Source organism: Heterodontus francisci, chromosome 8 (assembly GCF_036365525.1).
Source record: "Heterodontus francisci isolate sHetFra1 chromosome 8, sHetFra1.hap1, whole genome shotgun sequence".
NCBI classification, from domain to species: domain Eukaryota; kingdom Metazoa; phylum Chordata; class Chondrichthyes; order Heterodontiformes; family Heterodontidae; genus Heterodontus; species Heterodontus francisci.
Window position 1 is genome coordinate 9,619,669 of NC_090378.1, and position 72,089 is coordinate 9,691,757.

General features: G+C 44.4%; 1 pseudogene; it reads left to right on the plus strand.

The window, feature by feature from the left end:
• Positions 1-20,432: 20,432 nt before the first annotated feature.
• Positions 20,433-42,881, plus strand: LOC137373167 (di-N-acetylchitobiase-like; annotated as a pseudogene).
• The last annotated feature ends 29,208 nt before the right edge of the window (positions 42,882-72,089 follow it).

The following is a 72,089-nucleotide window of genomic DNA, read 5'->3' on the forward strand; positions in this document are numbered from 1 at the left end:
ATAGAGTGGGGGATATGCCGGGCCATGAGTTTACAGATTGTGGTTGAGTACAATTCTGCTGCTGCTGATGGCCCACAGCGCCTCATGGATGTCCAGTTTTGCATTGCTAGATCTGTTCGAAATCTATCTCATTTAGCACGGTGATAGTGCCACACAACACGATGGACGGTATCCTCAATGTGAAGGCGGGACTTCGTCTCCACAAGGACTGTGCGGTGGTCACTCCGACCAATACTGTCATGGACAGAAGCATCTGCGGCAGGCAGATTGTTGATTACGAGGGCAAGTATGTTCTTCCCTCATGTTGGTTTCCCCACCACCTGCCGCAGACCCAGTTTAGCAGCTATGTCCTTTAAGACTCGGCCAGCTCGGTCAGTAGTGGTGCTACCGAGCCACTCTTGGTGATGGACATTGTCGTCCCCCACCCAGAGTACATTTTGTGCCCTTGCAACCCTCAGTGCTTCCTCCAAGTGGTGTTCAACATGGAGGAGTACTGGGTCATCAGCTGAGGGAGGATGGTAGGTGGTAATCAGGAGGAGGTTACCTTGCCCATGTTTGACCTGATGCCATGAGACTTCATGGGGTCCAGAGTCAATGTTGAGGACTCCCAGGGCAACTCCCTCCCTGCTGTATACTACTGTGCCACCACCTCTGGGGGTCTGTCCTGCCAGTGGTACGGGACATACCCGGGGATGTTGATGGCAGTGTCTGGGACATTGTCTGTCAGGTATGATTCCATGAGTATGACTATGTCAGGCTGTTGCTTCACTAGTCTGTGGGACAGCTCTCCCAACATTGGCACAAGCCCCCAGATGTTAATAAGGAGGACTTTGCAGGGTCGACAGGGCTGGTTTTGTCATTGTCATTTCCGGTGCCGAGGTTGATGCCGGGTGGTCCGTCCGGTTTCATTCAAACGCATTTTCCCCTCCCTCCCCTGTCAGCATTCTGTAGGTCTAATTCCCTCCAGGACACCCTCGTCCACTCCTCCATTACCCCTACCACCTTGTCCCCTTCCCACAGCACCTTCCTCTGCAGTCGTCGGAGGTGTAATACCTGCCCATTTACCTCCTCTCTCCTCACTATCCAAGGCCCCAAACACTCCTTTCAGGTGAAGCAGCAATTTACTTTTACTTCTTTCAGTTGAGTATACTGTATTCGCTGCTCACAATGTGGCCTCCTCTACACTGGGGAGACCAGACGCAGATTGGACAATCGCGTTGCAGAACGCCTCCACTCAGTCCAAAAGCACGACTCTGAGCTTCCATTTGCTTGCCATTTCAACACTTCCCCCTGCTCTCATGCTCACATCTCTGTCCTGAGATTGCTGCAGTGTTCCAGTGAACATCAACGCAAGCTCGGGGAACAGCATTTTGTTTACCGATTCGGCATGCGATAGTCTAGCGGACTGAACATTGATTTCAATAATTTCAGAGCATGACGGGACCCCCTATTTATTTTTGTTTTTAGTTATTTCTTCATTTTCTTTTTTTATCTGTTTAGTTTGTTTCTACTGTGCCTACCCAGTGTTTTCTTCATGTTTATGCTTTGAGCCAGGGCTGTTCATTTTACTGTCAATTAATACCCTCTCTGTACTCATGCTTTGTCTTTCAACACACCATTAACATACCGTTTGCCTTTGCTCCATGATATTCTGGTCAGTTATTCTCTGTGACCTTGTCCTATCAACACCTCTTTTGTTATCTCTTGCCCCATCCCCGCTTTACTTGATTCTAGCCTCTGCCAGTTCTGATGAAGGGTCACTGATCTGAAACGTTAACTCTGCTTCTCTCTCCACAGATGCTGCCAGACCTGCTGAGTATTTCCATCATTTCTTGTTTTATTCACTCTTTCTCTCCGCATTTCGGACACTTCTTAAAACCTACCTCTTTGACCAAGCTGTTGGTCACCTGCCCTAATATCTTCTGTGTGAAGGCATTAGAGACGATGCAGAAACATGTACAAGAATGGTTCCAGTGATGAGGACTTCAGTTTCAAGAATTGATTTGAGAAGCTGGGGCTGTTTCCTTAGAGAAGAGAAGGTCGAAAGGAAATTTTAATAGAGGTGTTCAAATTCATGAGCGGTCTTGACTGGGTCCACAGGGAGAAGTTGCTCCCATTGACAGAAGGGTCGAGAACCAGGAGACACACATTTAAAGTGAATTGCAAAAGAACCAAAGGTGATATGAAAAAAAAACCTTTACAGAGCGTGTGGTTAGGATCTGGAATGCACTGTCTGAGAGTGTGGTGGAGGCAGATTTAATCATGGCTTTCAACTGGGAAGTGGATAATGATCTGAAGAAAGAAATTGCAGGGCTATGGGAAAAAACAGAATGAAGATTCTGAAATGAATTATGGAGGGGGTGTGGTGGGAATAGCTGAGTTTCTGTTGCAGAGAGCCATCATGGTGCTGTGACCATTCTATGATTCGACAGTGTCAAAGTTTGTTTGATAACACTCCTGTGAAGCACCTTGGGATGTTTTACTGTGTTAAAGGCACTATATAAATACAAGTGTAATTGATCAGTGTGTTTCCAGTCCAACAAGAATGGAAGCAGTGCAGGATCGAGCTCTCGGGTATAAATTGGGGCAGTGCAGCAAGTTTTAGTTGAGGATCATTTGGGCAACAGTGATCATAACAACTGGTTAAGAATAGTTCTAGAAAACAGACAAGGGACAACTAGACATAAAAATTCTTAACTAGAGGAGGACTAATTTCAATGATTCATAAAGACAACTAGCCCAGGTGGATTGGAATTGAAAATTATTAAGTAAAGCTGGAACTGAACAATGTGATGCTTTCAAATAGGAGATAGTTTAAGGACAGAGTAGACATTCCCATGAGGGGAAAGGAAGTGCATCCAAAGCCTCCAGGATGACTAAAGACATAGATAGAATGAAATAGAAATAAAGGAGGTTATAGTAATATTGTTGATAATACTGTAGAGAATCAATGCTGAATACAGAAAATACAGAGAGATCTAAAACAAAATGAGGGACATGAGATTAACGGTTCACATGAAAGGGACCCTAAAAGTTTTTTATAAATATGTAGTAAGAGAGTAGTCAATGGAAGAATGAGGCTGATTGGGGGCCAAAAAGTGAACTTCTTGTGGAGGCAGAGGTCATGGCTGAGGTACTAAATGTTATTTCTTATCTCTGACCATTAGAGAAGAGGATGTTGCTCATCTCGCAGTAATGTAGGAGGTAGTAGCAATATTGCATATAATAACTTTTCACAGAATGACAGAATTGTTACAGCACAGAAGGAGACCATTTGGCCCATCGTGTCTGTGCTAGCTCACCAAAGGAGCAATTTACCTCGTGCCACTCCCCTGCCTTCTCCCCATATCCCTGCACATTCTTCCTTTTCAGATAATAATCCAATTCTCTCTTGAATGCCTTGATTGAACCCGCCTCAACCACAGTCCTGGGCAGTGCATTCCAAATCCGAATCAATCGCTGCGTGAAAAAGTTTTTCCTGATGTCTCCATTGCTTCTTTTTTCAATTACCTTAAATCTCTGCCTCCTTGTTCTCGATCCTTCCATCACTGAGAACAGTTTTTCCCTACCTGTGCAGAGTGTTTCTTAAATGGTAAGAGATTAGAAAGTGTAGATGTACAAAGGGATCTGGGTGTCCTTGTCAGTAAGTCACTGAAAGCTAACATGCAAGTGCAGCAAGCAATTAGGAAGGCGAATGGTATGTTTGCCTTTATCCAAAAGGATTTGAGTACAGGTGTAGTGAAATCTTGCTTCAATTGTATTGAACCTTGGTTAGACTGCACTTGGAGTACTGTGTGCAGTTTTGCTCCCCTTACCTTAGGAAGAATATTATTGCCATAGAGGGAGTGCAACGAAGGTTCACCAGACTTGTTCCCGGGATGGTGGGACCCTCCTATGAAGAGAGATGGGGGAAACTGGGCCTGTTTTCTCTAGAGATTTGAAGAATGAGAGGTGATTTCATTGAAACTTACAAAATAAGGAAAGGGATAGACAGGGTAGATGCAGGTAAGACGGTTCCCCTGGTTGGGGAGTCTAGAACCTGGGGACACAATTTCAAAATAAGGGGGTGCCACTGAGGACAGAGATGAGGAGAAATTTCCTCACTCAGAGGGTTGTGAATGTTTGGAATTCTCTACCCCAGAAGGATGTGAAAGCTCAGTCATTGAATAGATTTAAAGCAGAGATTGACAGATTTCTAAATAAGGTGATATGAGGATAGTGTGAGAAAAAGGCATTGAAGTGGATGATAAGCCCTGATCATATGGAATGGCGGGGCAGGCTCGAAGGGCTGAATGGCCTACTCCTGCTCTTATATTCCGATGTTCCTATGTTCCTACTGATGCTGTTCACATCCCTCATGATTTTGAATTCCTCCATCAAATTCTCTCAACTTTCTCTCTCCAAGGAAAACAGTCCCGACTTCTCCAATCTATCCACGTAACTGAAGTTCCTCATCCCTGGAAACATTCTTGTGATTTTTTTCTGTACTCTCTCTGATGCTTTCACATCTTCCCTAATGTGTGGTGCCCAGAACTGGACACAGAGGCCGAACCAGGGTTTTTTACAAGTTTAACAAAACTGTATTTTTCATTCATGGGATGTGGGCGTCGCTGGCTGGGCCTGCATTTATTGCCCATCCCTCATTGCCCTTGAGAAAGTGGTGGTGAACTTCCTTGCTTTTGTACACTTTACCCCTATCAATAAATCTTGGAGACTGTAGGCTTTATTAACCACTCTCTCAAGCTGCCCTGCCACCTTTAATGATATATGCACATCAAGGAGCCCGAACAAAACTGGACTCATTGGGAACCAGGGGGAAAACTTTCCACTGGTTGGAATCATACCGAGCACAAAGGAAGATGGTTGTCGTTGTTGGAGGTCAATGATCTGAGCTCCAGGACATCACTGCAGGAGTTCCTCAGTGTCATGTCCAAGGCCCAAACATCTTCAGCTGCTTCATCAATGACCTTCCTTCAATCATAAGGTCAGAAGTGGGGATGTTCGCTGATGATTGCACAATGTTCAGCACCATTCGTGACTCCTCAGATACTGAAGCAGTCCATGCAGAAATGCAGCAAGACCTGGACAATATCTAGGTTTGGGCTGATAAGTGGCAGGTAACATTTGAACTACACAAGTCCCAGGCAATGACCATCTCCAACAAGAGAGAATCTAACCATTTCCCCTTGACATTCAACGGCATTATCATCACTGAATCCCCCACTATCAACATCCTGGAGGTCACCATTGACCAGAAACTCAACTGGACCAGCCACACAAATACTGTGCTAAAAGAGCAGGTCAGATGCTCGGAATCCTGTGGTGAGTAATTCACCTCCAGACTCCCCAAAGCCTGTTCACCAAATATTCTGCAGTGATTGGTAGAAAAATTAGAGGGGAGGTGAGGAAAAGCTTTTTCACCCAGAGGGTGGTGGGGGTCTGGAACTCACTGCCTGAAATGGTAGTTGAGGCAGAAACCCTCAACTCGTTGAAAAGGAATCTGGATATGCACCTCAAGTGCCGTATTGTGCCGGGCTACGGACCAAATGCTGAAAGGTGGGATTAGAATGGATGGATCGCTTTTCGATCGTCACAGACACGATGGGCCAAATGGCCTCTTTATGTGCCTTAAACTTTCTATGGATGTACAAGACCAAAATCAGGAGTGTGATGGAATGCTCTCCACTTGCCTGGATGGGTGCAGGCCACACAACACTCAAGAAGCCCAACACCATCTAGGAAAAAGCAGCCCACTTGATTGGCACACCATCGGCAAACATTCACTCCCTCTGCCACCGATGCACAGTGGCAGTAGTGTGTGCCATCTGCAAGCTGCACTGCAGCAATGCACGAAGGCTCCTTGGACAGCACCTTCCAAACCCATGACCTCTACCACCTAGAAGGACAAGGGCAGCAGATGCATGGGAACACCACCATCTGCAAGTTCCCCTCCAAGCCATACACCATCCTGTCTTGGAACTACATTGCCATTCCATCACTGTTGCTGGGTCAAAATCCCAGAACTTCCTTCCTAAGAGCACCTTTGGTGTACCTGTGCCCCAAGGACTGCAGCAGTTTAAGAAGGCAGCTCACCACCACCTTCTCAAGGGCAACTAGGGATGGGCAATAAATGCTGGCCTAGCCAGCGACGCCCAGATCTCTTGAACAAATAAAAGAAAAACATATAACCTCAGGTCCCTTTGCTCCTGCACCCACTTTAGCATTTAACCCTTTATTTTATATTGTCTCTCTGCATTCTTCCTACCAAAATGAGTCACTTCACACTTCCCTGCATTAAATTCCATCTGCCACTTGTCTGTACATTGCACCAAACTGTCTATGTCCTTTTGAAGTTCTACACTCTTCTCCACATTCTTCACAATGCTTCCAAGTTTGGTATCATCTACAAATTTTGAAATTGTGCCCTGTAAACCAAGGTCTAGGTCAGGGGTCACCAACCTTTTCTTCAGTGAGAGCGACTTCTGATCAATGAAAAATATCATGAGCCACTTCAACATATATTGAAAAAATATGGATAACCCAATGAAGCACGAACATATAGTAGGGAGGGAAACGATTGAAGAAAAATCTGAGAGACAGGATTATTCTCCACTTGGAGAGGCAGGGATTAATCAAGGATAGTCAGCATGGCTTTGTCAGGGGGAGATCATGTCTAACAAATTTGATTGAATTTTTTGAGGAGGTGACTAGGTGTGCAGATGAGGGTAAAGCAGTTGATATCGTCTACATGGACTTCAGTAAGGCTTTTGATAAGGTCCCGCATGGGAGATTGATCAAGAAGGTAAGAGCCCATGGGATGCAGGGGAATTTGACAAATTGGATTCAAAATTGGCTTAGTGGCAGGAGGCAGAGGGTGATGGTCGAGGGTTATTTTTGCGATTGCAAGCCTGTGACCAGTGGTGTACCGCAGGGACCGGTGCTGGGATCCTTCTTGTTTGGAGTGTACATTAATGATTTAGACGGGAATATAGGAGGCATGATCAGTAAGTTTGCAGATGACATGAAAATTGGTGGCGTTGTAAATAGTGAGGAGGTTAGCCTTAGATTATAGGACGATATAGATGGGCTGGTAAGATGGGCAGAGCATTGGCAAATGGAATTTAATCCTGAGATGTATGAGGGGATGCATTTTGGGTGGACTAACAAGGCAAGGGAATATACAATGGACTGTCGGACCTTAGGAAATACAGAAGGTCAGAGGGACCTTGGTGCACTTGTCCATAGATCACTGAAGGCAGCAGCACAGGTAGGACCCTAGGAAGTAAATGTTGTTTCAGGTGCCTAGGTCGATGCCAGGTGGTTCATTCAGTCTCATTCTTTTTTTATTGACTTCATAGCGGTTAGATACAACTGAGTGGCTTGCTAGGCTTGCATCCTACAATCAAAGTTAATTTGCATTACCCTCTCAAATTCTATCAAAGTCTGCCCAGTCTGCTTCCAGAGGTTCTGAAATTTCTGCCAACAAGCTTCAGGAACCAACTCATAAACAGTGAGAATAGCCTTTTCTTTGCCATCTCATAATCTGCAGAAGCCTCCTCAGAAAGTATAGCGTAAACTTCATGAGCTCTGCCTATCAAACTGCTTTGTATGAGCAGTGTCCAGTTTTCTTTCAGCCATTCATCTGATTAGCTATCCTTTCAAAAAAAATCAAAAATGCCTCTACGTCCCTTTCTTCAAATTTTGGGAGGGCTTGCTCAAATTTAAATAGCTCCCCACTGGGTCCTGGGTAGGAGTCTTGTTTTTCCTCACCATAATTTTCCTTGGGTCAAAGGCAGACTTCCTTTTTAGTTCCAGCCTTTCTAATTGGAATACCCCTTCTAGCTCCCTTTTTCTCACCTGCCTCTTTTCTTTTTCCCTTTGCGATTCTGGTTCCGCCTTTTGAAATGTTCTTTTTCATCTTCATCTCTCTGAAGTTTAAGTTTTCTTTTTTTCTTTTTTCCTGTTCAAGCTGCTTCATCTGCAACTGAATCCAAGCTAATTCAACGGAATTACCGTCTGGGTTGCCTTTTCCTTCTTCCAATTTCAAATGCTGTGCTATTACCTCAATTATGTCTGCTTTCTTTGGTCCTGGTTTAGGCTCTAACTCCAATTTTGCCCTAAATGCTATTAGTCCAGCCTTGGTTAAGTTTTGCAAATCATTCAGGGATAAATCCTCCCTCTCCAGAAACATCCGACTGACAAAGCCATTTTGAATTTCAATACGTATAGCAAAATTCACCATAAAAACCTTAAACAGCTTGAACATCAGCAAGTCTCAGCACTCGTCTGAGTCTGGGATTTTAAATCCTGCAAGAGCACCCTGAAGGACAGATGGAATATAATGTGGAAAAATGTGAGGTTATCCATTTTTGCTGGAGGAATGTGCAGAGTATTTCTTAAATGGTGAGATATTCAAAAATAGATATGTACAAAGGGACCTGGGTGTCCTCATCAATAAGTCACTGAAAGGTAACATGCAGGTGCAGCAAGCAATTAGTAAGGCTAATGATATCGCAGGAGTATTTGAGTATAAGAGTAGCGAAGTCTTGCTTCAATTGGATAGAACCTTGGTTAGACTGCACCTGGAGTACTGTGTGCAGTTTTGGGAGCCTTACCTGAGGAAGGATATTATTGCCACAGAGGGAGTGCAATGAAGGTTCACCAGACTTACTCCCGGGATGGTGGGACTGTCCAATGAAGAGAGATTGAGGAAACTCGGCCTGTTTTCTCTAGGGTTTTGAAGAATGATGGGTGATCTCATTGAAACCAACAAAATACTTAAAGGGGTAGACAGGGTAGATACAGGTAAGGTGTTTCCCCAGGTTGGGGAGTCTAGAACCAGGGGATAAAATTTCAAAATAAGGGGGAAGCCCCTTCGGACTGAGATGAGGAGGGACTTCTTAATGGGGGAGGTGGTGGTGTAGTGGTAATGTCACAGAATAAGTAATTCAGAATCACGAGTTAATGCTCAGGGGCCCTTGGGTTTGAATTCCACCATGGCAGTTGGTGGAATTTGACTTCAATTAATAAATCTGGAGTTAGAATACCTGTCTAGTGGTGATCCTAAAACCATTGTGGATTATTGTTAAAAAAAAAACCCATCAGGTTCACTAATGTCCTTTAGGGAAGGAAATCTGCTGTCCTTATCTGGTCTGGTCTGGTCTGCATGTAACTCCAGACCCACAGCAATGCGGTTGACTCTTAAAAAATGCCCTCTAAAATGGCCCAGCAAGCCACTCAGTTCAAGGGCAATTAGGGATGGGCAATGAATGCTGGCCGAGACAGAGGCACCAGCATCCCACAAATGAATAAATAAAATAAACTCAGAGTGTTGTGAATCTTTGGAATTCTCTACCCAGAGGACTGTGGAAGATCAGCTATTGAGTATGTTTAAAACAGAGATTGACAGATTTCTAACGACCAATGACATAAAGGGATATTGGGACAGTGTGGGTAATAAAAATTGAAGTGGGTGATCAGCTATGATCATATTGAATGGTAGAGTAAGCTCGATGGGCTGAATGGCCTACTTCTGTTTGCATTGCAAATGCTTCAGCCTTGTCTTTTGCACTGATGTGCTGGGTTCCCCCATCATTGAGGATGGTGATATTTGCTGAGCCCCCTCCTCCAGTTAGTTGTTTCATTGTGCACCAGCATTCATGACTGGATGTGGCAGGACTGCAGATCATTGGCCCGATCCATTGCTTGTAGGATAGAATCATGTAATAATAGAACGTTAAGGCACAGAAAGAGGCCACTTGGCCCATCATGTTTGTGCCAGCCGAAAAACGATCCACCTATTCTAATCCCACCTTCCGGCATTTGGTCCATCGCTCTGCAGATTACTCCCTTGAGGTGCATATCCAGACTCCTTTTGATTGAGTTGAGGGTTTATGCCTCAACTACCCTTTCAGGCATTGAGTTCCAGACCCCCAGCACCCTCTGGGTGAAAAAGTTTTTCCTTATCTCCCCTATAATATTTCTACCAATCATTTTAAATCTATGCCCCCTTGTCACTGACCTCTCTGCTAAGGTGAATAGACCCATCATCTCCACTCTATCCAGGCCCCTCAAAATTTTGCTCTTTTCAATCAGATCTCCCCTCAGCCTTCTCTGTTCCAAGGAGAACAACCCCAGCCTCTCCAATCTGTCCTCATTGCTGCATTTTTCCAGTCCAGGCAACATCCTCGTAAATCTCCTCTGTACCCTCTCTAGTGTAATTACATCCTTTCTGTAATGAGGTGACCAGAACTGAACACATTACTCAAGTTGTGGCCTAACCAATGGATTAGACAGTTCCAGCATAACCTCCCTGCTCTTATATTCTGTACTCGGCTAATAAAGGAAAGGATTCCATATGCCTGCTTAACCACCTTGTCGACCTGTCCTGCTACCTTCAGGGATCTGTGGACATTCACTCCAAGATCCCTCACTTCCTCTACACTTCTCAGTATTTTCCCGTTAATGGTATATTTCTTTGCCTTGTGTGACCTCCCTAAATACATCACCTCACACTCCTCCAAGCTGAATTCCATTTGCCACTTTTCTGCCCATTTAGCCAGACCATTAATATCTTCCTGCAGCCGACTTCTATCCTCCTCGCTATCTACCACACAGCCAGTCTTTGTGTCATCTGTAAACTTCTCGATCATGCCCCTTACATTTATGTCCAAATCGTTAATATATACCACAAAAAGTAGGTGACCCAGTTCTGAGCCCTGCGGAAAGCCACTGGAAGCGCAGCCCTCCAGTCGTTAAAACACCCGTCAACAATTGCCCTTTGCTTCCTGCCACTGAGCCAATTTTGTATCCACCTAGCTGCATTTCCTTGGATCCCATGGGATTTTATTTTTTTAACCAGGCTGCCAGGTGGGACCTTGTCAAAAGCCTTGCTAATATTCATGCAGACCATATCAACTGCATTACCCTCATCTATCTTCCTTGTTACTTCTTCAAAATATTCGATCAAGTTGGTCAAAATAGATCTTCCTTTAACAAATTCATGCTGACTATCCTTCATTAACTTGTGCCTTTCTAAGTGACAGTTAACCCTGTATCTCCGAATAGATTCCAATAAATGGCCCACTACTGAGGTTAGACTGACTGGCCTGTAATTATTTGGCCTATCCTTCACTCCCTTTTGAAACAGATGTACAGCATTAGCAGTTCTCCATACTCTGGCACCACACCTTTATTCAGTGAGGACAGGAAAATGATGGTCAGACCTTCTGCTATTTCCTCTCTTGCTTCTACTGACAACATAGGGTACATTTCATCTGGCCCTGGTGATTCAGCAAATTTCAAGAATGCTAATCCCACTAATACTTCCTCTCTCCCGATGTTTAGCACATCCAATACTTCACACTGCCCTTTATCTACAATATCTGCATTGTCCCCTCTTTGTGAAGACAGACACCAGTATTCGTTAAGAACCATACCAGCATCTTTTACAGGCCCTACTCTCTGCTTAGTTATCCTCTTAGTCTTAATGTATTGACATAACATCTTTAGGTTCAGCTTGATTTTGCTTGCCAATATTCTTTCATGCCCTCTCTTTGCTTTCCTAATTTCCTTTATGATTTCACCCCTCCACTTTCTATACTCCTCTCGGCTTTCTGTAGTATTGAGTTCTCGGTGTCAGACATGAGCTTTCCTTTCCTGCCTTATCTTATCCTGTAGGCTCCTTGACATCGATGGGGCTCTAGATTTGGCCGTCCCAGCCTTTTTCTTTGTGGGAACATGTTTACTCTGAACCCCTTGAATCTCTCCTTTGAATGCCTCTCACTGTTCTCACTCAGACTTGCCTTCAAGTAGCTGTTTCCAGTCCACTTTCGCTAAACCACTCCTCAGTTTAGTAAAATTGACCTTGCCCCAACTGAGAACTCTAACTCCTGTTCTATCTCTGCCCTTTTCCATAATTATGTTAGAACTGACTGAATTATGATCACTACCACCAAAATGCTCTCCCACTGCCACCCCTTCCACCTGCCCATCTTCATTTCCTAAAACTAAGTCTAAAACTGCACCCTCTCTCATTGAACATACTACATACTGGGCAAAAAGGTTCTCCTGAACACACCTCAAGAATTCTGCTCCCTCAATTCTTTTCACACTAAAACTATCCCAGTTAATATTGGGGTAGTTAAAATCCCCTACTATTACTGCCTTTTTGCACATTCTTGCACCTCTCAGAGATTTGCCTGCATATCTGCTATTCTATCTCCCTCTGACTATTAGGGGGTCTATAGTAAACTCCCAGCAGTGTGATTGCCCCTTTTGTGTTCCTTATCTCAATCTATAAGGCCTAATTTGATGCACCTTCCAGCATATCATCCCTCCTCACAGCTGTAATAGTTTCCTTGACCAAAATTGCCACTCCCCCTCCTTTCTAATCCCCCTCCCTATTGTGTCTGAAAACCCTCGAACTAGGAATGTTGAGCTGCCATTCCTGTCCCTCCTTAAGCCATGTTTCTGTAATAGCTATGATATCACACTGCCACATGTCTATCTGTGCCCTCAGCTCATCTGCTTTATTTGCTATACTCCTTGCATTGAAATAGTTACCCTTGCGAACTGCCAAACTCTTTTTTTTTTAATTTCTAACCTTTGGGTGGTTTAAAATCACTTTCTTTTAGTTTTGGTGGCAGCAGCTTTGACAGTAGCGGAGGTGCGGAGCGAACTTGCAGCTGAGAGGTTAATTTCAGTGCAAGTTAAAAGTTAATTCCCTTTTGTTTTCGGAGGACCAGGGGACTGCTGGGTAAGTAGAAACTATATATTTGGGTGGTGGCTGTACCTGAGCCACTACATGTGTAGTGTCTCCCACCCACCCTCCTCCTCGAACCAAAAAAAAAGGACTCTGGTGTGTTGATAAGGTAAGCTTTTTATTTTAAAAGTTCTGTCCGTTGGATTGCAAACCTAACAAGTTTTGACTTTTTTTTTGGTTTTTCAGTAGATTTGTTGGGAATTTAGAATAGTGGGAATGGAGGTTAAGGCAGTTTTATGTTCCTCCTGCAGAATGTGGGAGGTAAGGGCCGCCAAGAGTGTCCCTGCTGACTGCATCTGCGGGAAGTGCACCCAACTCCAGCTCCTCGAGAACCGCGTTGGGGAACTGAAGCTGGAGCTGGATGAACTTCGGATCATTCGGGAGGCGGAGGCGGTTATTGAGAGGAGTTATGGGGAGGTAGTCACACCTCAGGTAAAAGAAGTAGGTAGGTGGGTTACCGTCAGGGGGAGGAGAGGGATCCAGCAGGCAGTGCAGGGATCCCCTGTGGCCGTTTCCCTCAACAACAGGTATACCGTTTTGGATACTGTTGCGGGGGACGACTTACCAGGGATGAGCAATGGGGTACAGGTCTCTGGCACAGAGTCTGTCCCTGTTGCTCAGAAGGGAAGGGGGAAGAGGAGCAGAGCATTAGTCATTGGGGACCCCATAGTTAGGGGAACAGATAGGAGGTTCTGTGGGAACGAGAGAGACTCTCGGTTGGTGTGTTGCCTCCCAGGTGCCAGGGTTCGTGATGTCTCGGATCGTGTTTTTGGGATCCTTAAGGGGGAGGGGGAGCAGCCCCAAGTAGTGGTCCACATAGGCACCAACGGCATAGGTAGGAAGAGAGATGGGGATTTGAGGCAGAAATTCAGGGAGCTAGGGTGAAAGCTTAGAGCGAGAACAAACAGAGTTGTTATCTCTGGGTTGTTGCCCGTGCCACGTGATAGCGAAGCGAGGAATATGGAGAGAGAGGAGTTGAACACGTGGCTGCAGGGATGGTGTAGGAGGGAGGGTTTTGGTTTCCTGGATAATTGGGGCTCTTTCTGGGGTAGATGGGACCTCTACAAACAGGATGGTCTTCACCTGAACCAGAGGGGTACCAATATCCTGGGGGGGAGATTTGCTAGTGCTCTTCGGGGGGGTTTAAACTAATTCAGCAGGGGAATGGGAACCTAAATTGTAGTTCCAGTGTCCAGGATGTTGAGAGTAGTGAGGTCAGGGATAAGGTTACAAGGACGCAAGAGGGCACTGGCAAGCAAGAACTTGGTTTAAAGTGTGTCTACTTCAACGCCAGGAGCATCCGGAATAAGGTGGGTGAGCTTGCAGCATGGGTTGGTACCTGGGATCTCGATGTAGTGGCCATTTCGGAGACATGGGTAGAGCAGGAGCAGGAATGGATGTTGCAGGTTCCGGGATTTAGATGTTTCAGTAAGAACGGAGAAGATGGTAAAAGAGGGGGGGGTGTGGCATTGTTAATCAAGGAGAGTATTACAGCGACAGAAAGGACGTTTGAGGACTCGTCTACTGAGGTAGTATGGGCCGAGGTTAGAAACAGGAGAGGAGAGGTCACCCTGTTGGGAGTCTTCTATAGACCTCCGAATAGTTCCAGAGATGTAGAGGAAAAGATAGCGAAGATGATTCTCGACAGGGGCGAGAGTAACAGGGTAGTTGTTATGGGGGACTTTAACTTTCCAAATAATTGACTGGAAATACTATAGTTCGAGTACTTTAGATGGGTCAGTTTTTGTCCAGTGTGTGCAGGAGGGTTTTCTGACACAGTATGTAGACAGGCCAACCAGGGGCGATGCCACATTGGATTTGGTACTGGGTAATTAACCCGGCCAGGTGTTAGATTTAGATGTATGTGAGCACTTTGGTGATAGTGATCACAATTCGGTTAGGTTTACCTTAGCGATGGGCAGGGACAGGTATATACCGCAGGGCAAGAATTATGGCTGGGGGAAAGGAAATTATGATGCGATTAGGCAAGATTTAGGATGCGTAGGATGGGGAAGGAAACTGCAGGGGATGGGAACAATCGAAATGTGGAGCTTATTCAAGGAGCAGCTGCTGCATGTCCTTGATAAGTATGTACCTGTCAGGCAGGGAGGAAGTTGTCGAGCGAGGGAGCCGTGGTTTACTAAAGAAATTGAAGCGCTTGTCAAGAGGAAGAAGAAGGCTTATGTTAGGATGAGACGTGAAGGCTCAGTTAGGGCGCTTGAGAGTTACAAGCTAGCCAGGAAGGATCTAAAGAGAGAGCTAAGAAGAGCAAGGAGAGGACACGAGAAGTCATTGGCAGATAGGATCAGGGAAAACCCTAAGGCTTTCTATAGGTATATCAGGAATAAAAGAATGACTAGAGCTAGATTAGGGCCAATCAAGGATAGTAGTGGGAAGTTGTGTGTGGAATCAGAGGAGATAGGGGAAGCATTAAATGAATATTTCTCGTCAGTATTTACAGTAGAGAAAGAAAATGTTGTCGAGGAGAATACTGAGATTCAGACTACTAGGCTAGATGGGATTTAGGTTCACAAGGAGGAGGTGTTAGCAATTTTGGAAAGTGTGAAAATAGATAAGTCCCCTGGGCCAGATGGTATTTATCCTAGGATTCTCTGGGAAGCTAGGGAGGAGATTGCAGAGCCTTTGTCCTTGATCTTTATGTCGTCATTGTCGACAGGAGTAGTGCCGGAAGACTGAAGGATAGCAAATGTTGCCCCATTGTTCAAGAAGGGGAGTAGAGACAGCCCTGGTAATTATAGACCTGTGAGCCTTACTTCGGTTGTGGGTAAAATGTTGGAAAAGGTTATAAGAGACAGGATTTATAATCATCTTGAAAAGAATAAGTTCATTAGCGATAGTCAGCACGGTTTTGTGACGGGTAGGTCGTGCCTCACAAACCTTATTGAGTTTTTCGAGAAGGTGACCAAATAGGTGGATGAGGGTAAAGCAGTGGATGTGGTGTATATGGATTTCAGTAAGGCGTTTGATAAGGCTCCCCACGGTAGGCTATTGCAGAAAATACGGAAGTATGGGGTTGAAGGTGATTTAGAGCTTTGGATCAGAAATTGGCTGGCTGAAAGAAGACAGAGGGTGGTGGTTGATGGCAAATGTTCATCCTGGAGTTTAGTTACTAGTGGTGCACCGCAAGGATCTGTTTTGGGGCCACTGCTGTTCGTCATTTTTATAAATGACCTGGAAGAGGGTGTAGAAGGGTGGGTTAGTAAATTTGCGGATGACACTAAGGTCGATGGAGTTGTGGATAGTGCCGAAGGATGTTGTAGGGTACAGAGGGACATAGATAGGCCGCAGAGCTGGGCTGAGATGGCAAATGGAGTTTAATGCGGAAAAGTGTGAGGTGATTCACTTTGGAAGGAGTAACAGGAATGCAGAGTACTGGGCTAATGGGAAGATTCTTGGTCGTGTAGATGAACAGAGAGATCTTGGTGTCCAGGTACATAAATCCCTGAAAGTTGCTACCCAGGTTAATAGGGCTGTTAAGAAGGCATATGGTGTGTTAGCTTTTATTAGTAGGGGGATCGAGTTTCGGAGCCACGAGGTCATGCTGCAGCTGTACAAAACTCTGGTGAGACCGCACCTGGAATATTGCGTGCAGTTCTGGTCACCGCATTATAGGAAGGATGTGGAAGCTTTGGAAAGGGTGCAGAGGAGATTTACTAGGATGTTGCCTGGTATGGAGGGAAGGTCTTACGAGGAAAGGCTGAGGGACTTGAGGTTGTTTTCGTTGGAGAGAAGGAGGAGGAGAGGTGACTTAATAGAGACATATAAGATAATCAGAGGGTTAGATAGGGTGGATAGTGAGAGTCTTTTTCCTCGGATGGTGATGGCAAACACGAGGGGACATAGCTTTAAGTTGAGTGGTGATAGATATAGGACAGATGTTAGAGGTAGTTTCTTTACTCAGAGAGTAGTAGGGGCGTGGAACGCCCTGCCTGCAACAGTTGTAGACTCGCCAACTTTAAGGGCATTTAAGTGGTCATTGGACAGACATATGGATGAAAATGGAATAGTGTAGGTCAGATGGTTTCACAGGTCGGCGCAACATCGAGGGCCGAAGGGCCTGTACTGCGCTGTAATGTTCTAATTTTAATTTGTTTCCTCACTCTTCCAAACTCAACTCATCCATTAATTTTCTGTCTTCCATTTCATTTCTCATTTCGTACCAACTCAGTCTAACCTCAGGTCCCCATCCCCCTGCCAAACTAGTATAAACCTTCCCCAACAGAACTAACAAAACGTCCCGCAAGGAACTCAGTCCCGGCTCTGTTCAGGTGCAATCCGTCCGGCCTGAACAGGTCCCATCTCCCCCAGAGCCGGTTCCAATGTCCCAGGAATTGAAAGCCCGCCCTCCTGCTTAGTTCTGCTAGCACAGCTTAGCATGCATTTAGTCCTGTGTTGTACCTTCCCCAGGTCAGCATCTTATTTTGAGGTATGCCTGGTTCTGCTCCTGGCATGCTCTCCTGAACTCTTCATTGAACCAGCATTGATCCCCTGGCTTGATGGTAAAGGTAGAGTGAGGGACATGCAGGCCATGAGGTTACAGGTTGTAGTTGAATACAATTCTGCTGCTGCTGATGACCCACAGTGTCTCATGGATGCCCAGTTTTGAGCTGGTAGATCTGTTCTGAATCTATCCCATTTAGGAGGATTGTTGTGTCAATCAACACGATGGAGGATATTGTCAGTGTAAAGAGGGACTTTGTTGCCACAAGGACTGTGCAGTGGAACTCCTGCCACTAATGTCATGGACAGCGGAATCTGTGACAGGTAGATAGGATGGTGATGAGATCAAGTAGGTTTTTTCCTCTTGGTTCCCTCACCACCTGCCACAGCCTAGTCTGGCAGATGTGTCCTTCAGGCCTTGGCCAGGCCAATCAGTAGTGGTGCTACCGAGTCACTCTTGGTGATGGGCATTGAAGATTGAAGTGTTCCACATTTTCTGCCCTTGCTACCTTCAGTGTTTCTTCCAAGTGCTGTTCAACATGGAGGTGTACTGATTCAATAACTGAGGGAGGGTGGTAGGTGGTAATCAGCAGGAGGTTTCCTTGACTATGCTTGCACCCGATGCCATGAGATTTCATGAGTTTTGGAGTCAACGTTGAGGACTCCCAGGGCAACTCCCTCCTGACTGTATACTACTGTACCATCACCACTGGTGGATCTGTCCTGCCGGTGGGACAGGACATACCTGGGGATGGTGATGGTGAAGAAAACCAGAAAGTGCTGGAAATACTCAGCAGGTCTGCCAGCATCTGTGGAGAGAGAAACAGAGTTAATGCTTCAGGACGATGAACTCTGATGAGAGGTCATCAATGTGAAATGTTAACTCTGTTTCTCTCTCCACAGATGCTGCCAGACCTGCTGAGTATTTCCGGTACTTTCTGTTTTTATTTCAGATTTCCAGCATTGACTGTATTTTGTTTTTAATATGGTAATGGAGGAGACTGGAACACTGGCTGAAAGGTGTGATTCAGTCAGTATGACGAGAATCTTGCTTGACTGGTCTGTGGAACAGCTCTCTCAACTTTGGCAGAAGTCCTCATATGCTGGTAAGGAGGACTTTGTAGAGTAACTGACTGGGGCGGTCCTTTGTCGTTGCCAGTGCCGAGGTTGATGCTGGGCAGTCCATCCAGTTTAATTCTTTGTCAGCTTTTTTGTAGTAGTTTGCTCGGCATTTCAGAGGGCAGTTAAGAGTCAACCACATTGCTGTGGTTGTGGAGTCACATGTAGGCCAGACCAGGAAAGGACAGCAGATTTCCTTTCCTAAAGGACATTAATGAACTCGATGGGTTTTTAACAACAATTCATTAGTTTCATGGTCGCTATAACTGAGACCAGCTTTATTTAATTGAATTTAATTCCACCAGACCAGATTTGAACTTGTATCTCCGGAGCATGAGTCCGGGCCTCTGGATTACTAGCCCAGTAATATTACCACCATGCTACTGAATGTTGGCAAAGTCAGAGAGGAAGAGGGGAGAGAGGGTTAGGATGAATGTTGTGCAAGACACTGAGGAAGGATGGAAAAAGTTTTGAAGATAAAAATTACACAAAACATGAAGGAAGAGGGCAGAAGATTCAAGGATGAAAGTTGGAAGAGGGCTGTGAGTTTCAGGATTGAATTTTGCCCAAGACAGGGAGGGATGGGGGTGGAGGGGGAAAGAGGTTTAAGGATGAATGGTGACAAAGATAGCAAGTAAATGGGGAGAGATTGCAAGAGGTCAGTGTTGCTCCAGAGATGGACGATGTGGGGGTCACAAGGAATCAGCATTTCAGGGATGAATGCGAGCGGAGATCAGAGGAACGGGAGCAGAGAGGGTCATGGTGTTGCTCCAGAGATGCTGGAAGCAGTGGTAGCAGTGGTGGGGTGGAATATCAGAGGTTCAGAGATGAATATGAGCAAGGACCAGGAGGATGGAGGCAAACCTTTGGACAATGGAAATGGACCAAGAGGGGGAACGTGGTGGAGAGGTACAGGGATGAATATTGCCCAAGTTCAGGAGGAAAGGGGGAATACCGGATAGAGGTTTGAGGATTCATGTTGCCCAGGTTCAGGAGCAAGGTGGGGAGACAGATTCAGGGGTGAATGCTGAACAAGAGAGCGATATAAAGGGAGAAATGTTCACGGAATAATGAGTTGGAAAAGGGGAAAGGTTCAGGGATGATTGTTGCACAAGACAGGAAGAGAGGGGGAGAAGAGAACTTCCCAACAAAGTTGCATTTGACAGGATGAAGCTTGCGTCAACATTCCACTATTATCACACAAAGTGAGATAGAGATAGAGATCCAGGAGGTTTCATCATCAGTCACATGCAGCTCAATATAAATAAACCATCAAGAGTGAACTATGCAGTAAATGGAAAAGTCCTGGGGAAAATTGATGTCCAGAGAGATTTGGGTGTTCAGGTCCACTGTTCCCTGAAGGTGGCAACGCAGGTAAATAGAGTGGTCAAGAAGGCATACGGCATGCTTTCCTTCATCGGACGGGGTATTGAGTACAAGAGTTGGCAGGTCATGTTACAGTTGTATAGGACTTTGGTTCAGCCACATTTGGAATACTGCGTGCAGTTCTGGTCGCCACATTACCAAAAGGATGTAGATGCTTTGGAGAGGGTGCAGAGGAGGTTCACCAGGAAGTTGCCTGGTATGGAGGGCGCTAGCTATGAAGAGAGGTTGAGTAGATTAGGATTATTTTCATTAGAAAGACGAAGGTTGAGGGGGGACCTGATTGAGGTGTACAAAATCATGAGAGGTATAGACAGGGTGGATAGCATGAGGCTTTTTCCCAGAGTGGGGGATTGAATTACGAGAGGACACGAGTTCAAAGTGAAAGGGGAAAAGTTTAGGGGGGATATGCGTGGAAAGTTCTTTACGCAGAGGGTGGTGGGTGCCTGGAACGCGTTGCCAGCGGAGGTGGCAGATGTGGGCACGATGGCATCTTTTAAGATGTATCTAGACAGATACATGAATGGGCAGGAAGAAAAGAGATACAGACCCTTAGAAAATAGGTGACATTTTTAGATAGAGGATCTGGATCGGCGCAGGCTTGGGAGGGCCGAAGGGCCTGTTCCTGTGCTGTAATTTTCTTTGTTCTTTCTTCTTTGTTCTTTATCTCACTGTGTCTGACGGATTTTCATCTCCGGCGGAGAGGATGCGCTGGAGTTTGGCATTGGTGCAGGCTCTGGCGGTGCTGGCACTGTGGATCGGCGGAGACTCCGGGGTCTTTTCCCTGGATCCGTGTCCATGTTCAACACCGGGTATGTGTCAAACCATACCCGCGGACCATCAGTACCAAGTTGAGGTGAGTTTCTCAGATCATTAAATTCCCTCGGGAAAAGTTAGTTTACTTGAAGTTGTCTTTTGAAGTGTGTTGAGCAGTAACTCTTGGAATGGAGCATTGGGATGTGAGCTCCTGCCTTTCCTCATGTGGTTCAGCTCCTCTCACCCGCACTGATGTGGAAGGTCAGAGATTGACCTCTTTAAGATGTTCCTTTTACACCAGGGGCCGAGACTCCACCCCCCGGGGCTGGGCTGGACTGGACTGGACTGGGGGGCTCGGGCTGGGCTGGACTGGACTGGGGGGCTCGGGCTGGGCTGGACTGGACTGAGGGGCTCGGGCTGGGCTGGGCTGGACTGGACTGGGGGGCTGGGCTGGACTGGTCTGGACTTGGGGGGCTGGGGCCGGGTTGAGGTGGGGAAGAGAGTTCTCCAGTCAGGCTCCAGCCTTGTCTCCGGGGGAGATACAGACTGGAGAGGGGTCGTTAACACAGTCCAAGTATCAGGAACAGGCTGAGGCTGTGAGTCGGAGTCAGTGACAGGTGAAGCTGGTGAAGCGGCGCAAGGGGCAGCTCAGATTATTGTTGAAATGCAAAGTGAATCCTGTTATATATAATACATATGTTCAAGTGTTAATCTTGGTATAGTTACAGCCTGTGTAAACTAGGACCAGCCGTAGTATTGGGCAGTGCAAAGATATTTTAACAAGTGCAGCATCAATAAAATGTGTTTTTAATGTTTCTCCAATGTGCAGAGTCTTAAATGATGTGTGATCCAACTCTTACAGCCTCATACCATGGTTCAGGTTTGCAGTTTTCACACAATATTGATCCCCAAAACACCAGTTAAAAATCCTGGAATCACATGGAATAAAATTGTGATTTGACCTCGGTCATTGTAAAACTGGGACCCTGGTCATGATTAAACTGAATACAATTTAGCAGATCTTTGAACAAATGTTTGTGTTAAATGTCTCTGTAACTGCTGTGTAGTTGATGAGGTTAGTATTTATTTCAGAGTAATGTTACTAAGTGGGCAGTGTGGCAGGAACAGGAGCTCCATCAATATAACCTGCAGACTAGATGTGTTCATTATCCCTTCCTTATCCTGTACCCTGGGGACAATTATATTGATCAGGAAAATCTATATTTTTAATGTCAGTTTTATATCCTTCATTACTGCAGCTGACAGCTTTATTTTTGTATCAGGTCATGGTGTTTTATCATGGAGGAACGGATTGGATACATTATGACTGGTCCAAGGTCACGACTGTTGTCGCCTTGCATACTCCACAACCTGATCTTGTGTGTCATGCTCACGCAAATAAAGTTCGAATTGTCACAAAAGGTAACTAATTTTATCACAGAATAAAACATGAATGTCCTTCTGTCTTCTAATGCAAGCTGTATTTTTGAGAACCACATAATGGAACATGCAGTGTACAGGTTTGAGGCTCGAGCATAATCACCGGAATGGACTGGTTGGGCCGAATGGCCTGTTTGTGTGCTGTATATTTTATGTCATTCTATGATATCGCTGTTATTGATGTTACAGTGCTGAAATTCCTCTGCAGCTCCTATACAACCATTATTAATGATTCTACATTCCAATTATTATATATTAAAAATCTTACATCAACACATGCCTCCTGTCGTCATAGAATGATAGAACGGTTGCAACACAGAAGGAGGCCATTCTGCCCATCCTATCCGTGCCAGCTCTCTGCAAGAGTAACGCACCTCTTCCCCTTCCCTCGCCATTTCCCTGTACCTCTGCAATTTTGTTTCTCTTCAGATGATTATCCAAGTCTCTTTTGAACTCCTCCATTGAATCTGCCCCCACCACACGCTCAGGCAGTGCATTCCAGATCCTAACAACTCACTGTGTGAAAAAGTTTTTCTGCATGTCACTGTTGCTTCTTTTGCCAATCCCCTTAAATCGGTGTCCTCTGGTTCTCAATCCTTCTGCCAATGGGAACAGTTTCTTTGTATCTACTCTGTCCAGAACCCTCATGGTTTTGATCAGCTCTATCAAATCTCTTCTTAATCTTCTGGAAGCAGAACAGTTCCAGCTTCTCCAACATATCCATGTAACTGGTGTTCCTCATCCCTGGAACCATTTTCGTTAATATTTTCTGCACCCTCTCTGAAGCTTTCACAACCTTCCTAAAGTGTAGTGCCCAGAGCTGGACACAATATTCCAGTTGAGGCTGAGCCAGTGTTTTATACAGGTTTATCCTAACTTCCACCACCACCACCACCACCCTCCTCCACCTGGCTGAACTTGTTCTCACATTTCCTTCAAGTGAAAGGTATTGCTATGGGTATCCGCGTGGGTCCTAGTTTTGCCCGGCTTTTTGTGAGATATGTCGAACATTCCTTGTTCCAGTCCTACTCAGGCCCCCTCCCCCATCGCTTTTTCCGGTACATTGATGAATGTATCGGTGCTCCCGCCCCGAACTGGAAAACTTTATCAACTTTGGTTCAAATTTCCACCCTTCTCTCACCTTCACTCTCCGACACTTCCATTCCTCGACTTCTTTGTCTCTATCTCTGGGATAGGCTGTCTACTAACATTCATTATAAGCCCACTGACTCTCACAGCTACCTCGACTACACTTCTTCACACCCTGCCTCCTGTAAGGAGTCCATTCCATTTTCCCAGTTTCTCCGTCTCCGACGCATCTGCTCTGATGATGCAACCTTCCATGACAGCGCTTCTGAAATGCCTTCCTTTTTACTCAACCGAGGATTCCCCCACCCACTGCAGTTGACAGGGCTCTCAACCAAGTCCGTCCCATTTCCCGCTCCTCTACCCTCACCCCTTCCCCTCCTTCCCAGAATCGCGACAGGGTTCCCATTTCCAGCCCACCTGCCTCCACATCCAAAGGATCATCCTCCGCCATTTCTGCCATGTCCAGCGTGATGCAACTGCCAAACGCATGTTCCCCTCTCCTTCCCAGTCAGCATTCCGAAGGGATCATTCCCCCTGCGACACCCTAGTCCACTCCTCCATTACCCCCACCACCTCATCCCCTTCCCACGGCACCTTCCCCTGCAATCGCAGGAGGTGTAATACCTGCCCATTTACCTCCTCTCTCCTGACTATCCAAGGCCCCAAACACTCCTTTCAGGTGAAGCAGCGATTTCCTTGTACTTCTTTCAATTTAGTATACTGTATTCGCTGCTCACAATGTGGTCTCCTCTACATTGGGGAGACCAAATGCAGAATGGGTGGCCACTTTGCAGAACACCTCTGCTCAGTCTGAAAGCATGACCCCGAGCTTCCAGTTGCTGGCCATTACAACACACCCCCCTGCTTTCATGCCCACATCTGTGTCCTGGGATTGCTGTCGTGTTCCATTGAACATCAATGCAAGCTCGAGGAACAGCATCTCATTTACTGATTAGGCACGCTACAGCGTGCCGGACAGAACATTGAGTTCAATAATTTCAGAGCATGACGGGTCCCCTTTTTATTTTTATTTCTTTTTCATTTATTTATTTTATTTTAGTTTGGATTGATTGTTTCTACTGTGCCTACCCACTGTTTTTTTTTCCCTGTTTGTGCCCGGGGCCAGCGCTGTTCAGTTTTCTGTCAATTAACACCCTCTCTGTAATAACGCTTTGTCTTTCACCACACCAATAACATACCATTAGCCTTTGCTCCATGATCTTCTGGTCGGTTATTCTCTGTGATCTTGCCCTATCAACACCTTCTCTTTTATTATCTCTTGCTCCACCCCCGCTTTACTTGCTTAAAACCTATTACATTTTGAATATTTGCCCGTTCTGATGAAGGATCAGTGACCTGAAACGTTAACTCTGCTTCTCTCTCTAGAGATGCTGCCAGACCTGCTGAGTATTTGCAGCATTTCTTGTTTTGATTTCAGATTTCCAGTATCTGCAGTATTTTGCTTTTACATCATTTATTCTTTATCATAACTTCTTTGTTCTTGTACTCCATGCCACTTTATAAAGCCCAGGATCCCATATGCTTTCTTAATGCTTTCTCAACCTGCCCTGCCACCTTCAATGATTTGTGCACATATACCCCCAGGTGCCTCTGCTCCGAAATCACATTTAGATTTGTACTCTTAATTTTTATTGTCTTTTCTCATTCTTCCCACTAAAATGAATTGCTTCACACTTCTCTGTATGAAATTTCATCTGGGACTTGTCTGCCCATTTCACCAACCTGTCCTCTTGAAGTTTATCATTATCTTCCTTACAGTTCACAATACTTCCAAGTTTTGTGTCATCTGCCAATTTTGAAATTGTGTCCCATATCCCCAAGACTAGGTCATTACGATATATCAAGAAAAGCAGGGATCCTAACACCGTCACCTAGGGAACCCCACTATCTCCTTTCGTCCAATCCAAACACAACCGTTCACAACTACTCTCTGTTTCCTGTCATTCAGCTAATTTCATATCCATGCATGCGCTGTTCCGTTTATTCCATGGGCTCTAACCTTTCTGACCAGCCTGTTATGTGGAATTTAAATGTGTTACAGACGGGTGGGAAATGGGGTGGCTGGCTTCCACTTTTTGCCTCCCAACTTACCATGGATAGTGTTTCCATTAAACTAGTGTTTCAGCCCCTGAGTGTTTTCAGAGTCAAATAAACAGACCAAGTACAAGTTTTCTCATAGGTTTAATAAGAAAGATAACTATTTTACACAATAACTAAATTGTTTGCAGTCTTCACCCTTGCACATATTCGCACACATACAAACAAAGAACAAAGAACAGTACAGCACAGGAACAGGCCATTCAGCCCTCCAAGCCTGCGCCGATCCTGATGCCTGCCGAAACTAAAACCTTCTGCACTTCCGGGGACTGTATCCCTCTATTCCCATCCTATTCATGTATTTGTCAAGATGCCTCTTAAACATCGCTATCGTACCTGCTTCCACCTCCTCCCCTGGCAGCAAGTTCCAGGCACTCACCACCCTCTGTGTAAAGAATTTGCTTCGCACATCCCCTCTAAACTTTGCCACTCATACCTTAAACCTATGCCCCCTAGTAACTGGCTCTTGCACCCTGGGAAAAATCTTCTGACTATCCACTCTGTCCATGCCGCTCATAACTTTGTAAACCTCTATCATGTCGCCCCTCCACCTCCGTCGTTCCAGTGAAAACAATCCGAGTTTATCCAACCTCTCCTCATAGATACTGCCCTCCAGAGGCAACATCCTGGTAAATCTCTTCTGTACCCTCTCCATAGCCTCCACGTCCTTCGGTATTGTGGCGACCAGAATTGCACGCAATATTCCAAGTGTGGCCAAACTAAAGTTCTGTACAGCTGCAGCATGACTTGCCAATTTTTATACTCTATGCCCCGACCAATGAAGGCAAGCATGCCGTATGCCTTCTTGACTACCTTATCCACCTGCGTTGCCACTTTCAGTGACCTGTGGACCTGTACACCCAGATCTCTCTGCCTGTCAATACTCCTAAGGGTTCTGCCATTTACTGTATACTTCCCACCTGCATTAGATCTTCCAAAATGCATTACCTCACATTTGTCCGGATTAAACTCCATCTGCCATTTCTCTGCCCAAGTCTCCAACCGATCTATATCCTGCTGTATCCTCTGACAATCCTCATCACTATCCGCAACTCCACCAACCTTTATGTCGTCCGCAAACTTACTAATCAGACCAGCTACATTTACCTCCAAATCATTTATATATACTTTAAACAGCAAAAGTCCCAGCACTGATCCCTGCGGAACACCACTCGTCACAACCCTCCATTCAGAAAAGCACCCTTCCACTGCTATCCTCTGTCTTCCATGACTGAGCCAGTTCTGTATCCATCTTGCCAGCTCACCTCTGATCCCGTGTGACTCCACCTTTTGTATTAGTCTGCCATGAGGGACCTTGTCAAAGGCTTTACTGAAGTCCATATAGATAACATCCACTGCCTTTCCTTTATCAATCATCTTTGTCACTTCCTCAAAAAACTCAATCAAATTAGTGAGACACGACCTCCCCTTCACAAAACTATGCTGCTTCTCGCTAATAAGTTCGTTTGTTTCCAAATGGGAGTAAATCTAACATTTGTCAGTTCCGATGAAGGGTCACTGACCCGAAACGTTAAGTCTGCTTCTCTTTTCACAGATGCTGCCAGACCTGCTGAGTGGTTCCAGCATTTCTTGTTTTTATCCCCTTTCCCCTGGTCCAGGATGTAGAAATCATGCCATCTGATGAATTCTGGATGCGATCCATTCTGCTACAATGGGGCCCCTTCACTTTGGCTTTGGAATCCAGTCTCCCTGTCAGACAGGGTCTTTGATAACACAATTCTTGGAGATGGGAGTTGCTTTGCATTGAATTGCCTGTTTTTCATTTTGTTGTCTGCCCTGGGAGAGACTCGTGGTGATGATGGATTTTGGTTTCCAACAGCCCAAATGTATTTTCCAGCACAGAAGTTTTGTCACCTGGCTCCTACTCTATCTTGTTTTGAGCAATGTGTCCATGTTTTGGAGTTAAACTCACCAGTTCATTTTTTATAGTTCACTTCATTTTTCATCCTTGTTCCTTCTATGAGCATAATAAATGCATTACAGAAATCCATGTGCACCACATCAGCTACATTATCCTCATCAAGCCTCTCTGTTACCTCATCAAAAGACTCAAGCAAGTTAGTTAAACACAATTTGGCCTTAAGAAATTCGTGCTGGCTTTCCTTAATTAATCCACATTTGTCCATGTGACTATTAATTTTGTCCTGAATTGTCATTGCTGAAAGCTTTCCCACCACCGAGGTTAAACTGACTGGCCTGTAGTTGCTGGGTTTATCCTTGCACCATTTTTTGAACAAAGGTGTAACATTTACAATTCTCCAGTCCTCTGGGACCACACCTGCATCTAAGGAGGATTGGCAGATTATGACCAGGGCCTCCACAATTTCCACCCTTACTTCCCTCTGTATCCTTGAATGTATTTCATCCATTCCTGGTGACTAACAAACTTCAAGTACAGCCAATCTATCTAATACCTTCTCATTATCAATATTTAGCACATTCCTTGTCCCAACTACCCTCTCTTTTACCATGACTTGGGCAACATCTTCTTCATTCGACAAGACAAATGCAAAGTATTCATTTAGTACATCATGCCCCCTGCCTCCATGTATAAATCACCTTATAGGTACCGAATCGGCCCCGCTCCTCCTTTTACCATCCTTTTACTCTTGTGAGGGAATCCGTGGTGATAAATGGGGTTTTTTTTGACCCCAACTGAGAGGGAAACTAGAATTGAAGCAGAAACTCAAACTGAAACAGAAATGGAAACCAAAACTGAAACAGAACTGCAAAAGCAATTTCAGCTTTCCAGGGAAACTGACACTGGTTAGAAACCAATAAAAGTAATAGTTACAAGCCCCAGTTTGAAACTTGCAGTGAAGTTGGAGAGATAGGCAAGTTGATAATGAAAAAATATTTGGTTCTACTGAGAAAGATGACAAAAGTGAAGACACAGACACTTCAGGTTGGTGAAAGAGAAAACCAGGAGTACATGTTCAGTTCAAGTGGACAGACATGCTATTTCTGTCATAAGAAAGGACATGTGAAGATTTAGTGTTGGAAGTGGCAAAACAAGCCTGTTGCATGTGTACAGTCGAAGGGTGTTTCCCCAGGAAATACTGTCTTAGGGGGTAATATTCACGACAAGCAAGTAGTTACTCCCGGTTCTCTGATAGAGTGAATCCAGGTGGCAGAAGGCGAGAGAAGTTTTCTGTTTAAGAGTGAATGATTCCCACAGTCGTCTGGTGAGGGAGACAAGCTAGTTATTATTCTTTCAGATACAGTGGCGGCACAGTCACTGATAACATGAATTTCTTTCCCGGTAGTTCGCTGAAAGTGAAGGTGTTAATCCACGGGATTGGTGGAACCTATTTATCCATTTCCTGATTTAAAATGTGACTTGGCCACTGGTCCGGTTACTGTCCGTGTCATTCCTAGTTTGCCTATTGAGGGTGTCTATTTTCTGCCAGGAAATTACTTAGCTGGGGATAAGGCAGTGGCATCTTCAGTAGTTTCGGAAAAGCCAGTTGAAGTTACTGAAACTGAGGTTTTGCGGCAAGAATTTTCTGGAATATTCCCAGATTGTGTTGTGACCAGATCCCAGGCTCATAAGGTTAAACACAATGAGATGGATTCAGTTGTTCGGGGGTTTGGTTAGCTGAAAGTTTTTTCAAGGATTTGGATGGAGATGTTGGTGGTAAAGGCTCCAAGACTAACAATGGGGAATTGTTTGGCAGATCCTCTTTAATTGAGGCACAACAGGCAGACCCTCGATTTAAGAAGTTTGTCTCAGACAGCATGAATTGAGGTAGAGGCTGAAAAGGTGCTTGAGTGTTATAATGTTAAGAATGACAGTTTGACGAGAAAGTGGAGACCTCCTCAGAGGTACACTGATGAGGATTGGGCTGTAATTCACTCAAATTGTTGTCCCTCCTTGCTACTGCTGAGAAAATTTGAGAGTTGCCCATGAGATTCCAGTCGCAGGTCATTTGGATATTCAGAAGACACAGGCTCGGGTAATGATACATTTTTACTGACTGAAGCTGCACAGGGATGTGGTTGAATTCTGTAAGACATGTCACACATGTCAAATGATTGCGAAGCCACAGACTTTGGTTAAGCCAGCTCCATTAATACCAATACAGGCATCCGACAAACTGTTTGGGTTCTTGTGGATTGTATTCGACCCCTACATCTAAACTAAGTCGGGTCCTAACCATCATAAATTTGTTGACTCGATTCCAGAGGCAAAACAGATCACAGCGAAAGTTATGACTGAGGGTTGATTCAGTTTTTCACTCGGTATGGGTTGCCCAAAGAAAGTCTGTCTGACCAGGGGGCAAATATCCTGTCGGGTATATTTCAGATGGTCATGTGTACTTTGGGAGTGAAGCAGCTCATGATGGCCACTTATCACCCGTTTATCTGTGTCCTGTTGCAGGCGATTCATATCATCCTCACTGTTTGCCACTCCTCCAAAATTGGTTTCATCGGCAAATTTTTGAAATTTTGCTTTGTATTCCAGGATCCAAGTTCTTTGTGTATAGCAAAAAAAGCAGTGGCTGTCTCCACCACTCAATGTTATCTACCATGAAGCCAATTTTTTATCCAATTAGTCACTGATCCTCCTATTCCATGTGCCTGAGTTTCATTAACCAGCCTTTTATGTGGTATTTTATCAAATGTTTTCCAGATCTGTTCTCATCCCATTGATGTTGACCCTCCCCCTATTAATTATTTTCGCTCTGGATTGCTCCTTGTACTTTTCCACAGCCAACCTAACCCTTATGATACTATGATCACTGTCCTCTAAATGTTCCACTACTGACACTTGATCCACTTGACCCACCTCATTCCCCAGAACCAGATACAGCAATGCCTCCTTCCTTGTTGGACTGGAAACATACTAATGTAGAAAATTCTCCTGAACACACTCCAGAAACTCTTGTCCCTCTCTGTCCTCTACATTACTAATATCCCAGTCTATATTAGGATAATTAAAGTCCCCCATTATAATGACTCTATAATTCTTGCCCCAGTCTTCAATTTCCCTGCAAATTTGTTCTTCTATATCTTTACCACTATTTGGTAGTCTATAGAATACACCCATCAGTGTAATGGGGTACCTCTATTGTTTATTAGCTCGAACCAAATAGATTCTGTCCTTGACCTCTCGGACATCCTCTCTCTCCAGCAGTGTAATCAATACAGCTGTCCCTTCCCCAACCTTTCCTTCCCTATCTTTCCTGAACACCTTGTATCCAGGAATATTTAGTCCCCAGTCCTGCCCTTTTTTGAGCCAGGTCTTCATTATCACCACAACATCATATTTCCACTCGCCTGCAGCTCACCAACCTTATTTATCACACTCCACGCATTCCTAATTTATAAACCTAATTTAGACATTTTTACATTCCCTCTTACTCTGACCCCACCTAATGCCTTACTATTTCCTATTCTAGTGCTATCTGTCTCTCCAAATTCTCTGTGCACCTTGTTTTTCTCTCTCTAATATTACAACCTGGTTCTGCATCCCTGCCAAGTCAGATTAAACCTTCCCAAATAGCACAAGCAAATCACCCTCTGCAAGGACATTGGTCCTGGCTCTCTTCAGATGCAACCCGTCCAGCCTGTATAGGTTCCAACTGCCAGAACCAGTCCCAATGTCCAAGGAATCTAAAGCATTTCCTCCTGCACCATCTCTCCAGTCATGGATTCATCTGCTCTTTCTTCCTATTTCTGTACTCACTTGCACATGGTACTGGGAGTAATCTGGAGATTGCTACCTTTGAGCTCCTGCTTGCTAGTTTCTTTCCTAGCTCCCTGAACTCTACCTGCAGGACCCCATCTCTCTTTCTACCTGTGTTGTTGGTACTGATAATGGACCACGACCGTTAGTTGCTCACCCTCCCCCGTCAGAGTGCTTTTTATTTTAATTTGAGATACCGCACTGAAACACGCCCTTCGGCCCACCGAATCTGTGCCGAACAAGAACCACCCATTTATACTAACCCTCCAGTAATCCCACATTCCCTACCACCGACCTGCACGAGGGGCAATTTACAATGGCCAATTTACCTATCACCTGCAAGTCTTTGGCAGTGGGAGGAAACCAGAGCACCCGACGAAAACCCACGCTGTCACAGGGAGAACTTCCAAACTCCGCACCAGCAGTACGCAGAATTGAACCCGGGTCCCTGGAGCTGTGAGGCTGCGGTACTAACAACTGCGCCACTGTGCCACCCTCTGCAGCTGTTCAGTGACATCCATGATCCTGGTGTCAGGAAGACAACATAACATCCTGGATTCACATCTGTGGCCACAGAAACACCTGTCTGTTCCCCTATTGAATTCCATCTCACTATTGCTTTTCCAATCTTCCTGATTAATATTTAGACAATCAAGGATCCTAACAGTTAAGACTCACAATTTTCCCCAACTTTATCATGTTCCACTTGATAAATTCATGAACATTGTAGAATTTCTCCCCTGTTGAATTTCACAGCTCCCATGCACCCTGCATGAGAAGGGAGTGCTTATTAAAAACCATATAACTATGAGTAACAGCCAAAATAAGGGGCTGAATTTCCGGCGGCAGGTGAAATAAATGGCGGTCCACACAGACAGAGAGGCACCGTGATTCCAAGTGCAGCAGCTCATTTAAATAGCTGATACAGGCTGCCCCCACCCCGATCCCATCGAGGGGGTGGGTTGTCCGTCCCCGGCAATGGTATTAACTGCCCCTGCACAGGCGCAGACACCATTTTTAAAAGGCTGTCAGCCACCCGGGACATTGAAATATTTAAAGTCACATTGAATTAATTTTCTTTTTCCCCTCTCCCAACCCACAATATCAATTGGATTAATTATTTCCCCTTTTCACCCCAAAACATTTACCTTCACAATCTGACCTTTTCCCCCAAAACTGCACAAAATTTAAACTATATCCCTTCCCAGCATCCCCGACACCTGTGACGTTCATTTGACCCTGTCCCCCCCCCCCCCCCGCCCCCCACCTGCACTGAGAAATGTGCCTTCTCCCCCTTCCCCACCAGTGCAGCGCCTCATTTCCCCGGACAGGGATCTGAAGGCATGGCAGTGCCAATCGCCGGGGTGAAGATCACAGCGGGATTTCAGGAGTCAGTGGGAGACTCATTTATTCAGGTGAGTTCATTTATATAAATATTTAAATGGTGATCACGACGCCACACGGTGGGGGGGCCGCCACGAGGCCTCGCTGCCGCCGGCAATATCGGGCTCGGCCCTGCCAGTGTCGAGGTCCGTGGCTGGCCTCATCCAGGGCAATCTTCATACCCCCTTCCCCCCTACCATGGATCCCAACATCGCGGGCTCTATAAAATCCAGCCCAAGGTGTGAGATAAAGTTAAATTCTCATTATTATTTGTTCCTTCGGTCATATTTAACGTACCTTGGAGTCCAGACTGCCCAGATGACCCATGCCATGATTATGTGGAAATGGCAAATTCCTGTGACATCTTATTCGTAAAGTCCTATAATTTGCAGTATCAAATATGGGATGAGTGCTTTGCAAAAGCAGGTGCTCCCGATCACCAGGTTTATTCAGGTATGTACATTAAAACCTTCTGGTTCAGGGTCTGCCTCCCGGATATCAATGTTTATCTAAAACTGTCATATTTTTATCCATTTAGGTCTCTCTGCTTATATCAAACTGGGTATTGATTCCAGAAAGCTGGTGATGGGAGTTCCATGGTTTGGTTACGACTATCCTTGCCAGCGCTTTTATGAGGTAAGATGAAATGTTTTGCTTGCAATGCCTGAAACGTTAACTCTGCTTCTCTTTCCACAGATGCTGCCAGACCTGCTGAGTGGTTCCAGCATTTCTTGTTTTTATTTCAGATTTCCACCATCCGCAGTATTTTGCTTTTATACACCTGAAACACATCCCTCGTCCACATTAACTGTCCAATCAGGGTATCTAAATGTATTTGATAACAGTCCAGTATTTTGCCTTGTTTAGCTTGCTTGTAGCCCAGTTCAATAACGTTGATGTTTTTTACATTCAGCTTTTTTATTACCTGTTTTACAGTTTTGTTAATTTCCATTTGTATCCATTGGTTTGCTGTCTGTGCTTACCTTATCCATACTATTTAATATTTCATTTCACTGAGGCATTTCCTTAACTGCATTCTTCTAGACTGTGAATCTTAAGCTTCTGAATTTTTTTCTCAAAGCTCATTCCTTCACACATGGAATCAAAGAAGCACAGGAGATACAGTAGACCATTCAATTACTCAAGCCTGTTCCACCACTCAGTTTGATTGTTACTGATTTTTATTCCATATACCTGCCTTGACTTTGTCACGATTAATACCTCCACCTAACAAAATTCTATTGAGCTTAGTTTTGAAATTCTCAATTATTCTTAAGTCCTAATTGCCCCTCAGAGCCTATACACTGGGAGATCAGTCATGCTGTCACTACATTTTTGAAGTTAGCAGAGTAAATATATTCACAAGTAATAATTTCTCATCCTTTTTGTACTTTGCAGCCTGGTAGATGTGAACTGAAAAAGATTCCTCTCGGAGGTGCTCCTTGCAGCTCTCAAGTTGGAAGACGGATTTCATACAGTGAGATCAGGCAGCAGCTGCCCAGATCAATTACCGGCAGATATTGGGATGATGATTCCAAATCCCCATTTTATGTCTACAGGGTAAGACTATCAATCAAAGCACAGTGGAAACCTGTGCATTTCAACATTCTTTGTAGAATGTGAACATTGCAATGTTTCATGATTCAGTATTCTCTGTGTACAGGATTCAGCAAAGTTCAAAATGTCCAGTTTGTACAGTCGGAAACGTGTGTAGTCGGAGAATTGACAAGAAAATGGGAGTTGAGAAGCAAAGCACCAAAACCAGTTCACCTTAGTATAGTTATACAGCACTGAAACAGGCCCTTCGGCCCACCGAGTCTGTGCCGACCATCAACCACCCATTTATACTAATCCAACACTAATTCCCTATTCCTACCACATCCCCACCTGTCCCTATATTTCCCTACCACCTACTTATACTAGGGGCAATTTATAATGGCCAATTTACCTATCAACCTGCAAGTCTTTGGCATGTGGGAGGAAATCGGACCACCCAGAGGAATCTCACGCAGACACAGGGAGAACTTGCAAACTCCACACAGGCAGTACCCAGAACTGAACCCGGGTCGCTGGAGCTGTGAGGCTGCGGTGCTAACCACTGCGCCACTGTGCCGCCTCTTGTTAAAACATTGTGAAAAACCAGTTGCAGACACTGTCGGAGGTGTTGTTTTTCTGATATGAAGTTAAACTGAGGCCCTAACCGTCCTCTGAGGTGGACATAAATATTCCAATCGCACAATTTTGAGGAAGAGTGGAGGTGTCCTCCCTGGTGTCTTGGGCAATATTTGTCCCTCAACCAACATCACTAAAAGATTATCTGATCATTATCACATGCAGTTTGTGGGATCTTGCTCTGTGCAAATTGTCTGCTGCATTTCCGACATTACAACAGTCACGACATTTCAAAAGCACTTCATTAACTGTACAGTGCTTTGAGATGGTCTGAGGTTGTGAACGGTGCTATTTAAATGAAAATACTTTCTCTCGAAGCTTGATATAAATATATCTATGGTAATTATGTAATTTTGTTACTCACGGCAAACAGTCACAGTCATCATGACAATTTTGAGGAATATATTGGCCATGTTTTTTTTAAATTCATTCACGGGATGTGGGTGTCGCTGGCCAGGCCAGCATTTATTGTCCATCCCTAATTGCCCTTGAGAAGGTGGTGGTGAGCTGCCTTCTTGAACCGCTGCAGTCCATGTGGGGTAGGTACACCCACAGTGCTGTTAGGAAGGGAGTTCCAGGATTTTGACCCAGCGACAGTGAAGGAATGGCGATATAGTTCCAAGTCAGGGTGATGTGTGACTTGGAGGGGAACTTGCAGGTGGTTGTGTTCCCATGTATTTGCTGCCCTTGTCCTTCTAGTTGGTAGAGGTCGCGGGTTTGGAAGGTGCTGTCGAAGGAGCCTTGGTGCATTGCTGCAGTGCATCTTGTAGATGGTACACACTGCTGCCACTGTGCGTCGGTGGTGGAGGGAGTGAATGTTTGTAGATGGGGTGCCAATCAAGCTGGCTGCTTTGTCCTGGATGGTGTCGAGCTTCTTGAGTGTTGTTGGAGCTGCACCCATCCAGGCAAGTATTTCATCACACTCCTGACTTGTACCTTGTAGATTGTGGACAGGCTTTGGGGAGTCAGGAGGTGAGTTACTCGCCACAGGATTCCAAGCCTCTGACCTTCTCTTGTAGCCACGGTATTTATATGGCTACTCCAGTTCAGTTTTCGGTCAATGGTAGCCCCTAGGATGTTGATAGTGGGGGATTCAGTGATGGTAATGCCGTTGAATGTCAAGGGGAGATGGTTAGATTCTCTTTTGTTGGAGATAGTCATTGCCTGGCACTTGTGTGGTGCGAATGTTACTTGCCACTTATCAGCCCAAGCCTGGATATTGTCCAGGTCTTGCTGCATTTCTACATGGACTGCTTCAGTATCTGAGGAGTTGCGAATGGTGCTGAAAATTGTGCAATCATCAGCAAACATCCCCACTTCTGACCTTATGATTGAAGGAAGGTCATTGATGAAGCAGCTGAAGATGGTTGGGCCTCGGACATTACCCTGAGGTACTCCTGCAGTGATGTCCTGGAGCTCAGATGATTGACCTCCAACAACCACAACCATCTTCCTTTGCGCTAGGTATGACTCCAGCCAGCGGAGGGTTTTCCCCCTGATTCCCACTGACCTCAGTTTTGCTAGGGCTCCTTGATGCCATACTCGGTCAAATGCTGCCTTGATGTCAAGGGCAGTCACACTCACCTCACCTCTTGAGTTCAGCTGTTTTGTCCATGTTTGAACCAAGGCTGTAATGAGGTCAGGAGCTGAGTGGCCCTGGCGGAACCCAAACTGAGCATCACTGAGCAGGTTGTTGCTAAGCAAGTGCCGCTTGATGGCACTGTTGATGACACCTTCCATCACTTTACTGATGATTGAGAGTAGACTGATGGGGCGGTAATTGGCTGGGTTGGACTTGTCCTGCTTTTTCTGTGCAGGACATACCTGGGCAATTTTCCACATTGCCAGGTAGATGCCAGTGTTGTAGCTGTACTGGAACAGCTTGGCTCGGGGCGCGGCAAGTTCTGGAGCACAGGTCTTCAGTACTATTGCCGGAATATTGGCAGGGCCCATAGCTTTTGCAGCATCCAGTGCCTTCAGTCGTTTCTTGATATCACGTGGAGTGAATCGAATTGGCTGAAGTTTGGCATCTGTGATGCTGGGGACTTCAGGAGGAGGCCGAGATGGATCATCAACTCGGCACTGCTGGCTGAAGATTGTTGCAAATGCTCCAGCCTTATCTTTCGCACTGATGTGCTGGGCTCCCCCATCATTGAGGATGGGGATATTTGTGGAGCCTCCTCCTCCAGTAAGTTGTTTAATTGTCCACCACCATTCACGGCTGGATGTGGCAGGACTGCAGAGCTGAGATCTGATCCATTGGTTATGGGATCGCTTCGCTCTGTCTATTGCATGCTGCTTACGCAGTTTGGCATGCAAATAGTCCTGTGTTATAGCTTCACCAGGTTGACACCTCATTTTGAGGTATGCCTGGTGCTGTTCCTGGCATCCCCTCCTGCACTCTACATTGAACCAGGGTTTGCCTCCTGGCTTGATGTTAATGGTAGAGTGGGGGATATGCCGGGCCATGAGGTTACAGGTTGTGGTTGAGTACAATTCTGCTGCTGCTGATGGCCCACAGCCACATGTGTTCATATGTTGCACAGCATCCAGATGAGTTCATTGGTTTTGGTGTTAAAACGATTGACTGGGAATTTCCTTGGAGCTGCTCCTCCAAGAAGCTGAAGAATGTCCTTCATACTGAACTTGATCATATCTGTTTAAATCATCACAAGGGTTTCACACAATAAGTTTCTTTCAAATGCCGTAACATTGTTATGTAATTGACATGAAATTCTGTTGTGGGGTATTAGTGATTGAATGCTTAATTCAGTCAGATGAACAAACTTACACTAATTTAATGCCATCATGAAACCATTAAATTATTTGTACACTATCCCACGGTCCTTCCTCAATTTTAGTATTTTAAAGAATTAAAACAGTTGCATTCAAGGTCACAGAGAGATACAGCACTGAAACAGACACATTGGCTCACAGAGTCTGTTCCAACCATCAACTTATACTAATCCTATATTCCCTACCACATTCCCAACTTCCCTCAATTCTCCTACCTACACTGGGGGCAATTTACAATGGCCAATTTACCTATCAACCTGCAAGGTTTTGGCTGTGGGAGGAAACCAAAGCAAGCTGTAGAAATCCACACAATCACAGGGAAACTTGCAAACTTTGCACAGATAGTACCCAGAACTGAACCCAGGTTGCTGGAGCTGTGAGGCTGCAGTGCGAACAACTGATTCCAGTCGCACATCAATGTGGTTGATTCTTAATTGTCTTCTGAAAGGGCCGAGCAAGCCACTCAGTTCAAGAGCAGTTAGAGATAGGCAACAAATACTGGCCTTACCAGTGACACCCACATCCAATGAAAGAACAAAAATAAAGTACAAGTTAGGTTCCAGTGGTTTACATATCAGTGCAAAAGGCAAGGCTGAAGCATTTACAACCATCTTAAGCCAGAAGTGCCGAGTGAAAGATTCATCTCGGCCTCCTCTTGAGGTTTGCAGCATTTTAGATACCAGTCTTCAGCTAATTTGATTCACTCCAGGTGATATCAAGAAATGGCAGAAGGCACTGGATACAGCAAATTCCGTAGGCCCTGACACATCCCCTCTGTAGCACTGAAGACTTGTGCTCCAGAACTAGCCTTGCCCCTCAGCAAGCTGTTCCAATACAGCTGCAAAGCTCCTCTACCTGACAATGTAGAAAGTTGCATAGGTATGGACATTTCTTTTCGTTCATGGGATGTGAGCATCGCTGACTAAGACAGCATTTATTGCTCATCCCTAATTGCTCTTGAGAAGGTGGTGGTGAGCCACCTTCTTAAAGCACTGCAGTCCATGTAGGGTAGGTACACCCACAGTGCTGTTAGGAAGGGAGTTCCAGGATTTTGACCCAGCAACAGTGAAAGATCAGCGATATAGTTCCAAGTCAGGATGGTGTGTGTCTTGGAGGGGAACTTGCAAATGGTGGTGTTCCCATGCATCTGCTGCCCTTGTCCTTCTAGGTGGTAGATGTCACGGGTTTGGAAGGTGTTGTCGAAGGAGCCTTGGTGCGTTGCTGCAGTGCATCTTGCAGATGGTACACACTACTGACACTGTGCGTCAATGGTGGAGGGAGTGAATGTTTGTGAATGGGGTGCCAATCAACAGGATGCTTTATCCTGGATGGTGTCGAGCTTCTTGAGTGTTGTTGGAGCTGCACACATCAAGGCAAGTAGAGAATATTCCATCACACTCCTGACTTGTGCCTTGCAGATGGTGGACAGGACTTGGGGAGTCAGGAGGTGAGTTACTCACTGCAGGATTCCTAGCCTCTGACCTGCTCTTGTAGGCATGGTACTTACATGGCTGGTCCAGTTCAGTTTCTGATCAATGGAAACCTATAGGATGTTGATAATGGGGGATTCAGCAATCGTAATGCCATTGAATGACGAGGGGCAACAATTGGATCCTGCCCACGAAAAGCAGGACAAATCCAATCTAGCCCATTACCGCCCAATCATTCTACTCTCGATTAACAGAGAAGTGATGGAAGACGTCGTTGACAGTGCTATCAAGTGACACTTACTCAGCAATAACCTGCTCACTGCTGCTCAGTTTGGGTTCCACCAGGGTCACTCAGCTTCTGACCTCATTACAGCCTTGTTCCAAACATGGACAAAATAGCTGAATTCCAGAGTCGAGGTGAGAGTGACTGCCCTTGACATCAAGGCAGCATTTGACCAAGTGCAACATCAAGGAGCCCCAACAAAATTGAAGTCGATGGGAATCGGAGTGGAAACTCTCCCCTGGATGGAGCCGTACTTAACACAAAGGAAGATAGTTGGGTTGCTGGTGGCCAATCATCTCGGCTCCAGGACATTGCTACTGGAGTTCCTCAGGATAGTGTCCGAGGCCCAACCATCTTCAACATCTTCATCAATGGCCTTCCCTCCATGATAAGGTCAGAAGTGGGAAGGTTCACTGATGATTGCACAGTGCTCAGAACCATTCGGAACTCCTCATATACTGAAGCAGTCCATACCTGCATGCAGCAAGATCTGGACACCATTCAGGCGTGAGCTGCTAAGTGGCAAGTAAAATGTGCACCATACAAGTGCCAAGCAATGGCCAACTCCAAAAAGAGCAAATCAGACCATCTCCCTTGACATTCAACAGCATTCCCATCACTGCAACCACAACCATTACCATCCTGCAGGTGACCATTGAGCAGAAACTGAACTGGACCAGCCATATAAATATTGTGGCTACAAGAACAGGTCAGAGGCTGGGAATTCTGTGGCGAGTAACTCACCTCCTGATTCAGCTCCAGAACATCACTGCAGGAGTTCCTCAGGGTAGTGTCCTAGGGCCAACCATCTTCAGCTGCTTCATCAATGACCTTCCTTCAATCATGAGGTGACAGTGGAGACGTTCGCTGATGATTGCACAATGTTCAGCACCATTTGTGACTCCTCAGATGCAGAAGCAGTCCATGTAGAAATGCAGCAAAACCTGGAGAACATGTAGGCTTGGGCTGATAAGTGGCAAGTAACATTTGCGCCGCAGAAGTGCCAGGCAATGACCATCTCGAACAGGAGAGAATCTAACCATCTCCTGTTGACATTCAATGGCATTACAATTGCTGAATCCCCCACTATCAACATCCTGAGGGTTACGATAGACCGGGAACTGAACTGGAATACCCATTTAAATACCATGGCTACAAGAGCAGGTCAGAGGCTGAGAATCCTGACTCCTCAAAGCCTGTCCATCATCTACAAGGCACAAGTCAGGAGTGTGCTGGAATACTCTGCACTTGTTTGGACGAGTGCAGCTCCAACAGCATTCAAAAAGATCAAACTTTGACACCATCCAGAACAAAGCAGTTCATTGATTGGCACCCCATCTACTACCTTAAACATTCATTCGCTCCACCGCCAGCACACAGTGGTAACAGTTGTGTACCATCTACAAGATGAGCTGTACCAATTTGCCAAGCCTCCTTCGACAGCACCTTCCAAACCCACGACCTCTACCACCTGGAAGGACAAGGGCATTAGACGCCTGGGAACACCATCACCTGCAAGTTCCTATCCCAGCCAGAAACATCCTGACTTGGAACAATATTGCCGTTCCCTCACTGTCACTGGGTCAAAATCCTGAAACAGCCGACCTTGCAGCAGTGTAACTGTAACCACACCACATGGACAGGCTCACCACCATCTTCTCATGGGCAATTAGGGATTGGCAAAAATGCTGGACTTGCCAGTGGCACTCATATTGTCACAAGAGTTTTGTTTTTTTTAAACTGGGAATTCTGTTAGGTGTTTAAAGCTGGGAAATGGGGATTTTCTGTGAACACAGCTGACACTTGGGGCTGGATTTTATAGGGGCCTCCACGTCGGGATCTGTGGCGGGAGGCAGCATTAACATTGCCCCGTATAAGGCCCGCCATGGACCTTGATGCCAGCAGGGCCCGGTGTCATAGAGTTTTGTTTCATTTCAAAATTAAGAGGTCTGTGTGCCTTTTAAAGCTGGGAGAAGAGGGTTTTTCTGTGTGCAATAAATTTTGTCACTTGGTGTTTGAAGTGCAGGCTGTAAAGCTTGCATCCAAGCAACAGAAAGATTTACGATTGTCTTGTGACTTGGTTGTTGTTGAAAGCTTTTAGTCAGGTCTGCAGAGTGAACCAGACCAGGGAGCAGATAGTAGTGAACTGGGGATGTGATTTTCTGATAGACCAGAAAAAAGACCTACTCTCTCTGCAACAGAAGCTTTTCATCTCTTATGAAGAAATTCTACATTTGAGGTGTGGTTTTTACCTGCCTGAGGTGAGAGAAAAGTCCCAGGAAAAGAGGAGTTGCTACACTCTGTTGAGAAAGGAAGCCTTGTGTTTCAGGTGTGGCAGGTTGCTGTTGCCTCCAGTCTCAAAAATCCCTGCCTCAAGAGTGAGTCCTGTCGCATTTTGTGTTATTGCAAGTTCCTGAAATTTCAAGGAAGTTTCGACTGTCAGAGTGCTGCTTTAAAATTTAGGTAGACCTGTTGCTATACCTAAAGCTGAAAGATCTGTGTGACGCCTGCTGCAGACAAATTACCTTGAACACCTACCCATCACAGACTGTTTATCAAACTCACCTGGAGAGACTTCAAGTGGCATCTGACTATTGGACTCTGGGACAGCTCACCAATCCAGCAATATCCTTCCTGAAGTTATTGTTTCGAAGAAAGCGTTGTAAAGTCAACATCCATTTTCCCTGGTTAACCATTTTGTTTTGAATGTATGTGTGTGTGCATGAGGGTTAGGAAGAATAAGGAGTTATAAAATCTTGTCATGTATATAAGATTCATCTCATTATTGTTTAAAACTTGGTTTATTAATAAATAGTTAATTTTGTTTTTATTTTAAGAATCCTGGTTTAGTGTGCTTTATTCCGGGCGATAAAAAAGTATATAATATCGCAGCAGCTCTGCGGAGTGAAAGCAGCGCGTGCAGACCGCCATCTTTTACAGCCGCCACTGCACTCGATGGTGGCAGTGTAAAATCCAGCACTTGGAGTTTAAATTGTGTACACAGACTGTAATACTTGCTTCCAATCAACCAGAAAGATTTATGACTGTCTTGTGACTTGTTTGTTGAAAGATTTTAGTTTCATTTTGGGATTATAAGAAACCCGTGAACTCTACAAGGAGCAGGCTTTGAAATCTTTGTATTACCTTTCCTGGAAAGAGAGGAAAACCCAAAAAAGTGTTACCACTCTCTGCAAAAGAAGCCTTGCATCTCTTGGAAAGAAATTCTACTTTTTAGGTGTGGTTTGGACCTGCCTGAAGAGAGAGAAAAGACCCAGGAACAGAGGAATTGCTTCACTCTGTGGAGGCACAGTGCTTTGCAGAGAGAAAACCCCTGCATTTTAAAGGTAACGGATTTCTACTGCCTTCAATCTGAAGAATCCCTGTCTCAAGCGTAAGTCTTGTTGCCTTTTGTGTTTTTGGGAGATCCTGAAATCTCAAGAAAGCTTCTACTGTTCGACTGCTATTTCAAAATCCAAGCAGACCTGTTGCTACACCCTTTTGCTGAAAGAGCTGTGTGACGCCTGCTGTAGACGAATTTCCTAGAATGCCTACATATCACAGACTATTCATGAAACCCGCCTGGAGAGACTTTGCATGGTGTCCGACTATTCGACTCTTGGATGACTAACCAATCTTGAAATATCCTACCTTTACATGTTTCATTCACTTAATCCAAGTACAAGTTTAATGTATTTTAAATAGTGTTGTTGAAGATGTTCAGCATTGATCCAAACCTACCTCCTATCTGTCTAACTCTCTTTGGCTTTTTTGGCAGGTTAATAATAAATACCACGAGGTTTGGTATGATGATCCAGAGAGCCTTTCACTAAAATCACTGATCATGAAGAAACTAAATTCCGTGGTATAGGTGCGTGGACTGCAAATTACCTAAACTACACTGCTGATCCGACAACAGCAATGCAAACTGAAGAAATGTGGAATGCTCTGTGCCCAATCCGAGGAAAATGGAGAACTTAAGATATTTAGTCTTCTCATAATGTGATTATTTACTTTTGCAAGTAAACACAACAAAAAGTGAGCTCACTTCCAACCTTAGAAATTTAACTAATGCAGATCTAGGGAACAAATTTAATATTTTAATATTTTATCTAATCAATCAATTCCTATTCAATGGAAAGCAAATGTATAAATATGATTTACACTCCAAGATCTGGTCACTTCAGGCATCTTAAATTGTTTATAAAATGCACCAAAACTGCGTTCGTTACCATAATGTTTAATGACAGTGTCGGCTAAAATTTGTTGCCACTAAATACTTACAATTCAGGGAACAATTCAACTTTCCCGTTGTGTAATTTATCAATGGTGACATACACACGTGCTGTCTGTTTTACACACATCTTCATTCTCATCCATGATTTATTATGATTTTATTTTGCCATAGGTTATTACTTTGAAGTTAGATAACTTTTTAATGTTCAGTTTCCTCCATTAAGGGGTGTGAATGGACCACAAATAGTGTCCTCTTTCTGCTGCTTGCTTTTTAATTGTAATAATACAAACACTGTAACTATTTGCATTTTAATCTTCATGAGAGATTTACAATTGCCTACTCCTGAAAGACAAGTTGAATCTTACCATGAATATGTATTTCACAAAATAAAATGCTGTTTTCAAAGTAAGTGTTTTAATTCTGTTGCTCGAGGCAAGTGAAAATTGTGGAAATATAAAACAATTGAGGAACTGGTTAGAAAAGAATTCCCATCGATGTAATCTTTGCACATATATGTAGTTGTCCTTTGTTAATCACCTTCCCTCCTCATTTCTAATGTGAAAAACTCACCATTGGGGTCGGGTGGATTGCAGTTCGGTATTTCTCTCATATTCTCTGTATTTGGAATTCTACCTAGCAAGAATTATCATTCTTTATTCCTGATACAAATTTCTTCAGTAACAATGTAGTTTCAGTAACTCAGTATGTAATATTATGGGTCTAACTGGTTCCTTGATAAGAGTAAAACTCTGGTATGGTATTTGCAGAAACACAGTCAATTCGAGATGAAGGTAAAGAAGGCAGAAGAAAACGACCTCTTTCAGTGATCATAAAAGTTACCTTTCTTTAACCCTGGCAAACTATAAATAATTTAAACTACAACACTGTCTTTGCTGCAAAACCTTGAAAGTTTGAGAATTCCTAAAGCCGTACAGATGCATCCTGCGCATCCTGGTTTATATCATCCCACCATTGGTGGCAGTGTCTTCATCAACCTCGACCCTAAACTCTTTCATTTCTGAATCTTCATTTTCTCTCTCTCCTCCTTTCGGACACTTCTTAAAACTTACTTCTTTGACCAAGCTATTGGTCACTGTCCGAATATCTTCTGTGTGAAGGCAGTGCTATGGGGAAAAGACGGGGCAGTGGAGATAGCTGAATTGCTGTTGCAGAGAGCTGGCACACATACAATGGGCCGAATGGCCTCCATCTCTGCAGTAATCATTCTATGATTTAATGGTGTCAAATCTTGTTTGATAACACTCCTGTGAAGCACCTTAGGATGTTTCCCTGTGTTAAAGGCACTATATAAATACAAGTGTTGTTGATCAGTGTGTTTCCAGCCCAACAAGGATGGAAGCAGTGCAGGATCGAGCTCTCAGGAATAAAGTGGGGCAAGTGGAGCAAGTTTTAGTTGAGGATCATTTGGGCAACAGTGATCATAATAATGGGTTAAGAATAGTCTGGAAAAAAGACAAGGGACAACCAGCATAAAGATTCTTTAACTGGAGGAGGACTAATTTCAGTGATTCAAAAAGGGATCTAGCCCAGGTGGATTAGAATTGAAAATTGTTCAGTAAAACTGTAACTGAACAATGCGATGCTTTCAAATCGGAGATGGTTCAAGTACAGAGTAGACATTCCCATGAGGGGAAAGGAAATGCATCCAAAGCCTCCTGGATGACTAAAGACATAGAGAGAACAAGAAACAGAAAAAATGGAGCTTTTAACAATGCGGTGGGTAATACTGTAGAGAATCGAGCTGAATACAGAAAATAAAGAGATCTAAAAAGAAATGAGGGACATGAGATTAGTGGTTAACATAAAAGGAAACCTAAAAGTTTTTTATAAACATGTAGTAAGAGAGTAGTTAATGGAAGAATGAGGCTGATTGGGGGCCAAAAAGTGAAATTCTTGTGGAGGCAGAGGTCATGGCCGAGGTACTAAATGCTATTTCTTATCTCTGACTATTAGAGAAGAGGATGTTGCTCATCTCGCAGTAATGTAGGAGGTAGTAGCAATATTGCATCTAAGAACTTTTCACATAATGACAGAATTGTTCCAGCACAGAAGGAGACCATTTGGCCCATCGTGTCTGCGCTAGCTCACCAAAGGAGCAATTTACCTAGTGCCACTCCCCTGCCTTCTCCCCATATCCCTGCACTTTCTTCCTTTTCAGATAATAATCCAATTCCCTCTTGAATGCCTCTATTGAACCTGCCTCCACCACACTCCTGGGAAGTGCATTCCAGATCCGAATCAATCGCTGCGTGAAAAAGTTTTTCCTGATGTCTCCATTGCTTCTTTTGCCAATTACCTTAAATCTCTGCCACCTTGTTCTCGATCCTTCCATCAGTGAGAATAGTTTTTCCCTACCTGTGCTGTCCAGACCCCTCATGATTTTGAATGCCTCTATCAAATCTCCTCTCAAACTTCTCCAAGGAAAACAGTCCCAACTTCTCCAATCTATCCACCTAACTGAAGTTCCTCATCCTTGGAAACATTCTCGTGAGTCTTTTCTGTACTCTCTCCAATGATTTCACATCTTTCCTAAAGTGTGGTGCCCAGAACTGGACACAAAGGCCGAACCAATGTTTTATACAAGTTTAACATAACTTTATTTTCCATTCATGGGATGTGGGCATCACTGGCGAGACCAGCATTTATTGCCCATCCCTAATTGCCCTTGAGAAAGTGGTGGAGAACTTCCTTGCTTTTGTACTCCATAGTCTTATTAATAACTCCGAGGAGACTGTATGCTTTATTAACCACTCTCTCAACCTGCCCTGACACCTTCGATGACTTATGCACATCAAGGAGCCTGAGCAAAACTGGAGTAATTCAGAATCGGGGGAAATTCTCTGCTGGTTGGAGTCATACCTAGCACAAAGGAAGATGGTTGTGGTTGTTGGAGGTCAATCATCTCAGCTTCAGGACATCACTGCAGGAGTTCCTCAGGGTGGAGTCCTAGGCCCAACCATCTTCAGCTGCTTCATCAATGATCCTTCCCTCCATCATAAGGACAGAATTGGGGATGTTCACTGATGATTGCAAAATGTGCAGCATTATTGATGACTCCTCAGATGCTGAAGCAGTCTGTGTAGAAATGCAGCAAGATCTGGACAATATCAAGGCTTGGGCTGATAAGTGGCAGGTAACATTTGAACCACACAAGCACCAGGTAATGACTATCTCCAACAAGAGAGAATCTAACCATCTCCCTTTGGCATTCAATGGCATTACCATCACTGAATCCCCCACTATCAACATCCTGGGGATCACCATTGACCAGAAACTGAACTGGACCAGCCACATAAATACTGTGCTAAAAGAGCAGGTCAGAGGCTGAGAATCCTGCGGTGAGTAACTCACCTCCTGTCTCCCCAAAGCCCGGTCCACCAGAAGACTCTCCACTTGTCTGGATGGGTGCAGCTCCAACAACACTCAAGAAGCTCGAAACCATCAAGGACAAAGCAGCTTTCTTGATTGGCACACCATCCACAAACATTCAATCTCTCCACCACCAACACACAGTGGCAGCAGTATGTACCATCTACAAGATGCACTGCTGCAACGCACCAAGGCTCCTTCGACAGCTCCTTCCAAACCTGTGACCTCTACCACCTATAAACACAAGGGCAGCAGATGCATGGGAACACCACTACCTGCAAGTTCCTCTCCAAGCCACACACCATCCTGTCTTGGAACTATATTGCCGTTCCTTCAATGTATCTGGGTCAAAACCTGGAACTCCCTTCCTAACAGCACTGTGGGTGTCCCTACCCCACATGAACTGCAGCAGTTCAAGAAGGTAGCTCATCACTAGCTTCTCAAGGGCAACTAGAGATGGGCAATAATTGCTGTCCTAGCCAGCGATGCCCACATCCCATGAACGAATAAAAAAAAACATATACTGCCAGGTCCCTTTGCTCCTGCACCCCTTTGGAATTTTATTTGATATTGTCTCTCCGCATTTTTCCTATCAAGTTGAATGACTTCACACTCATCTGCATTAAATTTCATCTGCCACTTGTCTGTACATTCCACCAAACTGCCTATGTCCTTTTTCCAAGTTTTGTATCATCTGAAAATTTTGAAAATGTGCCCTGTAAACCAAGGTCTAGGTCAGGGGTCGCCAACCTTTGCTTCAGTGAGAGCGACTTCTGATAAACTAAAAATGAGCCACTTCAACATATATTGAAAAAATTTGGATAAACCAACAGAGTACGAACATATGAAATAGGAGCAGGAGTAGGACCCCCCCACCACCCCGAGCCTGTTGGGCCATTCAATAAGATCTGATCTGATTGTAACCTCAACTCCACAATCCCACCAACCTTGATAACCTTTCACCCCCTTGCTTATCAAGAATCTATCTATCTCTGCCTTAAAAATATTCAAAGATTCTGCTTCAACGGGCTTTTCGGGAAGAGAGGCCAAAGAATCTTCACCCTCTGAGAGAAAAAAAAATCTCCTAAATGGGTGACCCCTTAGATACATAGAGTCATAGTTATACAGAATAGAAACAGGCCCTTCGGCCCATCGTGTCCATGCTGGCCATCAAGAACCTATCTATTTTCATCTCATTTTCCAGCACTCGGCGCGTTGTCTTATATGCTATGGTGTTTCAAGTGCCCATCTAAATACTTCTTAAATGTTGTGAGAGTTCCTGCCTCTACCACCCCTTCAGGCAGTGTGTTCCAGATTCCAACCACCCTCTGGGTGAAAACTTTGTTCCTTAAATCCCCTCTAAACCTCCTGCCCCTTACCTTAAATCTATGCTCCCTGGTTAGTGACACCTCTGCTGAGCGAAAAAGTTTCTTCCTATCTACCCTATCAATGCCCCTCATAATTTTGTATAGCTCAATCAGGTCCTCCCTCAGCCTTCTCTGCTCTAAGGAAAACAACCCTAGCCTATCCTTTCTCTCTTCAGAGCTGAAGTGCTGCAGCCCAGGCAACATCCCGCAGAATCTCCTCTGCACACTCTCCAGTGCATTCACATCTTTCCTATCGTGTGGCGACCAGTACTGTACACAGTACTCCAGCTGTGGCCTAACTAGCGTTTTATATAGCTCCATCATAATCTCCCTGCTCTTACATTCTATGCCTCAGTTAATAAAGGCAAGTATCCCATATGCCATCCGAACCACCTTAGCTACCTGTGCTCATGCCTTCAGTGATCTGTGGACAAGTACACCAATGTCCCTCTGACCTTCTGTACTTCCAAGGGTCCTACCATCTATCGTATATTCCCTTGCCTTGTTAGTCCTCCCAAAATACATCACCTCACACTTCTCAGGATTAAATTCCATCTGCCACTGCTCTTCCCATCTTACCAGCCCATCTATAAAATCCTGCAATCTAAGGCTTTCCTCTTCATTATTTACGACACCACCAATTTTTGTGTCATCCGCGAACTTACTGATCATAGCTTCTATATTCACATCTAAATCATTAATGTACACGACAAACAGCAAGGGTCCCAGCATTGATCCCTGTGGTACACCACTGATCACAGGCTTCCAATCGCAAAAACAACCCCCGACCATCACCCTCTGCCTCCTGCCACTAAGCTAATTTTGAATCCAATTTGCCAAATTGCCCTGGATCCCATGGGCTCTTGCCTTCCGAATCAATCTCCCATGTGGGACCTTATCAAAAGCCTTACTGAAGTCCATGTATACGACATCAACTGCTTTACCCTCACCTACATCCCTAGTCACCTCCTCGAAAAATGCAATCAGATTTGTTAGACACGATCTACTCTTGACAAAGCCATGCTGACTATCCCTGATTAATCCCTGTCTCTCCAAGTGGAGAATAATCCTGTCCCTCAAAATTTTTTCCAATAGTTTCCCGACCTCTGATGTTAGACTCACTGTCCTGGAATTACCTGGTTTATCCCGACTACCCTTCTTGAATAAAGGTACCACATTCGCTGTCCTCCAATCCTCTGGCACCTCTCCTGTGTCCAGAGAGGATTGGAAAATTTGTGTCAGAGCCCTGCTATCTCCTCCCTTGCCTCGCACAACAACCTGGGATACATCTCTTCTGGGCCTGGGGACTTATCCACTTTTAAGCCCGCTAAAACCGCTAATACGTTCTCCCTTTCAATGCTAATTTGTTCAAGTATGTCACAATCCCCCTCCCTGATCTACACCTACATCATCCTTCTTCATAGTGGTCACAGATTAGAATTAGAATTAGAATTAGAACATTACAGCGCAGTACAGGCCCTTCGGCCCTCGATGTTGCGCCGACCTGTGAAACCATCTGACCGACACTATTCCATTTTCATCCATATGTCTGTCCAATGACCACTTAAATGCCCTTAAAGTTGGCGAGTCTACTACTGTTGCAGGCAGGGCGTTCCACACCCCGACTACTCTCTGAGTAAAGAAACTACCTCTGACATCTGTCCTATATCTATCACCCCTCAACTTAAAGCTATGTCCCCTCGTGCTTGCCATCACCATCCGAGGAAAAAGACTCTCACTATCCACCCTATCTAACCCTCTGATTATCTTATATGTCTCTATTAAGTCACCTCTCCTCCTCCTTCTCTCCAACGAAAACAACCCCAAGTCCCTCAGCCTTTCCTCGTAAGACCTTCCCTCCATACCAGGCAACATCCTGGTAAATCTCCTCTGCACCCTTTCCAAAGCTTCCACATCCTTCCTATAATGCGGTGACCAGAACTGCACGCAATACTCCAGGTGCGGTCTCACCAGAGTTTTGTACAGCTGCAGCATGACCTCGTGGCTCCGAAACGCGATCCCCCTACTAATAAAAGCTAACACACCATATGCCTTCTTAACAGCCCTATTAACCTGGGTAGCAACTTTCAGGGATTTATGTACCTGGACACCAAGATCTCTCTGTTCATCTACACTACCAAGAATCTTCCCATTAGCCCAGTACTCTGCATTCCTGTTACTCCTTCCAAAGTGAATCACCTCACACTTTTCCGCATTAAACTCCATTTGCCATCTCTCAGCCCAGCTCTGCGGCCTATCTATGTCCCTCTGTACCCTACAACATCCTTCGGCACTATCCACAACTCCATCGACCTTAGTGTCATCCGCAAATTTACTAACCCACCCTTCTACACCCTCTTCCAGGTCATTTATAAAAATGACAAACAGCAGTGGCCCCAAAAAAGATTCTTGCAGTGCACCACTAGTAACTAAACTCCAGGATGAACATTTGCCATCAACCACCACCCTCTGTCTTCTTTCAGCTCGCCAATTTCTGATCCAAAGCTCTAAATCACCTTCAACCCCATACTTCCATATTTTCTGCAATAGCCTACCATGGGGAACCTTATCAAACGCCTTACTGAAATCCATGTACACCACATCCACTGCTTTACCCTCATCCACCTGTTTGGTCACCTTCTCGAAAAACTCAATAAGGTTTGTGAGGCACGACCTACCCTTCACAAAACCGTGCTGACTATCGCTACTGAACTTATTCTTTTCAAGATGATTATAAATCCTGTCTCTTATAACCTTTTCCAACATTTTACCCACAACCGAAGTAAGGCTCACAGGTCTATAATTACCAGGGCTGTCTCTACTCCCCTTCTTGAACAAGGGTACAACATTTGCTATCCTCCAGTCTTCCGGCACTATTCCTGTCGACAATGACGACATAAAGATCAAGGGAAAAGGCTCCGTGTCCTCTCCTTGCTCTTCTTAGCTCTCCCTTTAGATCCTTCCTGGCTAGCTTGTAACTCTCAAGCGCCCTAACTGAGCCTTCACGTCTCATCCTAACATAAGCCTTCTTCTTCCTCTTGACAAGCGCTTCAACTTCTTTAGTAAACCACGGCTCCCTCGCTCGACAACTTCCTCCCTGCCTCACAGGTACATACTTATCAAGGACACGCAGTAGCTGCTCCTTGAATAAGCTCCACATTTCGATTGTTCCCATCCCCTGCAGTTTCCTTCCCCATCCTACGCATCCTAAATCTTGCCTAATCGCATCATAATTTCCTTTCCCCCAGCTATAATTTTCGCCCTGCGGTATATACCTGTCCCTGTCCATCGCTAAGGTAAACCTAACCGAATTGTGATCACTATCACCAAAGTGCTCACCTACATCTAAATCTAACACCTGGCCGGGTTCATTACCCAGTACCAAATCCAATGTGGCATCGCCCCTGGTTGGCCTGTCTACATACTGTGTCAGAAAACCCTCCTGCACACACTGGACAAAAACTGACCCATCTAAAGTACTCGAACTATAGTATTTCCAGTCGATATTTGGAAAGTTAAAGTCCCCCATAACAACTACCTGTTACCCTTGCCCCTGTCAAGAATCATCTTCGCTATCCTTTCCTCATGATGAAAAGTAATCATTCAAAACCTCACCTACATCCTCCAGCTCCACACACAGATTGCCACTTTGCTCCCCAATGGGTGCTACTCTTTCCCTGGTTATCCTCTTTTCCTTAATATACTTATAAAATGTTTTGGAATTTTCCTTTATGTTGTCCGTCAAAGTATTTTCATGTCACCTCTTCACTCTCCTAATTACTTTTTTAAGTACCCCCCTATACTTTCTATACTCTTCTAGTGCCTCCGCTGTTTTCAGCCCTCTGAATTTGCCAAAAGCCTCCTTTTTTTCCTTATCCAATCCTCTATATCCCTTGACATGCAGGGTTCCCTGGAATTGTTGGCCCTACCCTTCACCTTTACGGGAACATGTTGTCCCTGAACTCTCACTATTTCCTTTTTGAATGACTCCCACTGGTCTGATGTAGCCTTTCCTACAAGTAGCTGCTCCCAGTCCACTTTGGCCAGATCCTGTTTTATCATATTGAAATCGGCCGTTCCCCAATTCAGTACCTTTATTTCCGGTCTATCTTTGTCCTTTTCCATAACTACCTTAAATCTTACAGAGTTATGGTCACTGTCCCCAAAATGCTCCCCAACTGACACTTCTACCACTTATCCGGCTTCATTCCCTCGGATTCGGTCCAGTACCGCCCCTTCTCTTGTAGGACTTTCGACAACTGGCTCAAGAAGCTCTTCTGGATGCATTTTAAGAATTCCGCCCCCTTTAAGCCTTTTGCACTGAGACTATCCCAGTTAATATTGGGGAAGTTGAAATCCCCTACTATTATCACCCTATTATTTTTATACCTCTCTGACATTTGCCGACATATCTGCTGCTCTATCTCTCCCTGACTGTTTGGAGGCCGGATGTACACTCCCAGCAAAGTGATTACCCCCTATTTATTTTTAAGATCTACCCATATGGCCTCATTTGAGGAACCTTCTTAGATATCATCCCTCCTTACTTCAGTATATGACGTCTTCATCAAAAGTGCAATGTTACCTCCTCTTTTACACCCCCACCCCGTCACACCTGGAATATTGAGCTGCCAATCCTGCCCTTCCCTCAACCATGTCTCTGTGAGAGCAATAATACCTTATTCCCATGTGTTCATCAACGCCCTCAATTCATCTGCCTTACTTGTGAGACTCCTTGCGTTAAAATAGATGCAATCCAGCCTTGCATTATTTGCTTGTGCCTTAACAGGTCTATATTTGCTCTGCCTTCCAGACTGACTTAATTTCTCTTCTATATTTGGCTGTGCATCTCCCCCTACTGTACCTCCACTCTGTATCCCATCGCCTTGCCAAATTAGTTTAACCACCCGTCCCCAACAGCACTAGCAAACCTCCCAGCAAGGATAAAATAAAAGCAAAATACTGCAGAAGCTGGAAATCTGAAATAAAAACAAGAAATGCTGGAAATACTCAGCAGGTCTGACAGCATCTGTGGAGAGAGAAACAGAGTTGATCTACTCCAGCAGGGAGCTTCATGGAGATGAGGTGGAGTGTTGCAGCCAGGAAAATGAAAAACAGTGTTGGTGCGATGACACGGCCTTGCTTGACCCCAGTTTGCACTCGGATTGGGTCAGTGGCAGATTCGTTGGCAAGGATTACAGCTTGCATGTCGACACGCAGCAGGCGGAGGATGGTGATGAATTTCTCCAGGCAGCCACGTTTGAGGAGGATGTTCCATAATCCCTCCCAGTTGACAGAGTCGAAGGCCTTTGTGAGGTTAAAGAAGGCCATGTATAAAGGTTGCTGCTGCTCCCTACATTTTTCTTGGAGCTGTCTTGCTGTGAAGATCATGTCCACTGTGCCTCTTGATGGATGGAATCCACATTGTGATGCCAGTAGGATCTCTTCAGCCACAGGGAGGAGGTGATTGAGAAGGACTCTTATGATGACCTTCTCTGTGGCGGACAGCAGGGATACCCCTCTGTGGTTACCACAGTCGGACTTGTGGCCTTTTTTAAGATGGTCAGAATTAGGACATGTCAGAGATCTCCTGGCATGCTCTCCTCCTTCCAGATGAGGGAGTTAAGTCCATGTATTTGTGTCAAGAGGCCTCTGTGCTCTATTTTAGAATTTTGGAAGGAATTATGTTCTGGCTGGCTGGAGAAGGAGTCGACAATGATCTGGAACTCGGTTTCAGAGTGAACACACACAAAAGCGTCATCTGGTTACTGATGCTCGACGACTGAGGTTGGAGTGATGTGCACTGTTGCATAAGGGAACTCACTGAGAAGCTCTTTGCAAAGAGAGATAATTTCATTTCATCTTGCCAGAGAGAAGCAGACAGAGTGAGTACGATGGTTTGAGGAATTACAAACTTCTCCATGGTGCAGGGTGCCATTGACTGCTTGTACATTGCTTTGAGTGTGTCTCATGTCAACTCTGCCATCTAGCTGAAGTGAAAGGGATTCCACTCCCTCAGTGTGCAGCTGGTGTGTGATCGTACGTAGTGCATCATGCAGGTCAATGCCCAGTATCCTGGCAGTAATCACGATGCATTCATTCTCCAGTGGTCCTCCATGCCAGCTGTATTTCAAACACCATGGCAAACCAAACATGGCTCATGACCCGTGCACATGTCTCCAACAGGCAGACAACAAGAGCCAAGCTGTCAAAACAAATCCTGAAGCAATGATCCCACTGACAGATCTGCTCCGGAGGCATCCTGCAGTACTCGGCTGAGCGGGTCTGAAGATTTGTTGTGGTTATTCTACAGGCTGCACAACCTCACCATCAGGAGGGAACAGCCCTCACCACCATCTATTAAACAAGAAGCTGAGAAACGGAACATGAAGTGAAGGAGGAGGAGGAGCCAGAGGAAGAGGAGGAAGAGGGAGGGACATTGCAACTTAGACAACTCCTTTCTGCCTGGGTTGTACACGAGCAAACAATTCAAGAGAGATACCAATAACTTTAACCTCAATTTCCCATTCACCCACAGTCTCACACTCCTAATCTATCCTTTGGCAGTGACCATAACATCGTCCTCTTGCTCACAATGAAAAAACAACAGTTCAACAAAATACACATTCCAGTCTAAATTTATAAATGAAATCATGTCATATTGCATCTAAAAATAAAGTAATCACCCTCGTGCATTCCTTTAGTGATTCTTCCTTTGCCTGTATCAGGTACCTCTGCTACCCTCTATATTATACAGTGTTTCAGTATCTGAGCTAGTGACTGTGACTGTGAAATCAGGTGATGGTGGTTCTTCATCCTTGCAGTCTTCCTGCTCTTCCACCACTGCCGGTGCAGGTTACACTTCTTGGGTATCTGAACTGACAGGGGGAAAGGGTAGGGCTGTGATGAGTAGAGGAGAAAGTGAGAAGTGGATGCAAATACTTCCTGGAACTTGTAAATCAGAAGAGATTGAGGGATGAGGGAGAAGTGGAATGTGGCAAGGAGGATTCGGTTTGAGGATACCCTCATCTTCAGTAGCTTCAGCCCCACTGGTGACATGGCCTCAGCAATGGCACTTGCCATAATAGACAGCACCGTCTCCTCTATGGGGTCAGAACATGCAGGCAAGCTCTCCCTCTCCGGTTACTTCCTGCTGCACACCCGTTGTCAGAGAGAGGGAACTGTGTCAGTGAGGTGAACCAATTAAATCTCCACTGACTGGGGAAATCTTTCTGAGCAAACTTCTTAAAACAAAACACAGCATAAAAGACACTTTTCATCTGCTGACACATCACTTCAAACCATGATATTTTATCCACCACACTTTACACAATGTACAGTTCTGTCCAGATACTATCAGTTCAATTGTTACTTATTTCAACAAGTTAACAGTGTCTGACATAATGTTCACCAATTGAAATCCTTATTCGCTGTGCCAATGTTCACTGTGTATCAGTCAGTAAGTCCACAGTTCGAATGCATGGACCATGACCAACAAAAAATAACATTAAAGCAGCTTTTAAGCTGACAATAACAAGAGATATTGCACAGTCAGTGAATTCTATTTATGATTGCTTAGAGTGAAATTCTCTTGTTTCAACAATGATCGAGGTCTCACCAAATCCACAGATCAACATGTCACCAAAAACCCAGATGGGGGCCAGAATTTTACATTGAGTGGGAGGCTTCGCCCACTGGTGAAAAGTCAGTGGTGAGCCAGTTTCTGCTGGGCCTGGGGAGCCAAGCCAAAATTTTTCACTCCCTTGTCCCTTAATTTGTCATGGGTGGCACTTCCACCTCTTTGAGGCAAGAAGTCCCGCCTAATGGAGCTGCCGGCCAATCAGCCCGTTGGCAGCTCTTTGTCCCAGCATCATCACCGGGAGCAGTGACCACTCCTGGGACTACATCCGGCCATCGCAAGCAAGATGAAGGACGGCCCCGAAAGACAGGTAGGGTTTTAGGGCCTCGCCGGGGACAATCGGCCAGGCCCTGGTGCGGCAAGGGGATCAGTTAGGGGTGCAGGGGGAATGTTGTACATTGTGGGTGCTTGGGGCATCGGGGCGGCCGTCCATGGGGCACAGGGTTCCCGATCAGGAGGGCACTCGTCCCATTGTGAAAAAAGGCCGCCTGGTTTTACTAGTCAGGGTTCTTGATGTTCCTGCTGAACGGTCGCCGAGGGTAAAATACCCGCAAAGGCATATCTTTCTTTTCTTTCTTTTTTCTTTTGGGCCTCCTTATCTCGAGAGACAATGGATACGCGCCTGGAGGTGGTCAGTGGTTTGTGAAGCAGCGCCTGGAGTGGCTATAAAGGCCAATTCTGGAGTGACAGGCTCTTCCACAGGTGCTGCAGAGAAATTTGTTTGTTGGGGCTGTTACACAGTTGGCTCTCCCCTTGCGCCTCTGTCTTTTTTCCTGCCAACTACTAAGTCTCTTCGACTCGCCACAATTTAGCCCTGTCTTTATGGCTGCCCGCCAGCTCTGGCGAACGCTGGCAACTGACTCCCACGACTTGTGATCAATGTCACACGATTTCATGTCGCGTTTGCAGACGTCTTTATAACGGAGACATGGACGGCCGGTGGGTCTGATACCAGTGGCGAGCTCGCTGTACAATGTGTCTTTGGGGATCCTGCCATCTTCCATGCGGCTCACATGGCCAAGCCATGAGGGTAAAATACCCGCAAAGGCATAAGGAGGCCCTTAAGTGGCACTCAGTTGGCCACTTATGGGCCTTGATTGTCCTGGGGTGGGTAGGCCGGTTCTCGCCGCTGCTGCCCTGCAAAAGGTTTCAGAAGGGTGGGAGGGGGTCAGGAATGCTCCCCCCACCCCCTCCATCGCCTCCCACTCGATTTTACTCCCCCCCCCACCCCGCCAGCCTCCAGCACGCTTGTTTGGGGGCTGTAAAATTCTGGCCAAGTTCATGTAATTACATTTATAGGCAACACAGTAGCAAAATTTAGCAAAGTTGCTTAAAAGCTGTGATGATGAAATGATTCATCATCAATATTACGTTAGCTCTCATCGGCAGTAACATTTTATTTTTGAATGCCTCTTATTTCATATTTTTAAAGTTGAATTTCCTTTAAATCCACATTCCGCACAGCTGTTTACCTAATGTTTCCCTTGATTAACTCTTTTTGATATAGATGTGCATTGAAACACATTAAAATGATAATTAAATGCAGAAGGATAATCATTATTTAAATATATCACAGTTTTCTATCGTAGTTCTGCATTAATCCTGTGTTTCTCTATTGTCACATTTCACTGTGTCTGACACTATAATCTTCAATAAGAAGTTTTTGGACATCAGTTGCTCAGTGGATTCCCAGTGATTAATTGTGCAGGTGAACTGAAGGATAAAGACATACGGTTCCCTTGTCTTCAAGGAGGATGCTGAGTGTGTTCATGAACTCGATATTCATTGGTGAATTTAGAGAAACTTGAAAATTCTGAACTGCAGTGTTTGCAACAGGATGGACTAACTGTAAAGTCAATTAAACATTCTGGAATTTTCTTTCAAATACACCAATAAAGTTTTTATTTCCCAGAAAGAGCAAAGACAGTTGATTGCGAATCATTTATGTCGTTAGGATTAAACAATTACTGAAAGTATTAAATCAGTTACTGACTGTGACACTGGATCATTTTCTAGTTTCTAGTTTCTAATAATGCAAATTAGGAGTAGGCCATTCGGCCCCTCAAGCCTTCTACATTAGAACATAAGAACATTAAAAAAGGAGCAGGAGTAGGCCATTCGGCCCCTCAAGCCTTCGACATTAGAACATAAGAACATTAAAAAAGGAGCAGGAGTGGGCCATTCGGCCCCTCAAGCCTGACCCACCGTTCAATAAGATCATGGCTGATCTGCCCCAGACCTCAACTCCTCTTTCATGCCCGCTCCTCATAGCCCTCGACTCCCCGATATTTCAAAAATCTATCTACCTCCGCTTTAAATACTTCCAGTGATCTAGCCTCCACAACTCTCTGGGGTAGAGAATTCCAGATATTCACTACTCTCTGAGAGAAGAAATTCCTTTTCATCTCAGTTTTAAATGAGTGTCCCCTTATTCTGTAACTATGTTCCCTAGTGCGCGATTCCCCCACAAGTGGAAACATCTTCTCAACATATATCCTGTCAAGCCCCCTCAGAATCTTATATATTTCAATAAGATCACCCCTCATTCTTCTAAACTAATGAATAAAGGCCTAACCTGTTTAGCTGTACTTGATAAGTCAACCCCTTCATCCCAGGAATCAGCCTAGTAAATCTCTTTTGAACTGCCTGCAATGCCAGTATATCCTTTCTTAAATACGGGGACCAAAACTGTGCAGAGTACTCCAGGTGTGGCCTCACCAACACCCTGTACAGTTGTAACAGGACTTCCCTATTTTTAAACTCCAAGCCCCTCGCAATAAAGACCAAAATTCCATTTGCCTTCTTAATTAGTTGCTGCATCTGCATACTAACTTTTTGTGTTTTATGCACAAGAACACCCAGATCCCTCTGTGCGACACTTTTTTTGGAGTCTCTCTCCTTTTAAATAATAATCTGCCTTTTGATTCTTCCTACCAAAGTGCATGACCTCACACTTTCCAACATTAAACTCCATCTGCCAAGTTTTTGTCCACTCACTCAACCTATCTAAATCCCCTTGCAGATTCCTTCTGTCCTCATCACAACATGCCCTCCCACCTATTATTGTACCATCAGCAAATTTGGATATATTACACTCTGCCCCCTCCTCCAAGTCATTAATTTCGATGATAAATAATTGAGACCCGAGGAATGATCCTTGTGACACTCCACTAGTTACACCTTTCTAACCTAAAAAAGACCCAATAATCCAAACTCCCTGCCTTCTGTGAGTTAACCAATCCTCAATCCATGCTGATACATGACCCCCAATACCGTGAGCTCCTATCTTGTGCAATAATCTTTTATTTGGCATCTTATCGAATGACTTCTGGAAATCCAAATACACTACATCTACCGTTCCCCTTGACCAACTCTGCTTGTTATATCCTCAAAGAACTCTAGCAAATTTGTCAAACATGATTTCCCTTTCACAAAACCATGTTGATCTGTTTGATTGCATTAAGCTTTTCTAAATGTCCTGCTATTTCTTCCTTAATAATGGACTCTAGCATTTTCCCAAAGACCAATGTTAGGCTGACTGGCCTATGGTTTCCTGGCTTTTCTCTCCCTCACTTCTTGAACAGGGGCATCACATTAGCGGTTTTCCAATCTGCAGGGACCCTCCCAGAATCCAGTGAGTTCTGGAATATTTCAACCAATGTCTCCACTTCCCTCAAAACCCTTGGGTGCAGGCCATCAGGTCCTGGCGACTTGTCTGCCTTTAGTCCCATGAGTTTGTCAAATACTTTGCCCCTCTTGATAGAGACTGTTACAAGATCTTTCCTCCCATTAGCTCCTTGCTTATCTGATATCTGTGGGATGTTTATAGTGTCCTCCACCGTGAAGACCAAAGCAAAATATTGATTTAAATTATCTGCATTTCCCTGTTCCCCGTTATCAATGCTCCAAGGGTCCCACACTCACTTTAGCTGCTCTTTTATTTTTTACATACCCATAGAAGGTCTTGCTGTTTGTTTTTATATTTCTTGCCCAATTTCTTTCAAAATCAATTTTCTCCCTCTTTATTAGCATTTTAGTCATCCGTTGCTGGTTCCTAAAAAAATCCCAATCCTCTGGCCTCCCTCTAGTTTTTGACACTTTGTATGCCTTAGTTTTGATTGGATACTCTCCTTGATCGCCTTTGTTAACTATGGGTGGTTCATCGTTCTCATCGAGTCCTTCTTTTTGACCGGGATAAATTTTTGCTGAGAATTATGAAATATCTGCTTAAATGTCTGCCACTGCTCATCCACTGACCTTCCCTTTAGTCTATTTTCCCAGCCCGCTTTAGACAACTCTTTCTTCATACCTCTGTAATTGCCCTTGTTTAAGTTGAGGACACTGGTTTGAGACCCGAGTTGCTCGCCCCCAAACTGAATTTGAAATGTTGTGATCGCTGCCCCCTAGAGGATCCTTAACTACAATATCGCTTATTAATCCTACCTCATGACACATTACTAGGTCTGAAATAGCCTGTTCCCAAGTAGGTTCTGCAACGTATTGCTCGACATAACAATCCCTGATGCATTCTGCAAATTCGTCTTCCATGTTACCTCTGCCATTTTGATTTGTCCAGTCAATATGCAAATTAAAATCGCCCATGACAATGGTAGTGCCCTTCTTACAGGCCTCCATTATATCCTACAGTGAGGCAACGCTTCGGGAGCCTTTAGACAACTCCCACCAATGACTTCTTCCCCTTGCTATTCCTTATTTCCACCCTAACTGATTCCACATCCTGATCTATTGCACTGATATCACTACTCTTCACCGCACTGATACCTTCCTTTATTAACAAAGCTACACCACCTCCTTTTCATTTTTGCTTATTTTTCGGGAATGTTGAATACATTAACTGCTATTCAATAAGATCATGGCTGATCTGATTGTAACCTCGACTCCACATTCCCGCCTATCCCCAATAATCTTACATCCCCTTGCTTATCAAGAATGTATCTACCTCTGCCTTAAAAATATTCTAAGATTCTGCCTCCATTTCCTTTTGAGGAAGAGAGTTCCAAAGACTCACGACCCTCTGAGAGAAAAAAATTCTTCTCATCGCTGTCTTAAAAGGATGACCCCTTATTTTATACAGTGACCCCCTTGTTCCAGATTCTCCCACAAGTGGAAATATCCTTTCCACATTCACCCTATGAAGACCCTCAGAATCTTATATGTTTCAATCAAGTCGCCTCTTACACTTCTAAACTCCAGCGGATATAAACCAAGCCTGCCCCACCTTTCCTCATAAGACAACCTGCCCATTCCCGGCAATAGTCTAGTAAACCTTCTCTGAACTGCTTCCAATGCATTTACATCCTTCCTGAAAGGAGACCAATACTGTACACAGTACTCCAGATGTGGTCTCACCAATGCCCTGTATAACTAAAGCAAAATCTCCCGACTTTTGTTTTCAATTCCCCTCGCAATAAATGATAACATTCTATTAGCTTTCTCAATTTCTTGCTGTACCTGCATACTAACCTCTTGTGATTCATGCACCAGGACACCCAGATCCCTCTGCATCTCAGAGCTCTGCAATCTCTCACCATTTAGATAATATGCTTCATTTCTATTCTTTCTGCCAAAATCAATAATTTCACATTTACCCACATTGTACTCCACTTGCCTGATCTTTGCCCACTGACTTAATCTGTCTCTATGCCTTTGTAGCGTCCTTATGTCCTCTTCACAACTTTATTGCAAATTTAGCATCCATACTTTCGGTCCCTTCATCTAAGTCATTTATACAAATTGTAAAAATTTAAGGCCCCAGCACTAATACCTGTGGCACACCACTCAGTACATCTTGCCAACCAGAATATGACTGATTTATGCCTACCCTCTGTTTCCTGTTAGCTAGCCAATGCTAATGTTAGCTATCCATGCCAAAATGTTACTCCTTACATGAGCTTTTATTTTCCACAATAACCTTTGATGTGGCACCTTCTCAAATGCCTACTGGAAATCTAAGTAGAGTACATCCAACAGTTCCCCTTTATCCACAGCACATGTTACTTCTTCAAAGAACTCCAATAAGTTGATTAAACATGATTTCCCTTTCACAAAACCATGTTCACTCTGCCTGATTACCTTGGATTTTTCAAAGTACCCTGTTAGAACGTCTTTAATAATAGCTTTCAAAAATTTCCCTATGACAGATGCTAAGTTTATTGGCCTGTAGTTTCTGCTTTCTGTCTCCCTCCCTTTTTGAATAAAAGAGTTACATTCGTTATTTTCCAATCTCATGGAACCTTCCCCAAATCTAGAGAATTTTGGAAAATTAGAACCAACGCATCAACTATGTCACCAGCCACTTCTTTTAAGATCCGAGGATGAAGTCCATCAGCACCTGGGGACTTGTCAGCCCGCAGTTCCAACAATTTGCTCAATCCCACTTCCCTGGTGATTGTATTTTTCTTGAGTTCCTCCCTCCCTTCCATTTCCTGATTTACAGCTATTTCTAGGATGTTACTTGTATCCTCCATTGTGAAGATTGATGCAAAATAGTTGGTCAATTCATCTGCCGTCTCTTTATTTTCCCTTATTAATTCTCTGGACTCACTTTCTATAGGGCCAATGCTCACTTTGTTAACTCTTTTCTTTTTAAATATCAATAGAAACTCTTAATATCTCGTTTTATTTTTCTGGCCAGCTTTCTCTCATACTCCAATTTTTCCCTCCTTCTTAATCTTTTAGTTGTTCTTTGCTGCTTTTTATATTCTGTCCAATCTTCTGACCTGCCACCCATCTTTGCACAGTTATATGATTTTACTTTAAGTTTGATACTATCTTTAATCTGTTTTATTAACCACAGATGGTGGGTTCTCCCCTTGGAATTTTTCTTTCTCATTGGAATGTATCTATTCTGTGTATTCTGAAATATCCCCTTAAATGTCTGCCACTGCATCTCTACTGACCCATCCCTTAACCTACTTTGCCAGTTCATCTTTGCTAGCTCTGCTTTCATGCCCTCATAATTGCACTTATTTATGTTTAAAATACTAGACTTAGACCTACTCTTCTCACCCTCAAACTGAATGTAAAATACAAACATATTATGATCACTGCTGCCTCAGGGCTTCTTCACTATGAGGTCTTAATTAATTCTGTATCATTGCACAATACCAAGTCTGGTATAGCCTGCTGTCTGGTTGGCTGCAGAATGTGCTGTTCTAAGAAACTATCCTGAAAACATTCTATGAACTCCTCATCTAGGCTACCTTTGCCCATCTGATTTTTCCAGTCTAAATGTAGATCAAAATCGCCTTTGATTATCACCATACCTTTCTGACAAACACCCATTATTTCTTCCTTTATACCCTACCCTACTGTGTGGTTACTTTAGGGAGCCTGTACACCACTCCCACAAGTGACTTCTTGCCATTATAATTTCTCATCTCGTCCCAAACCGCTTCTACATCCTGGTTTCCTGAACTTAGGTCATCCCTCTCTATTGTGCTCATGCCATCATTAATTAACTTAACCCTTAACTGAGTCCACTGGCTTCAACAACCATTACCACTGGCATTGGAGTCCCATCACCTCCAAGTTCCCTCCCAATTCACACACCATCCTGACTTGGACATTCATCGCTGTCTCTTCAAAGTCATTGGGTCAAAATCCTGGATCTCCCTACGCAGCAGCATTGTGGGAGCACCTTCACAACAGGGACTGCAGTGGTAAAGAAGCACCACCTTGTCACGGGCATCCAAGGATGGGGAATCTGTGGCTCATCTTCAAATCCTCACTAGATACAGGTGAGGTACCAGAGGATTGGAGGTCTGCGAACATTGTACCATTGTTTAAAAAGGGTGCGAGGGATAGACCAGATAATTATCGGCCAGTCAGTCTGAACACAATCAATCCTGAGCGATAGGATAAACTGCCACTTAAAAAGACATGGATTAATTAGGGATAGTCAGCACCGATTTGTTAAGGGAAGGTCGTTTCTTACTGACTTAATTGAATTTTTTAAGGAAGTAGCAAGGAGGATTGATGAGGGTAGTGCAGTGCATGTGGTCTAAATGGATTTTAGTAAGGGATTTGACAAGGTCCCACGTGACAGACTGGTCAGAAAAATAAAATCCCATGGGATACAGGGGAATATGGCAGGTTGGATCCAAAATTGGCTCAGTGACAGGAAACAAAGGGTATGGTCGACGGATGTTTTTGCGAATAGAAGATGGTTTCCAGTTGCGTTCCACAGGGCTCAGTGTTGGGTCACTTGCTGTTTGTGGTATATATTAATGATCTGGACTTAAATGTGGGAGGCATGATTGGGAAATTTGCTGATGACACAGGATTTGGCCGTGTAGTTGATAGTGAAGAGGATAGCTGTAGACTCCAGAAAGATATCAATGGTCTGGTTGAGTGTGCAGAAGTGTGGCAAATGGAATTCAATCCAGATAAGTGTGAGGTAATGCATTTGGAGAGGGCCAATAAAGCAAGGGAATACATAATAAACAGGAGGATATTGAGAGGGGTAGAAGAAGTGAGAGACCTTGGAGTGTTTGTCCACAGGTCCTTGAAGGTGGCAGGACAGGTAGATAGAGTGGTCAAGAAGGCATATGAAATGCTTTCTTTTATTGGCCGAGGTATAGAATTCGAAAGCAAGGATGTAATGCTGGAACTATATAAAATGCTGGTTAAGCCACAGTTGGAGAATTGTGTACAGTTCTGGACACTACAGAAAGGACATAAGTGCTCTGGAGATTTACAGGAATCTTGCTAGGGCACGTAGGTTGCAGCTATGAGGGAAGATTGGATAGGCTAGGGCTGTTTTCCTAAGAACAGAGGAGGCTGAGGGGTGACTTAATAGAGGTGTACAAAATTGTAAGGGGCCTAGATAGAGTAGACAGGAAGGACCTGCTTCCCCTAGCGGAGAGGTCAATCCCCAGGGGGCACAGATTTAAGGTGATTTGTAAAAGGATTTAGAGGGGTCATGAGGAAAGACTTTTTCACCCAGAGGGTGGTGGGTGTCTGGAATTCATTGCCAGGAATGGAGGTGGAGGCAGAAATCCTACAATTCTTTTAAAAAGTACCTGGACATGTACCTGAAGTGCTGCAACTGGCAAGGCTAAGGATCAGATGCTGGAAGGTGGGATTAGATTGGCCGGCTAGTTTTTATCAGCCGGCACTTTTACAACAGGCTGAATCGCCTCCATATGTACCATAATCTTCCTATGGTTCTATGGTTCTATTACAAAATAAAAGGAAAAAAACTCTCGGACTGAGCACTTGCTCATTCTTGAAGAAAAAACAGAAGATATGGAATGTCCTTTGCTGTGGTTTGGTGTCCCAAATGCATATAGACGGTTGTCACTGGATCTTCCTAGAACAGTTCTTTTAAGGCGAAGTTGAAGATCAGTTTGGGTAGGCTTCCCAGAAATGCAGCAACAGAGTTTTCAAACACAGGTCTGACAGGAGGAATGCAGCCGTAGTTTCAGTCTGCTTCTTATTCTTGTTTTTCAACTCCTCAAGAGATGGAAAACTGTCAGGCGTTTTCAAAACTGCTGGAACAGACTGGGTTGGGGTGGTTTGTTCTTCTTGGCAAGTTTTCTCCAACTGCTTTTCAAACCACTGTTCATCCACAACTGTCTGAAAACAATTCAAAGTGAAACTAAAAACATTCCAGAAGTCAAGCCTCCTGACCTCTATAAATCTTGACCTGTCACTTCTCTGTAAACATCTTCTCTAAGTCAAAAACAATCATTACTGGATAATTATCTGCAGACAGGTGCCTTCCAGTATATGTTTGCTTTCAAGCTCAGTCCAAAAATCTTCTGGTGACCTTCCACAAAAAAACACACAAAGTTCCAGCATCTATGGAATCTTTTCAGTTTTGAAACACAAATCTTCAGAATTTACCAAAAAAGGAAGCACTCATAACAATTACCAAATCAAGTTTGACTCCGAGACACATAAGAAGATATCACAGCAGGTGACCAATAGATTGGACAAAGAGGAAAGTTTTCAGAAATGGCTTAATGGAGGAGAAACCGGGAATGAGGATTCAGAAATCAATTTGAGAGTTCAGGGCCTAGGCTGATGAAGACACTGTCACCAACAGTGAGATGATATACAGCAGGATGCACAGCATGCATCTATAATGGCTTTAGTAATTCTCACACTCTCAAGGTTTTGCTGCAAAGACAGTTTTGTCATTTAAATTATTTATGGTTTCCCAGGGACAAAGAAAGGTAACTTCAACCCTCACTGAATGAGGTCGTTTTTCTTCTGCTTTCTTTACCTTGATCTCGATTTGACTGTGTTCTTGCAATTTTCACACTAGAGTTGTACTCTTCTCCAGGAGCTGGCTAGACCCATAAAGCTGAATTTTATGAATGCGCCACAAATCGTGATGGAGCACTTTGAAGTTGATGGTCCCCCCGCGCGAAGCGACCGTCGCTGAGCCCCCACGATATTTCACGTGGGGGCTCATTGAAATGGAGTGTGCAGAATGGCCGCCTCCGATGACATTGAGGGGGCAGCCACTCCGTCCACAGCAATTGGGTCCAGCACCATCGCGCAGGCACCAGCGCCATTTTTAAAGGGCTTCAAGCCCTGACAGCTGATGTTAAATTTTAAAGTCACAACCGCATGTAATTGAAGTAAAAACATTAACGCAGAGATCAAAACCCCTGTTGCACCACCCCCAATCATCGGCCAATAAATTTATTGCCATCTCACCCCCCGAGAAACCATTTCTGCCAGCCCCCACATTTCAACCCCAAACATTGTACTCTTTTCCCTTCAACCCCTTCCCACCATCCCCTCAGCCAATTGAATCACTTTTCTCTGCTCCCCCCGCCCACCTGAAAATTACACTCCTCCTTCTTCCACGCCAGTGTCTTGCCTTGGATCCCCAAACGGGGATCTGAAGACATGAGACTTTGAGCCTCTGGCTGGAATATCGGCATGGGACCGCTCAGTTCATTAGCATGTATTATCAATAATTTTAGTATTCAAATGAAGGCTGCGTTGCCGTGCGGCAGTGGGGTGTTGTGGGGGAGAGGGGACACACCAAGACCTCGCCACTGCCAGCAAAATGAGATGGGGCCTTCTCGGCATCGGGGGCCGAGGCGGGCCTATCCCGGAAGAATTTGCTGGGCTCCCCCACAACAACCCCCGATATCAGAGACCAGTAACATTCGGCCCATAATCTCACATACAAAGTTACTGAAATCACATTGTTCCAGAAGAAATTTGTATCAGCAATAAAGACTATGATAATTCTTGCTGGGTAGAATTACAACTGCAGAGAAAGTGGGTGAAATACCCAACCCCAATTCACCCGACCACAATGGTGAGTTTTGCACGTTGGCGATGAGGAGGGAAGGTGATTAAGGACGGATCACTACATATATGTAAAAAGATTAGATTGATGGGAAATTCTTTTAACCAGGTCGATAATTGTTCACAATTCCCAGTCTTCTCAAACAACACAACTAAAACACTTTCTTTGGAAGCAGCATTTTATTTTGTGAAATGCATGGTCACATAAAAATTCAAATTGTCTTTCAGAAATAGACAATGGCAAATCTTTCATAACGATTAAAATGTTAAATGGTTACAGTGTTTAATTGTATATTGCAATTCAAAAACAAGCAGCAAAAAGAGGACATTATTTGCTGGTCCATTCACACCCCTTAATGGAGGAAGCTGAAAATTAAAACGTTATCTTGGTTCAAAAAATAACCTATTACCAAATAAAATTATAATAAATCATCATTGCAAACATAGAAACAGAGAAAAGTAGAAAAATAGGAGCAGGAGTAGGCCATTCTGCCCTTCGAGCCTGCACCACCATTCAATACAATCATGGCTGATCATCCAAACTCAGTAATCTGTTCCCGCATTCTCCCCGTATCCCTTGATCCCTTTAGCTTTAAGAACTATATCTAACTCTTTCTTGAATATACTTCATGATTTGGCCTCAACTGCTTTCCGTGGTAGAGAATTCCACAGGGTCACCACCCAACTGCTTTCCGTGGTAGAGAATTCCACAGGGTCAACACTCTCTGGGTGAAGAAATCCCTCCTCATCTTAGTCCTAAATGACTTACCCCTTATCCTTATTCTGTGACCCCTGGTCCTGGACTCCCCCGCCAATGGGAACATGCTTCCTGCATCTCGTCTGTCCAGTCCTGTTAGAATTTTGTAGGTCTCTATGAGATCCCCTCTCATTCTTCTAAGCTCTAGCGAATACAAGCCTAATCGACCCAACCTCTCTTCATACGTCAGTCCTGCCATCCCAGGAATCAGGCTGGTGAACCTTCTCTGAACTCCCTCCATAGCAAGAACATTCTTCCTCAGATAAGGAGACCAAAACTGCACACAATACTCCAGATGTGGTCTCACCATGGCCTTGTATAATTGCAGCAAGACATCCTTGCTCCTGTGCTCGAATTCTCTCGCTATGAAAGCCATCATAACATTTGTCTTCTTAACTCCCTGCTGCACCTTACTTTCAGCTACTGGTGCACAAGGATACCCAGGTCTCGCTGCACTTCCCCCTTTCCCAATCTATCGCCGTTCAGGTAATAATCTGTCTTTCTTTTTTTGTCACCAAAGTGGATAACCTCACATTTTCCACATTATACTGTATCTGCCATGTATTTTCCCACTCACTCAACCTGTCCAAATCACACTGGAGCTTCTCTGAATCCTCCTCACAGCTCACACTCCCACCCAGCTTTGTGTCGTCTGCAAACCTGGATAAACTTGAACAGTGGAAGGGTGATGTTGTTTGATCCACCAGTCTTTGGGATGTATGGTCTATATACCTCGCATCACACTGGCATTGAAATTCAAATATCACATTAATCATTTGTGTGATAAGCAGAACATCTTTTTGGCTTGACGGCAGCATGCTGTTAGTGGAGAACACCACACGTGTTGCTACTGCATAGTAGCAGTGTGAAACAACCTGTTGCTCAAATTTTTGGGATACATTATCCTTCCAGGGTAACCTGAGGTAGACTGACAGTTTTCCACCTCTCAAGGAGCTGAAAAGCAAGAGTAAGAAGCAGACTGAAACTATGTCTGCATTCCTCATGAAAGGCCTGTGTCTGAAACCTCTGTTGCTGTTCGCAACGGGCAAGGTACAGACCGTACCCAACCAGCCGCTGCTTGCAAAACTCAAAACAGTGTCCAACATTCGATGTAATTCCGTGATTGGATAACATTTGCTAAATAATCCTCAGTGTGCTAAGAATTACACTGGAAACCAATTAGAGATTGTCATTCTGGTTCACAGTGAGCATTTGCACATACTGGAAGCTACATATATTAATGCGCAGAGCTTTGTTCATTGCAGACAGAAAGAACATATACACACATTGTGCCTGTTTCAGCTTAACAAAATAAGTGACAGCCATTTGCTGGTTCATTCCTCAGGGCAATGCCTTCACCAATCAGGGTCAAGTTGCCTGGTTCAAATTTCAAACAAATTTAACTAATTCAAACAAAACTAACAGTTAACTGTTAGTCACCATAAACTGGTGCATTCTCCGTGGCAACGCCTCTACCAATCAGAGTCCACTTGCCAACCAATCAGCACTGTCTTCTCATATAGCATAAATTTGTTGCTTCCTTTACATTGGTATTCTTGCAAATTGTCCTGATGAGTGCAAGACAAAAAGCTTCGACAACATGTCTCTGTTTTCAGCAATACTCAAGTAAAAAGATGCCTGAAGTGACTAGTTCTTGGAGCGCATCTCATATTAGTACATTTGTTTTCTATTACATAGAAATTTATTGATTAGATAGAATGTTAAATCTGTTCCTGGATCTGTGTTACTTTACTTTTGAATGTTGGAAGTGAGCTCATTTTTGCTGCGTTTATTTGTAAAACTAAATAATCACATGATGAGAAGAGCAAATGGTTTAAACTCGCCATTTTGCTCAGAAAGGGCACAGAGCATTCCACATTTCTTCATTGCTGCTGTAAGATCAGCAGTGTAGTTTAGATTATTTCCAGCCCACACGCCTGTGCCCTGGCGTTCTAGTTTCTTCAAGATTGGTGATTTTAGTGAAATGCTGTCTCGATTGTCGTACCAGACCTCATGGTACAATCCATCATCCTGCCAAAATAACCAAAGAGAGTTACACAGGTAGGAACTAAGTTTGGGCCAAAGCACAGTTCAGGACACAATGCTGAACATCTTCAACTTATCCTTTTAAAACAAGTACAAGTTTAGGTGGGATTTAAACTCACATTCTCTGGATTATTGGTCCATTAACAGAACTACTACCTGTATTGTAGAAATTTTCATTTTAAAGTTTCAAAGATTTGTCATGGTGGATTGTCTCCCTGTTCAAACAACTAAACTTTTAAAATGAGCTGGAATTTCTCTATGGTCTTGATATTTCAATGCATGTGTCCCGGTAGGAAATGTTCAAAGATCATCTCCATCTTAGATTCAAGCTAAGCTGCCCAAGCAGTCAGGCCAATTTTTAATAGGAAGTTCAGCAGTCTGTTGGAAATCCTTCACATTTCTGATTGCAGTGGATTGGCTGTGCTGAGACTGCAGAAGACTGAATGGACTGAAATGCACAATGAGAAAATACACAATGATGAATAAACAGCACACATGAAATATTAGAAATAAACATAAAAAATGCTGGAAAAACTCAGCAGGTCATGAAGAATGATCGACCTGAAATGCTAACTCAGTTTCTCTCTCCACAGATGCTGCCTGACCTGCTGAGTATTTCCAGCACTTGCTGTTTTTATTTCAGATTTCCAGCCTCTGCGCTATTTTGCTTTTATTTTAGAACTCATCTGGATGCTTTTCAACATATGAACACAAGGCATATGTTTACCGGCCAAATAGCTTCCTCAAAATTGTCATAATGTGCTGCAACTGTTTGCCCCGATTACCAAGATTACTAAATGCAATATAAACGAAATAGTGGTGGCAAGCGATCAAATTTGGGAAGATGTGGGAAATCAAAGAATAGAGACAAGGCAAGAGAGAAAGATTTAAATATGGGAATAGATAAACATACTGTGACAGGCAGCAACAGTGATTCCAAATCTAAGAGTAAATCAGCAGACAAGGCTAGAGGTTACAAAAATAATAAAAGGGCAAAACTAAAGGCTCTGTATCTGAATGCATGTAGCATTCGAAACAAAACAGATGAACTGACAGTGCAAACAGAAATGAATAAGTAGTATCTGATAGCCATTACAGAGATATGTCTGCAGGATGGCACAGATTGGGACCTGAATATTGAAGGGTGAATGATATTTAGGAAGGATGGGAAGCTTGGAAAATGTGGAGGGGTGGATCTGTTAATTAATGATGGCATTAGCACAATAGAGAGGGATGACCTAAATTCAGGAAAGCAGGATGTAGAAATGGTTTGGGTCGAGAGGAGAAATGATAAAGACTTGAGGGAGTGGTGTACAGGCCCCCAAACAGTAACCACATGGTAGGACGGGGTATAAAGGAAGAAATAATGGGTGCTTGTCAGAAAGGTATGGCGATAATAAGAACATAATAACATAAGAACTATGAGCAGGAGTTGGCAATTCAGCCCCTCGAGCCTGCTCCGCCATTCAATACGATCATGGCTGATCTCATCTCGGCCTCAACTCCACTTTCCTGCCCGTTCTCCAGAACCCTTCAACCCTTTACTAATTAAAAATCTGTCTATCTCCTCCTTAAATTTACTCAATGTCCAGGCATCCACTGCACTCTGGGGTAGTGAATTCCACAGACTCACGACCCTTTGAGAGATATAATTTCTCCTCATCTCTGTTTTAAATCTGCTACCCCTTATCCTAAAATTATGACCTCTCATTCTAGATTGCCCCACAAGAGGAAACATCCTCTCTACGTCTACTTTGTCAATCCCTTTCATCATCTTATATACCTCAAGAGAGTAAAGGCCTAAACTGCTCAATCTTGCTTCATTAGACAAACTCCTCATTTCTGGAATCAATCTAGTGAACCTCCTCTGAACTGCCTCCAATGCAACAACATCCCTCCTCAAGCAAGGGGACCAAAACTGTACGCAATACACCAGGTGCGGTCCAACCAATGCCTTGTACAGTTGCAGCAACACTTCCTTACTTTTATACTCTATTCCTTTAGCAATAAATGCCAAAATTCCATTTGCCTTCCTCATCGCCTGCTCAACCTGCATACTAGTTTTTTGAGATTCATGCACGCGGACACCCAGATCCCTCTACACCGAAGCGCTCTGAAGTTTCTCTCCATTTATATAATAATTAGCCTTTCTATTCTTCCGACCAAATGGATAACCTCACACTTATCCACGTTAAACTCCATCTGCCAAATTTTGGCCCATTCACCTAACCTATCCATATCCATTTGAAAATTTCTTATTTCTTTATTGCAACTTACTATCCCACTTATTTTAGTGTCATCTGCAAATTTGGCTGTAGTACCTTCTATCCCTGCATCTGATCATCAATATAGATTGTAAATAATTGGGGCGTGAGGACCGAAACCTGTGTCACCCCACCAGTTACATCTTGCCAACCAGAAAAAGACCCATTTATCCCGATTCTCTGTTTTCTGT